Below are 72,089 nucleotides of genomic sequence, written 5' to 3'. Positions count from 1 at the left end.
ACTCCCCCATAAAGAGGTGGAGTCTCGGTTCTCTTCTCTTGAAACTGGGTGGCATTTGGTGACTGTCTGGATCAGTACAATATGGTGGAAGTGACACTATGTGACTTCTGAGGCTAGATCATAAAAATGCCTTGCACTTCTATCTTGTTCTCTTGGGATACTCATTCTTGAAACCCAGCCACCACTCTTTGAGAAAGTCCGAGCCACCCAAGGAGAGGCACACAGCTTTTGCTGAGCTTCCAGCCAACACCCAGCACCAACTCATCAGCCATGTATAAGAATCATCTTGAAATTCTCCAGCCCCCAGTCCAGCTGCTCCAGCTGCTGCAACATAGAGCAGCAATGAACCATCCTTGCTGGGCTCTGCCCAACCTGCAGATTTGCAAGCAATTAAATGTTGTTTTAAGTAACAAAGTCTGGGGTGGTTTGTTACACAGCAATAGATAACTAGAACAGCCCATAACATCGTATATGAACTGGCCTCCAATTAACTCTGAGATCTCCTCTCCAGCCACCCTGTCTCCTTGTACACTCTGTACTCTGCACTTCAACAAACAAGGAAAGCACGTGACCACATTCTTTAGTATCTTTCAACGATGTTTTATAGTTTTCTGAGTTGAAGTCTTGCACATTTTTTGTTAGATTTTTTCCTAAATATTTTAATGTGTGTTATGCTATTGCTAATGCATCCTAGTTATCCTAATTTCATTTTCTAATTATTTGTTACTGGTATTGTAGAAACATAACTGATTTTTGCATATTGACTTTATATTTAGCAACCTTGCTAAATTCACTTATTAGTTCCTATAGTTTATTTATAGACTCTTTTAGAGTTCTACTTTCTAATAATGTTGTCTGCTAATGATAGTTGTATTTCTTCCCTTCTTATCCTTACATTTAAAAGTTTCTTTTCCTTCCCTTATTGAACTGGCTGGGACACGCAATGTGACATTAAAAAGAAGTGATGATAGTGGGCATTCTTGTTTGGTTCCCTGTCTCAAGGGAATGCTTTAAATATTTCACCACTAATTAGGATACTCAGTATAGATTTTTTTTGTAGATATTCTTTATCAGAATAAGGAAGACTCTTCCTCAGGTCAACTCAACTCAGCAAGCATTTGCTGATTACCCATTATGTCCTAGTCACCATCCTAGGCAAGAGGAGAATTTAAAAATGAAGGAGACACTATCCCTGTTCTGAGGAGTTCACCATGTAAGTGTAAAATAGATAAATACAATACATAATCACAGGAGGGAATCGGTCCAGGGGAGCCAGTGAGGGCTCTCAGAACACAAAGCATTAGAGGAGGGCTCAAGGGATGAGATAAATGATGTTCTGGTTAATAAGAATGATATACAACTGCTACCCCCTTAAAAACTTTCTTCTGGGTATTTATCTATACATGTCAACTTCATTTTATAGATCCAAAGATTACCCTAGATTTCTGTGCACATCACATTTGGATAAATCTAATATTCTCAAGTATTCTTAAAGGAAGTTATAATTGAAAGAATAAAGAATTCCAGGGTAAATATTTTTCGTGACAATTCCTAAGTTCTATGCACTCAGGTTTTCTAAGAATGTTACATGAGCCAGAATGCTGAGAAGGAAATTATGCTTTCTCTCCCATTGTTAGCTCTCTTTCCATTTATTTACTGGATGTATTTGCAAATAATACCACAGGCAAAGAAGAAAAGTTGACTTAGAGCGAGCAACCCAGTATGTGGTTTTGAAGTATTTACCTTATGTAATCATGATACATATTAAGTGTTACATAAATACTTGTTGATTTGGCTTGGCCTGGCTACATTTGTAGGCTACCAAAGAAAATAGTCTGGTCAGAATTGTGTTACTTGGGCCACAGGCTGTCAAAAGGCATACAACTCAAAGACCAGGTTCAGTGGGGTCCTTCAGTTTTTAAGTTGAAAGTTTTTTCTGTTTAAAAGAAAAATGGGTATCTGAGAGTAAAAATAGGCAACATTTCAGAGTTCATTTCATAAGAGTAGTCATCAAACTAATATATGGTATCGTGGGGCTATTTTACCTGGAGTGTCTCAAATAACTTGAGATTTGCAAACAGACTGAAAAGTGGTGTACACGTTTGCCAGTGACTTACTTCTCCAGGAGAATAACAAGGTGAACACTTGTCAAGTTCACATCCAAACATCTAGATTTGTTCTAGAAGCAGAAAATAAAAGGAAGCTGTATCCAGATCTGGAACGACAAAAATTGAGGTCTTTTGGCTTGAAGAAGTCTGGAAGTATAGTAGGTGTCCCTTCCGTATCCCTTTGGGATTTATTTTTGCTGCGCCTGCCAGCCAGACTTCCCAGGCCAGCATTTACCCCTCTTGGATTAAAGAGATTTTCCTGCAAGTGGAGGCCATTCTGTCCCAAGTCCTACAGAGTTCACGTCCCCAGTTAAGGCCCTGAACAATGACTGTTGGGGGTTCGTGTATCTCCCTCAAGTGGGAACTCCAAGGAGAGTTCTTCATTGGTTCTCAGATTTCCCCTGTAGGAATATACTCGTTACCCACAGAGGTCATTTGCTGCCTTACTTTCCCATTCCTCTACCTGGATAAACCATTCATTTGGATTCCTGTCTCAGGGTCAGCTTCCGGGGGAACCCGAAATGAGACAGGCTGTATTTGACTTAAACGAAGGACATCAGTATCCATCCCCCACTTTTTTGTAATAAGATGGTGGCATTGTCTCCCCCCCACCCCCCCGCCAAAATCACACTCTCTAAAGGAGCTCACACATGCTGTAGGAGGGTCATGGAGGACTTGAAGCAATTATCCGGACAAGTCAAGTCAAAGCCACTGTCAACTAAAATCGTGGCTCAGTGGAGCACAAGCATCGTTTTTTGCTTGACTTAATTGCATAATTGCCTCAGTTCTCAGCTTAGTCTGTGTAGACTTGGAGAAGAACAATTAATGATCTAACAAGAGGGGGCCCCATCTCTGTGGCTTCTGGCCAAGAGGGAGATGTCTCGATGTCAAAGACAGCTATCTGGGGAGACTCTCTCAGGTGGAGAATTTTCCCTTTCAATTATGACCACCTAAAAACTATAATGAAAATTGCTTTTTATGAAATCAAGCCATGGAAATTAAACTTTGGGGAAAATAGTTAAATTTTAGCCTTGGAGCCCTCTGTCTGCTACATTGGAGAATTTTCCAGAACATATCAGACATAGCTACAAGATTCCATAAGAGCCTTGCTTTTGACATTTCAGAAAATTCAGTGAGCATCTCTGTGTGTGAGCAAGTAACGTGGCTTTTAGAAGAAATTTGTATTTAAATTCCATGTTCATTCCTGTTATAATCATTGTAATAAATGAGACTCTAGTCTTTAGCTTTTGTTCAAATGAGAATATTATGCAGAAAGTTCTCAAATAATTAGTGAGTATAAGTTTCCGAATAGTTCCTTAATCCAGGAGCAGAGTGGCTTTTTCCTAACAAAGAGATTCAATGATACTACATGAAGAATAAAAGATCAGCAAACAGTACCAAATAGGAAGCTACCACTCAGTTTGTTTCTTGTTTAAATTAATTGCTAGATCTCTCTGACAAGTTAAAGAGTGAATTTCACTCCTTTATTTTCTCTACTTTTAAGCTTATCTAAATGGACTTTACGGAAAAAAAAAATAACACCTTCCCCCATTAGTCACCATTATTCTATATGAATATGACTAAGATCAATCAATATGACATTGATGAATGTGGTTTAACTATAATGACTCCAATATCACTTCTAGTATATTCTCTTAATTGAAAAACATGGGCAAAAATAAGCTCTCTCATAAGCAGCACCTGATGGTATCAGATGGTTAGCACCAGGAATTTCTATTTTGTTGTTCTGTTTTGTTTTAAGCATGACCCAGAAGAATGAACTAGCACCTTCTTCCCATATGTGGAAGGCTTTTGCCCAAACAAATCCATGTGGCTCGCGAGCTCCAGCTAACAATTCAGCTTGAGGATGACCAGGAGGTGGTCTTATCCCAGAGAGAGGTCAGGTTCAGAAAATTTCAGACTGGATGATCCACATTGAGTTTCCTACAGTTTCTTAATCCCTTCCTGCCCTTTCTTGCCTTGGGGCTTTGTATCTGCTCTTCTCCTTGTCTGTAACACTCCCTAGCCCACAATCCCCCCACCTCCATACCCCACTCACACTCACTCTCATTCTACTAGGGCTCCTATTTCAGGTCTTTGCTCAGATTTCTGGAGGGAGCTACTGTTTGCGTGCTTCTGGCACTGTTGCTCTATAAATCTTCACCCCACTTCTACTCCTTGGTTGCTTGTCTGCGTCTCTCAGCTCACAGCTTAGCCCCTCCCTGCAGCCCAGGTGCCCTTTGACCACCTCTCCAACTGGTAGTCTCACTTCTCCAATTGGGCTTTGGAATATTCTCTCCTAATCTACCCCAAGGCCAACTTCTAAGTCCGCACCCTGCTGTTTGGAGATCGCTCTCCCACCCCTGCTCCTTGGCTTGACTTATAACTTCACTGAAGCATGTCCAAGGTATTCCTAAGGCCCCTTCAAACTCTGAGGTTCAGGAAATCTGGATTCCTGTGCTTGCTCTGCATTTATTTGCCATGTGATCATGGTTAAATAACTTTCCCTGGCTGGATCTTGTTTCACTCATTCACAAAAAAAGGATCCTAAACTGGTCTACCATAGGGGTCAGCAAATTTTTTCTTAAAGGGCCAGATAGTAAATATCTTAGGCTTTGCGGGGCCACAGGGTGTCTGTCACAAGGACTCAACTTTGCTGTTGTAGTATGAAACCTGCCCTAAATATACAAATGAATGTCTGTGGCCATGTTCCAATAAAACTTTATTTAAATAAACAAGTGGCAAGCTGGAATTGGGCCACAGGCTCTAGTTCACAAGTCCCTGATCTAGAGGATTTTATGATTCCTCCTCTAAAATGCCCTGAAATCACCCTGCTCCTACCAATGTAATTAAGTAGTCCCTTCTCAGCCTCTGGTTCTTTTCCTCCTTATCACAATTGCAAGCAAATACAAAAGTAAATATTTGTCTCTCCCAGCAGACTCTAAATTCCATGTGGACAGCAAAGATGTCTGCTTTTTAACCAGAGTATACCAAAACTTGTTGCAAAGTGGGTGGCCCAGAGTAGCTCTCAAAACAAACAAAAAGCGAATGAATGAATGTGAGAGGTTGCTCAATCCTTACCAACAAGAGTCAACCAACTTTCCCCGAGAGAGGAGGACCAGAGATACCCACATCTAAATACATGCTCCCCCAATCCTCTCCCCTGATAAATAGTATATTTTCCATCATTTCCCTGGAGGTTGGAATGGATGTGTACTGCAGTATTCACAGCTGGAGTCCCCGTTCCCCTGGGTGGGAAGGACTTCATGGCAGTGCTTCTCAAACAGATCACCTGGGACACTGTTCAAATGCAGGTCCTGATTCAGGGTAAGTCAGGCTAAGGCCTGAGACTCTGCATTTCTAACAGGCTCCCTGGTGATGCTGCTGCTGCTGGTCCAGGGCCCCCAGTTTGAGTTGTAAGGCTTTAGGGAACTTCTACCCTGAGCACTTTTCCTTCACATTAGTACCTAATGAGGAGAATTTGGGACTTATTGCAGATATCCTGCCCAGACTAGTTTATTTTGCTTTTCTTTATAAAACCTGAAAATGGCTATTTAAATATTTTCTGCCTATGGCACAGAGATTAGAGACACCCTAAGCTTAGGAACGGGACTTAACTTTCCATGCAGGAAGGATAGCGGTTGCTCTCCAGGTATATCTTATCAACTACAGACAGCAAAGAAGTAAAAGGGAGGGAATGGGGTCAGAGCACACTCGGGTTTCACCTCAATTCCGAACGGATCCCTGGACACTCCTGCGGACCAAGGAGGGATGGATGGGCAGACGGTGCATCACAGCACAAAGGGACGGTGCCCTTCTCATGAGCCAGGAAAAGGTGCAACTCTGTGCAAGAATTATATTTAGGAGGCAATGCTTCTTAACTCATAACGTTTTCTTCCATTTGGAATGAATTTGGTTAGTGTATTGCTTCCTCCTCTTTCTGCCCCTTTAGTCATGGCGCCCCCAGAGAGAAGGAAGTTACTTACTGGACGGATCAAGTTGGGAAGAATAAATTGGACAGCTTGGCTCAGCTCCTCTCTTTTTCCTCTTGGAGTAAGACTCCTGCTGGAAGTGGGGGCTCTGCTCTGCATCCTCGTCTGGTAAGTCTTCCCTGGTGGGTCCCGTGTGTGGGAAAGCCCGTCTCACTCAGCACTGCCTGTAATCCAGTGAACGTCTGTGTAATGCTCGGTGCAGCTTCACACCCACTTGGCTTTCAAACCAGACACTAATAACACAGATGAATTTTTGATGTTCATCTGCTACTCTTTTGTCTTCTCTTTCAACTTTTTCAGAACTCAGGCTCAGGAAAAAAAAATCAACCTTTTATTAGACTTCTTCAAAATACTCAACCATTATAAGGAGGCAAGGGTAAAACTTTGGCTTGGTCAAGTTTTTCGCTGGATAATGCTCTTAGCCTGGCTCTGTAGCATTAACAGTCCTATGACGGGCAGCCACAGAGTAGGTGCTTCTGAGCCAATGCAACCAGCACATCTGACACATACCCAAATGTGAGCATGTGGAACAGAGAAGTCCAGCACATGCAGAAGAATCCCACTCACTCAACAATTTGGACAATGTCTGGGAGTGCAGCAGAAAGGGCGGTGCCGTGAGCTGGGCTTTCTGAGTTTTCATCTTGGCTCTGCTGCTTACCAGTTCTGTGACCTTGGGAAAGTCACTTCACCTCTCTGAACCTCGCTTACTTCTTCCATGAAAAGTGGGTAACAATGCTCACGGGGTAATTAGAGAAAGCAAAGAGTCTCATCCCCATGACAGATCTTCAGGCACCGTGAAACTCGGAATGATGATTATTAGTAATCAATGTAAAAAATGATTCCAAATCTCCATTTGATGTTCACATACAGAGTTGGGCATCAATTAGAGAATCTGATGGTAGGTGCGCATCCAGGGAATCAGGCATATCACATGATGTTAGCTGGTCTTCAAGGATGCTGCCACTTCTAACCCAAACCCTAACTTTATAAATAAAAGAGAAGCAATTTGCCCAAGGTCACACGTGAGTTAGCGACAGACTCATGAGTATAGCCTGACTGGCAGATGAGGGGTCTTTGTATCCATTCCAAGTATCTGGTATGGTTTTGGGGATTCATCCTATTATATAAAATCTGCCCAACCTCAGAGAATGGTATAAGGCTCACAACTCCTCTGCTTTAACATGAGTACTAGCTGGAGTTATTTTCGGTTGCATGTTACAGAAACTCGATTTAAAGTAACTGAAGCAAAATAAAAGATAGCAGGTTCATATAACTGAAAATTTCAGTGTACTACTGGCTTCAGGTACGGCTAGATCAGGGCTCTGTTTCTCTCTCCATCTGTCAATTCTGTTTTCCACTGTGTGTGCTTCATTCCAAGGCAGACTTTCTCCAACTATCAGGAAACAGGCTCATATAGTCTTCATGACTCAGAGCTCAAAGAGACTGTCCTTCTAATACTTCACGTTTGCTCTACTTGTGTTGTAGACTTATCCCTGATCATATCAGTGTGGCCAGCAGGATGGATTCCTGTCTTTAGCAAGACCTGAGTCTGGTGCCAACTCCTGGGGTAGAGTGTGGGCCTGAACTAAATTTCAAAGGAAACATAGACTGACCAGGATTATTGTGGAAGGGGGAAGTATCCCCATTTCCTTGCTGGTCATCAGTGGGGGTTGCTATCAGCTTCTAGTGGTTGTTCTGTTCTTGCGTGTGGCTCCTTCCTTCTTCAAAGCCAGAAACAGTGCATCAAATCCTTCTTGTGCCTTGAAACTTTCTGACTTCCCCTCCTGTCACTAACCAGAGAAAACTGCTAATCTTCTTATCTTAAGGTCAACTGATTAGTAAACTTAATTACACCTGCAAAATCCCTTCTGCCTTGTAATATAACATAATCACAGGAATAACATCCATCATGCTCATATTCCTGGGGGTTAGGAAATCTCGGTGACTAGGAGAAAACATGCTTTTACAATTCTGCCTGCCGTACTTCTAATGGGCTTTGTGCATCAACCCTTGACTTCAGTTGAATTCCTTAGACCTGTGGTTATTTATCTGGCTCTGACAATGTCCTCCTCTAATTTTGGGGGCTGGAATCTACCTATTGACTACACGCCCTCCAACCTGGTGAAGAGGTATCTGCCCCACTACCTGTGGTACCTGACATTCCGTTCTCTTCTTCAGCCCTTCTTCATGAGAAGGGAACAACTGGCAGAACTGCAAAAAAGACACAGGAGCCCATTTCTACTCTCATGGCACTCTCCAAGTGCCAAGGTGTAATCTGAGTCTTGTCTTCGGAAAACCACCTTGCTGTCTTCCAGGATAATGGAGGATGTCTCCCCTGCCATAGCTTTCCCAGGTTCTCTCTGGACCTTAGGGGAAATTTGTACCTGTTGGGACTTCTCAACACCACCATGACCCTTCCTTCAGGTCTGGCTGATCTTCAAGACATCCCAGTTTAACCTCAGCTTCAACAATGCCTCAGAAAGATGAACCACAAATCAAATGAATGTTCTTTGAGTCTGAAGAGGCAAGAGTGGAAACCCCAAGGATAGGAAACCAGTCTAACTCATTTTGCCCTTACTGGGGACTTGGTCTTTACACGTCATTGCTCTTGGAAAAAGAACCAGCATCTCACTGGATCAGAGGAGAATCCCTGCCTTCGTGCCTGAGTGAAGGACATTTTCACAGAGGCTGGGAGAGGAGCTGGGTTTGGACAGTCTAGCTGGAAGACAGAAGGCCAGGGTGTTGACCAAATTGAAATCAGGCAGAGAAAGACAACCTTCAGGACTGGGCATTTCATCCAGGGGAAATGTCTAAAAATTAGTTCGTAAAAAGATGGATTGGAATTGGGTTCTATGATCAAATACAGTTGGGAAAAAATGAGTTGAAGAAAATTAATAAGTTTCTGGACTGCAGAATTTTTCAGACTTTTAGATATATAATGGACATTCAGAAAGGGTCAGCAAACTTTTTCTGTAGAGGACCAAATAGTAAATATTTTAGGCTTTTGGGCCAAATGGTCTCTGTTGCAACAACTCAACTCTGATGTGGTAGCAACAAAGCAGCCATGTACAATACGTGAGTGAGTGCATGTGGCTGTGTGCCAATAAAACTTTATTTACAAAAACAAGCAGGGGGCCTTCAGGCCATAGTTTGCCAACCCCTGGGATAGGATTAACAAAATTTATTGGACCACAGAACACGTTATTCATTCATTCATTCACGTGTTAGTTATTTTTATGGGACAAAACTAAGAGTTTTACTGGCAGGACACTGTCTGGTTCACTATTGTTTCCCTGATGTCTATAAGGGAACTTGAAACACAGAAAACTCTCGACCAAAACTTGTTGAATAGGAAATATTGAATTAAATTGTAAAATAAAACAGTCTTTCCAGGAGAAAGAGGACCTCTAAAGGAACACACTGATGACAGTTGAACTACTTAAAACAATGTTTCAGAGCAACAAGGAGCAACTGTGTTTTGGAATAAAGAAGAAGGATAGGAGTAGAGGGCTCAGGAGGAAGAGGAAGAAGACACAGAACAGAGAAAAATGGGTGAGAATAAGAAGGCAAAGGAGAGGGAGAGGAAGAGGTGGAGGATCAAAAGATGTGTTTCCACCCACAAGACAATGGCTTTCTCTGCCCCTGGCTGTGCACAAGATCCTGGGTGTCCTGAAAGGGAAAACCTTTAATGAGGTGCTGAAAAACCCTCCTTGGCATTAATTAACAAGATCACTAGGCTGTCGTAATTGCAGAGAGAAAGATAAATCATCAAGAGATATTTCCTAACAGAAATGCAGGTCATTACAAAATATTAAAGTCACATTTACATATAAAAAGGATCAAATGGATACTGTCCCACTTGGCATCCACCTTCCCTCCCCTCTCCCTTGTGCTTGATGCGATGCACGGGAATCAGTACACAGCTCCAGGTAAGCCAGGGGCTTGGGAATGTTAGCAGAGCATCCTCCCAGAGGGGTTTGACGGATGCAGAGATGTGAGAACTGAAGAAAACCTTTGCAGGAGGAATCTCAGGGGTGCAACACCACGTCCCCATCTGATTAACTGCCACTTATGCTACTAAATGCCTGAATCCCTCACTCAGCTGGGGTCTCCATGAGACCACCGACCTTATCTGGGTTTTTTTCCCCCTCCATTATGTTCTCAACAGCCAGCCTATACCAGGACGCTCAATAAATGCATATTAAAAGCATTAATCAGTTCTTTAGGACTCAGCTAAAGAGTTGCCTCCTTTGAGAAGCTTCCCCTCATGAGACTAGAGGAAGGCTGTCTTCTCTGAGACGTTGTGGCATCCCATGCTCCCTTGTGTGGTGGCAGGTAGAGAAGTTATCTGACATCAAGAAAATGGCAACAGGGCCAATCCTTTCCCCGCCCCAACTGGACACAGAGCCACTGGAGACAAGACCCTGTTACATTGATTTCCACATCCCCAACTTCAGCACAGACCTGGGACTGTAGCACATGCTCTCAGCAAGTGCTTCTGGAATGGCTATTGATAACTCCACTATGGCCCAGAAAGGCAGTGGCAGCTGTTATTGATCTTGGGGAAACTCTGGGGTGGCTGCCAGCGGAAGCTGAGCCATGATCTGGAAAGACAGACCAAGAAAAGGAGAGGTGGCCCCGGCCTCTCATTGTGTCTCCAGGGTAGCAGCCTAAGAAAGGAGTTCCTCCAAACCAGAGTGTCCCAAAGTGTGTTGCAGGTCATAGACATTGCTTTGGTTGTAAATGGACATTCCATAAAAAGGGGCACCCAGGAAGTTACAGGTTAACTCTGAAACTGCTATACATGTATACTGAGGTTGAACAAATACATAAATGGGTGACAGATGGTAAGAACCAGGTTTCTCACCATTGGAGAGGGAGTGAGGTTACATATAGCAAGGGGGGAAGTCTAGAATGATCCATGTGGAAATTAGAGTTAGAGACATCAGCGTGCACTCATGTGTAGCTTAATATGGATATAGATAGGTGTTAGATAGAGATAGATGCCAGATAGAGATAGAGGTAGAGATAGATGCAGATACATGTGTGGTGTATACACAGATACGTTAATACACACACATGTATTTCCTAGTTCTGGGAGGGCCTAGAAGCAATGACACCCCACTAGTAAGGAGCACATGCAACATCCATATCTTGGTTTCTAAATACCATTCTCTGATAAAAGGCTCCTTGGAGAATTGGCTGATTCTTGGATTAGGACAGGGAGTATATAAGACGATCTGGAGCGTCTTCTAGTGCCAGGAAGTAAAGAAGTGCTCAACCGATGTGGGTATGTTGGAGGAACACAGGAGCCAACTGAAAGAGCTCTCAATGACTGTACTTGGACCAGTCTGAGCAAGAAAAATAAATAACACAGTATTGGGTTAAAACCCAAAGTATTACATACATATCCATAAGTTCATACTGACATAATAAATGATTAAACAAATAAAATAAATGAAGAAGAATACACAAATCTGCCATGAAGAAGAATTTCAAATAATTTATGTAGATACTCTACGCTCAAGGAGGTGGAGCCTATTCCATGCGCTTTAAGTTTGCGTTGCACATAGTGACTTCCTTCTAAAGAGTACAGGATGGGAAGAGAGGGGAGGAGCAGCTTTACAGCGGGGAAGCCTGACGAACAGGCTCAGCCAGGAGGCCAAGGTCAACGTCCACGGGGATAAGTCCTGTTGACAGCACGTGCCTTTGATGTGATGGGATGAAAACGGCATTTTACCTCTGGGTTCTTCCTCCCCCAAACCCATAACTGCAGTCTAATCATGAGATAAAACACCGGGAAAATCCCACCTGAGGGACATGCTACAAAATACCTGGACGGTGCGCCTCAGAACTGTCAAGGTCATCAAAAACAAGGCGAGTCTGAGAAACTGTCACAGTCAGGAGGAGCCTAAGGAGACACGAGGACTAAATGGAATGTGGGATCATGGATGGGAAAAGGATATTAAGCTTAAAACTACGGAAATTAGTTTAAAGGATGGAGATTGGTGAATGATAATGTACCAATATGGATTCGTGAACTGTGACAAATATACCGTTCTCATGTAAGATGTTAATAATAGAGGAAATTGGGTGTGAGATGTGTGGAGACCCTCTACTATCCTTGCAACTTTTCCGTAAGTTCAAACTATTCTAAAATGAAAAGTTAGACAAAGCTACGAAGAAAATAAAAACAAAACAAAAGGTCCCCATGAACACCATGAGTATTGTTTACAATAACAAAAGTGCCCCTTGGAGTCGTGCAAACAGGCCTCCTCCTGCCGCACCTTACCCGCCTCTAGAGTTCTGTGCCGGCTCTGTTGTGGACCCTGGGTGTGGCCCTCACCCATATTTTCTGGGTTGCTTGTCTGTACCACGGATGCTGGCATTCCTTCTATGCTCATCTATTGGTGCCTGATGCTCTTGGGTGTATGTCTTGCATCTGGCAAGCTTGAAGCCAATGCTTTCAAACTTCAAAGTGCTGAAGCATCGCCTGGAGAAGCGGGATAGAATGTAGATTCCTGGGCTCCATCTCAGATTCTGAGGTACTCTGTCCGGTGAGTCCAGTCCACCCCCATTTTTAATAAACCTCTGAGGCTCTTCTGGTTCACACGTCTGATCAACCCTGAACTAAAGGGCAGGGACCAGGCATCATTTTTGACTCATTCTTTTCCTTCTCATTCCACATCTAGCACTACGATGCTTCCTAGGAGCTTGGCAGATAGTTGACACTCAATAAATATTTGATAAAAGAACAAATGAATGCTGCATGAACTGTCAAGATCAACATGTTAAATTTTTTTTTCTGTTTCAGAGCTTTGACATTGGGTGACATGCCCAGATATCCATCACTGTTGGGGGACCACAAGCTTTGGGAAATTAGGTTAAAAAAATCCACCAACACCCAAGGTGATTCAGTGTGCAGATCCAACATGGTGGCAAAGATTTTCCTTCTCCAATGTGACAGAGTGTCTTGCTATTTGTTGTTCTGAAGTTAATATCATTTTTAGAGGGCTTTTTTTTTTCTTTCTGTTTTGCAGGCTCAATTACACAGGCCTGCCTTCTGAATCAGCAGCTCGATAATTAGTTTGGTTGCATTTGCAGGTAAAAAACTAGAGGCACTTTTTTCCCCCCACAGGCAGAAAGATACATGTGCAATTAGCTAATTGCAGGTTGATGCTCATCTGGCATAAATGCTAGAAACACACATAGACGCACATACCTTGATATTCAAAACACACTCTCAGACGTGGGGGGTGGGAGAGAGACACACAGAAAACGAGACGCTCTGAAGAGGTGAGGTGTTGGGGTAGAGAAATCTCCCCTTTCCACAGGGGATCCTGCAGAGGTCACGCCTCCCTCTGCCCCCAGGAGCAGAAGGACACGTGGGAAGGTGGAATGTTCCCTGTTCCCAGCATTCTTTTAGAATAGCTGTCAGTGTTTAAGTTAGAATATTGCCGGTTAATTGTTGGCTCTGAAAGAAAAATTATGAGCAGGGGACCGGTTCTGCATGGATTTAGTGTATTTGAATAATTTAGACCCCCGCCGTTAACGTGACAGGATTGTTTTTCTCTCGCAGTAGCCTGCTGCTACAAGAATTAAAACTGTCGCGAGTAGCTGGGGCTGTGCACGAGCTTAGTAATGAGGTTTATCAGTCAATAAATGATTTTATACAGCAAATTAAACTGTAAATTTCGTTTGGGTGGTAAATATTTAGAGAATAAAGATATCTGGTTAATGAGGAGGGCTGGATGTTTTTTAAAAAAAGGAGAGAGAAGGAAAAAAAAGGAAATGTCAACGTTTTAAATCTTGAATGTGGCTGGGATTGGATGACAGTTTGCTCGCTTACAGGTCCCTCTTTCTCCCTCTTTTTCTGTAAATAACAGAGATGGCCTCATTGTGTATTTAAGGATGCAATGGAAAATCCTCCCACCTTTGACTTGTGCCTACCTCCGGAATGAAGTAACACTTCACTTGCAGAGTCTTTAGGAATACATAGGGAAAAAAATTATGTAAATTGCTCATCCAGTATCTGGCACAATCATCCCTTCTGCTACGATTTCTTTTTATATGCAGATACCCCAGAGCTGTGTTGTCCAATACGGGAGCCACTCACCACATGTGGCTACTATTCAGATTGAAACTTACATTAATTAAAATGAAATGAACTAAAAATTCACTTTCACAGTTGCATTTGCCACATTTCAGGTGCTCAATAGCTACATGTGGCTAGTGGCTGCTGTACGGGGTAGCACAGACATAGACAATCCCATCATCACATGCAGTTCTGCTGGACAGCACTGTTCCAGAATCCACCTGACAGTTCCATGTTTCCTGAGCTGAGGCACCCATAGATCAGGTGGTACCTGGGATGGTTTAATTGGCACATGATTTTTTTTTTGTGATCATTATATATGTGTATATGTAAAAAAATATTGTGACTCAGTTATCAAATCTATGGATCCAAGCATGTCAATGCTTAGGACAAGGCAGTTAAAGTAATATAATATAAAGTTAAAAAAACCAAGTGAATCAGTTTAAGAAAATATTTAAAAATCAATATTATAATCATATAATTATTATAATTATTTGGCAAAAATCTTGAAGTAGTGTACAAACGAATGACTGATGTTTGGAAAATACTGAGCCAGTAGACTCCAAGGTTTGGGAAACTCAAGAAGAGATGAAAGAAAAAAGAAAAATAGCAGAGTTGGGAGGGAGAGAGGTAAGAATGTCCAAATCAAACTTCTCGAACTTTCCAGTTTTGCTCTGGGCTGAACCAGACGGTGTCACTTGGCTACCTACCTGAGTCGTAAATAGTCAACATGTGCCCCATAACTGCATAATCTCAGTCTTCGTGCCATTTCCAGGAAGTTCATTCAATATGAACTCCCTATATATGTGGGATCTTTGGAACAGGGTTCTAGAAACTCTATGCAGGACCCTAAAGATCCCAAATATAAGCATGATTTCCAGACAGACTTTATAGGTCACAAGTCAAGAGTGAAGATCAGGACATTCTGATCTGTACTCCCCAGCTTTCCACGTTGACAGTCCAAAATCAAGTCACCACCAGCTGGGAGGGTCCATCTCCCCCACCCCACGTGGCTTGTTCCTTGAGCCAGCTCCCGTCATTCTCCTGTCCTAGTCTACCAGTCCCATCCCCATCCTCTGATCATCCATATTGGAATCTGGCCATCTGTGACCTTGGTAACCTTGTACCATAACCCGGTCAAAGAGAAATCGCAGGAGAGCTGGAAGCACCCTCGTATCAGAGTCGCTAAAGAAAAAGATATCACAGTCAATTTGGATCATTGGACGAGAGTTTCATAAAAAGACTATTGATAAAGGTATGGGCAGGGTATGGGTAAACCACAAGGTTTAGAATCTTGGGGCTAGTAGCAAGCAGGCACCATGACTATTGCTAGACCTGAAGGGGCAAGGGACACAGGGAGGGATACGGCACCTGGAAGGAGAGGAACACCTGACAGGAGCTGTGATCTTAGGTTGAGGGCTGCAGCCAGCTTGTGAGGACCTGTGGGGAGGGAGCCAGAAGAATAAATACCCCAACCACACACTCCTCCCTCTTTCTCATCTCTTGCTGGTGCTCCGCATTGGCTGAACCCAACTGAGAGCCAGACAGCAAGGATTTTGTTGATAAATCCTGCATTCCAGGGCAGGCAGCAGGGTGTAGAAAGGTGGAGAGTGCCTTGGAGTGGCAAAGGGAAGTGACCAGCACCGTCATTCTGCCTGTTCAGGTCGACTAAGCCTCATCTTCTCCTACCCATGTTGTTGGAGGGGTGCAGAAGGCCAGGAGGCCCATGCCCTGTATTTGTTCCACAGTCTCCTTGCAGGAGCTTATCCTCACAGGTGGGCTCCCAGCTCCAAGCCAGCACTGATGGTTCAACCTTCTGGAAACACTTTCACATCCCATTTCTAAGAAGCTGAATCCATGCGATCTGCCCAGCTCCATTAGAGCTCGGTCACAAGAATTGGGAGATCCCAGGCTTTCTCTTCCTCCTTCTGGTCTGAACACTCACACCTCAGTGCACCCACTTCCCACAGCTCTCAGGAAACAAGGCTTCAGGGCCATGTACAAGTTATATTCTTTCAACAGCAAATAAGAGAGACCTCATGTCTGACTTGCTTGAACAATAAGGACACCCACTGGGCCACATAACTGGAAGTGCAGAGGTTCTTTGAACATCATGTTCTGGCTCTGTCTCCTCACTCTGTCCCCCTCCCTGTGTTGGCTTCACCCGCAGGTGGATCGCAAGATGGTTGCAGCAGTTCTCGGCCTCTACCTGCGCACAACAATGTCCAGAAGATGAGAAGGGGTCACTTTAAAATAGCATTGTCCATTGATCAAAAAATGGGCAGAGGATATGAAGAGACATTTTTCCAAAAAAAGATATACAGATGGCCAACAGGCACACGAAAAGATGTTCAACATAACTAATTATTAGAGAAAGGCAAATTAAAACTACAGTAAGATATCACCTCACGCCTGTCAGAATGGCTATAACTAACAAGACAAGAAATAACAAGTGTTGGAGAGGATGTGGAGAAAAGGGAACCCTCACACACTGCTGGTGGGAGTGCAAACTGGTGCAGCCAATATGGAAAACAGTATGGAGATTTCTCAAAAAATTAAAAATACAAATACCATGTGATCCAGCTATCCCACTACAGAAATCAATAATTTAAAAAGAACATGAAATCAATTATTTAAAAAGATATATGCACCCCTATATTCATCACAGCATTTTCACAATAGCCAAGATATGGGAGCAACCCAAGTACCCACCAACAGATGAACAGATAAAGAAGATGTGATATATATACAATAGAATACTACTCAGCCATAAGAAAAGACAAAATCGTACCATTTGCAACAACATGGATGAACTTTGAGGGTATTATGCTAAGCAAAATAAGTCAGACAGAGAAAGCCAAATATTGTATGATTTCACTCATATGTGGAAGATAAACACATAGATAAGGACAACAGAATAGCGGTTACCAGAGCAGGAGGGGCTGGGGGGACAGCAAAAGGGGTAAAGAGGCACCTGTGTGTGGTGACTGATAAAAACTAGACTATTGGCAGTGAACACAGTGCAGTCTATACAGAAACTGAAATATAATAATGTACACCTAAAATTTAAACAATGTTATAAGCCAATATGACCTCAATAAAATAGTTTTTTTTTAAATAGCTTTGTCCAGTAGAACACAAGCCACATATCTAATTTTAAATTGTCTAACACATTTAAAAAAATAAAAAGAGACAAGTGAAATTAAATTTACTAAAATATATTTACTTTAACTCAATATACACAAAATACCAGTATCTCAACATGAAATCAACAGTAAAAAAATATTAGTAAGAGATTTTGCATTCTTTTTCACACTAAGTCTTTGAGATCTGACATCTGTTTGGACTCACGGCATGTCAAGTGCTCAGTAGCCACATGTGGCTAGTGGCTATCTTATTGTACAGCACAACTCTAGAAAATTTTCCCAGAAGAGTGAGGAAGTCCCCAGTAAACTACTTCTTATAACCCATTGGCCCAATGGGGTACCACGCCTTTCATGGAACCATCACCAGCAAGGGAGACAATCTCCTTAGGACTAACCCAACTCACCTTTGATACTGTGGGTGGAGTAATTTCCCCCTGAGGAACGTGAGCTACTTAACGAAGATGAGAAACATGAAACACAAATAAAAAATCTAACGAAATGAGTTTTCTTTTGGGAGGGGTGGACTGGGTACTGGGTAATCCACCATCAATATCCACGCCAGACTGGCTCCTCTATTGGGGAGCTTCGCTGACTCCTGGCTTGAGGGCACGTTCTCTCCTTGAGTTACACTCTTTTCCTCTGAAAGGAGAGATCGCAGAGGGCTGGGGGGCAGGTTTTCCTCTCTGTGGATCCAAGAAAGCTGACGGTGATGTAACAGACCCTGCCATCCAACTCCACAGAGATTGATCTAGAGGCATCTGCCTCATGGGGTTGATTGGGCCTTTTTGGGTAGAAAACTGCTTTGTCAAATAAACCTTATCCGCTGTTTAAGCAACTTCTGTGCCTTTAGTATCCAAAGGAAGAAGAAGGGAAACTCAAGCGCTTTCTTTTGGGGATGAGAGAGGCTAAAAAGAGTCAAGAATCTGAGTGTGCAGTCATAATAATGACGGTCACCAGTAATTAAACTCACACGAAGTACTTTGCCTGGATCACCTCATTTAATTTTCTAAAGAAAGTAATGAGTAAAAGAATGCAAATTGGTTTGTGCCCTTTATTAGATAAACATAAGTGACTAAATTCCATTTTCTCACTTTCCTCTCTGTGAGATAGATCAATATTTGGGTTCTTGAGCAGCAGGTCATGGAATATGGGATGGTTCTCCAAGCATTGCCATGGGGAGGGCCTGTTGCTCATGAAATAGGAACTAGGCACAGCAATGCTGAGTTTAAGTTAAGTCATGAACCCCAGAGCCTATGATTCTTAAGGTGGTAGTTGTTCCTCTGTGTTCCCTCTGTCCAGCCAGGTCAGGGAGAGAGCAGGCACAGAGAAGATATGTATTGAGTGGAACTGAAGGTCTCACCCTGACCATTTGGAGAGCAAGAACTCTGCTTTCAGCAAATCCGGTTCCCGTTTAGCCATCCATTACTTTCTGATTATGTGACCTTGGACAAATGGCCTCAGTGTTCTCACCTGTAAAATGGGGATAATGGATACATCATGGCGTCAGGGTTTGGAGCGAATGAGATGATGCAGCTCAAGCAGTTAGCACTGAGTTTGCCAGATCTAGCAAGAGCTCAATAAACACAAGCTATTACTAATAGTAACCTTCACCATCATTGCCACAAGAACAACGGTAATGAAGCTAAGTCCATTGAATGCGTACAAAATACTTTACTCATTGTGCTTGAAGCATTTTGATGACAGACCAAGTTTTATTCATCTTTGTGAGCACCGAAAAAAAAGAGAATCTTCATAAACCTTTGTGGAAGGATGAGTAAGTGAATGAATTGATGGATGCAATAATACGGAAGCTGGCATCTTTTGGACGGAGAAAGGTCTTCCTGACAGAGGTCCTAAACCAGAGGTCAGCAAGCATTTTCTGTAAAGGGCTGGACAGCAAATATTTCAGGCTTTGTGGGTCATATGGTCTCTGCCACAACTAGCCATCTCTGCTATTGTAACGCAACAGCAGTCAGAGACATTACGTAAACAAACGGGCATGGCTGTTTCCGTCAAACTTTTTTTTTTCAGTAGGTCTGATGTGCAGACTAGGAGTACTTGGGGTTTTTTTCTCCAGCTTTATTGAGGTATAATTGACAAATAAAAAATGTATATATTTAACGTGTACAACATGATGGTTTTATGTATGTATACATTGTGAAATGATTACCACAATCAAGCTAATTAACACATCCATCACGTCACCTCACATAGCTACCACTGTTTTTGCTTGATGAGAACACTTAAGATCTATTCTGTTAGCAAATCTCAAGTACACAATATAGTATTATTAACTACGGTCACCATGTGGTACATTGCCCAGAACTCATTCCTCTTATGACTGGAAGTTTGTACCTTTGACCAACACTCCCCATTTCCCCCAGCCCCTACCCCCTGGCAACCACCATTCCACTCTCTGATTCTACGAGTTCAACTTTTTTAAATTCTGCATACAAATGAGATCATACAGTATTTGTCTTTCTGTGTCTGGCTTATATCACTTAGCATAACATCCTCCAGGTTCATCCATGTTGCTGCAAATGGCAGGATGTCCTTTTTAAGGCTGAATAATATTCCATTATATATAAATTTATTTACAAAACAGGTAGCAGGTCAGATTTGGCCCATGGGGTTACTTTGCCGACCTCTATCCTAAGAAAATCCCATCGGCTCAGGCCTCCTCTCTATGCAGCTTTCCTGATGGCTATGCAATCCTTCACTCCCTTCTCGCTAATTCCGCAACCTTTGCTCATGCATCTACTGGAGAGACTACTTACTAAATTGTTCTCTGGTGCTGCTTGACATGTTTCTCAGCTGCTGCATTTATCTTTGATTTTAGATCAGAAATCAGTGAACGGAGGCACTTCAGTATGGTGAAAGATCTGGCCCTTTGGGTGCTCAGTCTCCTCTGAGGTGACTTAACGACTAAAGCAAAAAGGAGACCACCACTCAGGCTGAACAAATGCTCATAGATGGTTCAGGAAGAAAGGCATGTTTCCTCTGGAAGAAACCGTACTGTCCACACACAAACTTAAGCCAGGGCTGGAGCAAATTACTCAGGGTCGTGAGGGCCCCTGCTCCCAGCCCAGTCCAGCCCAGCCCAGACATTTCTCCAAAACCAGCACGTGCACCATGAACCATTCCTTTGTTGAACATGGCATCTGTTAAACAGCTTTGAATAATTTTTTTAAAAATCTTATTTTGTCTGAGAACATCTGTGTCCATCTGGACACTCTCCTCACCAACACTTCACTTTTAAGTTTGATGTAACTATCAGATGTTCTTGCACACATTCTGTGTATTATTGCACAGACATCAATGACACTGATGTCATGATGCATGTCAGTCTCAGCAGGGGAAGTGACAGCTTCCTTATCATCAAACCAGCAAGCTTTCTGATTAATTTGCTGGTGTTGTCAATAGCAGTTCATGGCAGAGTTGGATAGGAGCATGTTGTTCCCCACCTCGTTCTTCCCTGTTGATTCTCTTCCCCCAAAAAAAAGACTGAATCTGCTCTTTCTATGGTAATTCCCCACATTGTAGGCATTATTTGTCCTATTAGTAAGTGTCTCTATAGCAAGATAAATTCCTCCTTTAAGCATGACTTTAGTGCTAGACACAGTGCTGTTTCTTTCCTTGATCTTGTGCCATTTTAATTTTTTTATTCAGGAAGCATCTAACTCAGAATGTCTCCCCTTTTCCCCAGATCCTGGGAAACTGACTTAAGGATGACATGCAATTAGACAAATATTCAGACCAGGCCTCCTATAGGTAGTTGACCAGAGATGACCTATGTTAACTTGCTTCCTAGGATCTGTCACATCTGTTTTTCTGATCCTTTTTAACACTTTGGTTGCTGCTTTTGAAATAGTCCTATCTTCTCTGTGCTGTGGTGAGTCCCCTTATATCTTTTCTTGGAAAATGGGTTAGATCCACATGATAAATTCCTACTCAATGATTTCACACAATTAGAATCTTGGTTTTGTTTTGGTTTGGTTTTTTCTTTTCTTTTTGTTTTTCTCAACAGAAACTAAGTTTCCTAATGAAGGCTTGAAAGTCACTTGATAGATTGAGGTAAACGATAATGGGCTCTTGCAGACTCTTCTAGATGGAGTAAAACTTTGAATACTGTCCTGTGACACATTATTGCTTAAGCTTAGAATGACTCTTTTGGCTCTTGATAACTAAACCCTCCTTTGCCAGTAATTTCAGGTCTATTAATCACCTATTCAAAAACTATTAATCACCTATTCTAGGTGACTCCTACCCTTATGAATTTCTGGTTATGAAACGAGAGGTTAGCGATGTCCCCCCCAGGAGGTTTAGGGAGTGCCTTTTCTTTTATGTATATACTAGGCAAGCCAGTGATCTGTCAACCCTAACATAAATGGGCTGTGTCATAATGATCATCCCCTCTGTGATTAAAAAAAGAAACTTAAGGCTGGTATTTAGAAATAATAACTAGATCATGCAGAAGTTGTGCTGAAGTAGATACTGGGTTGTGGCCTATTAAGACAGCCTCTGGTTAAATGTAAGGTGTGACAAAGAGTCTGTTTCTCCAAAAATAAAGCCTCTGAAATTCCCTTTTCTTCTCTATAAAATAAGAATTACAAGGCTTTGTAAGCATTTTCAAATCTCTTCCCATCCATCCCACAATGCTTTATCTGCGCAAGTATCCCCCACAACATACATGAAGGAGCCTCTAAAAACCACATGGTGGCAAGTCCCCATTCCCACCACAGTGGGCATGTCCTTTGGGCCAAAGTAGCCACTTGTCCCAGAAAGAAATATTTGGTGGCTGGCTGGACCAATCAGACTCTCTCCCTTGGGAATATGGAATCAGGACATAGAAATACTGAGTCTCAAGATGTGGCCACGGAGAATGTAAAGTTTTCCAAGGTACGGCCATGTTTGGACCACACGCAACGAGGTGAAGAAATCCAGTTTGCAACAAATGAGAGAGAGGGAGAGGGAAAGAGGAGAGACGCCTGAATAGAACCAGACACAAAAGCTGATACGACCCCAGGAAGGGGACGTCCTTGCTTCCAGTGACAATATTCTGGTCCTGGTTCCCTTCCCTAGAGAGGTTTGCTTACCCTTCCTTTGCTTGGTTTCCATAAGACCGCTCGGTATCTTTCTTCTTAACTCTTTGCTTTTGCTTAAGTTGTTCTTACACCGAATACCACGAGACATAAAGATAAAAGGAGACAGGCATCTAACCTGCCTAGTACAGTGAATGACTCAGACTTATCCAACGCTTTGTTTCCCTTTCCTTGTACAGGTTGACATGTGACATGCATGTGACAGACAGGATTCTTATTCTGGAAAATGCTATAGCGATATAAGTTTAAATGGGGTGACACTATCAATAGGTTTCCAGGTAGTCAGTGTAGTTTAGACACAGGAAAAAAGGTCTCCTTCAAGAATAAGGTCTGATTCAGCTTCTGTCGTTTTAACTTTAGTGTGCATGTGTGCTTGTGTGTGTGTGTGTGCATGTATGTACACAGTGAAAAAAGCATTTTCAGGATCTTCAAGTCTATGCTCACCTGATCATTGATTCAAACTATCAGGCCTTCTCTCTTGTCCACGACTCATGCAAGTACCTCTTTGTCTCTTCTTTCTCCTTCTCCTCCTCCATCCCCCCCTCCCTTCCATGGTCCTCTAAGAGCCCCAAGGGGGAAATAACTCATTCTGGCTCTGCTAGAGGCAGACAGTGAGGGTTACTGGAACTGGCTTTTCCAGGATGACTAGCTGAGCAAATGGGGTGGGTGAAGATGAGACAAAAGAAGAAAACAAGTGCTTCACAGACATAATTTCATATTTCGGAAGAGTGTGGCAGCTTGACACCGAGCAGATTGAGGCTAGATTGTGAGAGGCCTCGACGGTTATGCTGAAGAGTGTGGGTTTGAACTCAAAAGCCAAGAGGTCACTTTTGAAGCGATAGAATAGAAAATCCTTCTACGTGAGTCAAGTGTTATAATCCAGATTGGTGAGCAGTCTTGTAATAGCCAGACACCAAAGACAGCCTCCAATGAACCTTGCCTCCCATTATTCGTGCCCTGGTGTTGTCGCCCTCCACGCAGAATCTGGGCTGCTCCTATATCTCCCTTTCACCAATAGCATGGGGCCGAAGCGACTCTATGCTTGGCAGCTTTCACTTTTGGGCTTTTGAGAGTGCTAAGCTGCCATGTAGGATCAGGATATGAAAGGACTTTGTGACTTGAAGTATGGTTAAAATGTGATTTATGTGGGGCTGTGAACTGCAACACTGAAATGACAGTATTGCTTGAAGCATGAAATGGCTGGGGACAAACATGCCTGGACTGGTGCCCCTGTGCCCTGTGGAGGGAGCTGGTGAGGCAAGGATGGGCTGTCACCTGATTGATTGGTTGTGGCTGCCTGGGGAACTATGCTGCAAGGCATTCTGAGGATGCAGCTGGTTGAATGCTACAGTGCTGAGATTGATTAGTGATGTCTGCCATGGGCAGGGAGTGAGAAATTGCTGCTCATATGTGATTTGTCATCTCAGAGATGCCGGTACTTCCCTTGGGCCTAGTTAACTTGAAAAGGTCCAACTCAATAGACTCAGGGATTGGGAGAAGAGTTCTTATCAACCAATTGAGTCTGCCTCTGCAGAGCAAAGTGGGAAGAATCTACAGCCATTCTGAAAGAGAAAGCCGCCATCAGAAGGCAAGGATTCTCCCTTCCTTTTAACATGAGCAAGCCCACAGCCCCCAGCCGCCGTCAGGCTCGGTCCAACAGGTATGAGAGATAGTCACTCTGTACGTTTCCCCCAAACAGCTCCGTTAAGTGCGGTGTTGAAGGGTTGACGCTGATCCAGCCCGGAAACTCAGAAACTCATTGCTCCCGTGGCTCAGAAACCTCCCCTGGCTGCCTGGTCCCCTTTGGAGACACTCCACAGCAGCAGCTAACAAGCTCTGACACAAAGCAGCCCGCACAGCCATTCACACAAACGCTCGTTCCCGGGGCTCACTGGCCTTGCCCGTTCCTCGTTTGTTTTCCAACACCGAGATGACAAAGCACCCTCGTGACTCCATGTGAAGCGCTCAACGCTTCCTCCAACACACACACTAAACGCACTCCTCTGAGCCTGTTTGTTGCTTGGTTTGCTTTTGTTGTTTTGCATTTCCTTCACCAAACCTTCAACAAGGTGTAAAACCCGATGTGTGTAAAACAACCAAACCTTAGTGGCGTGCTGTCTGCTTTCCTTATTTCAACCCTGAGATTGACAGGAAAAGACAAAATATTTCAATAAAATCAAAGTATTTTCAGCAAAAAATAAAAAAAGGTATGATGACATATTGAGAACACAGTGCTGTGATAAACTAGTAAAAAAAATTGACGAAAAGCAGAAACACGGAAGACTGCAATTTAATCTTTTTATTTGAAATATAAATATTGTTACTATCAAGCTTGACAGTATAGAAAACGTGTGCCCTGCAGCCTTCTGACAAAAGAAAATTTATATTTAAAACTTCCTGAAATAATACCTTTCATCCATAGGGTTTTGTCACTTTGTAACGGCTCTGCGTCTACTGTATGGCCCTGCACCTTTAATTATTTTATGCCTAGAAGACACATTTTAAATAGAAGAGGCGGCTTACAAGAGTTTTGACAGCTGAAGCTGATTAAAATACTGACAACATGCGCTCTATAGAATTCCCCGAGGTATTTGTCAAAAACCCATAGGAAAGTTAAAGATGAGAATCCCAAAACACAAATATTTTTACCCACCAGTGTGAAACCCTCAGGCCGGGTTAATGTCATTTGCTGCCTGGCCCTTGCCAGAGAAACTTTTAACAGAAATTCCCTTTTTCAAATGTTGCAAGGCCACAGACTGAAAGAGCGGTCAGCTGATTGAGTTTGCTAATCTGTTTCCAGTTAACAAAGCCCAGGGCCTCTTTCCAAGGCCAGCTGTTTCATCTCATTTGCTGAGGAGAAGGAAAGCTGGATGGCTTGCTTATTTATTTATCAGTCTCTTTTACAAGGGTGTTACCAACTGGGCTGGTTTCCTGGATCTAGTCCCCACGTTGTTTCTCATTAGGGGCTGTGACTTTTACAACCCCCAGTGAAAATCTGGTCTCTACCCATCCAGTGACTCCTGTTGCACACTGCCCGGGGTAGGGAGGCAGAAGCCACTGCAGTAAAGGAGCTGTCAATCTGGAGATGATCTCTCAAAACAGAAGGTTTTTGATGTCTGAGGCCTGAATTTTAGGGCTGTAGCTCCCTGAGTTAGTTGAGTTCCATGTGCATTCATTCATTTATTGCACTAATGTAGATGGAGGACCTATTCTGGGCAAGGCTCCTGGGGTCATCACCCTTGAGGAGGGCACCCATCTAAAAACCATGGCCAAGTAATACTACACCTGGCAAAACTGTCCTTCAGAAATGATGGAGAAATAAAAGACATTCCCAGACAAGCAGAAGCTAAGGGAGTTCATCACCACTAGAGCTGCCTTATAAGAAATGCTAAAGGGAGTTCTTCAAGTTGAAATGAAAGACACTAAGTAACAACATGAAAACACATAAAAGTATAAAACTCACTGGTAAAGGTAAATATATACAGTCATGTGCCACATAACAATTGAAGTTTTGGTCAATTGAATATACAATGGTGGTTCCTTAATATTAGTACCATATAGCCTAGGTGTGTAGTAGGCTATACCATCTAGGTTTGTGTAAGTACACTCCATGATGTTCTCACAATGATGAAATCGCCCAATGACACATTTCTCAGAATGTATCCCCGTCATTAAGTGACACATGACTGTAATTAAATTCAGAATACCCAAATATTGTAATACTGGTGTGTAAATCACTTGTATCTCTAGTATAAAAGTTAAAAAAAAATGATATTAAAAATAACTATAGCTACAATAATTTGTTAATGAATGTACAATATAAAAAGATGTAAAGTGTGACATCGATAGCATAAAATGTGGGGGAAGGAGAAGTAAAAGTGTAGTTTTTGTATGCAATTGAAGGTAGGTTATCAGCTTAAAATAGACTGTTATATCAATAAGATGTTTTATGTAAGTCTCATGGTAACCACAAAGCAAAAACCTATAGTAGACAAACAAAAGATAAAGAAAAAGGAATTAAAATACACCACTACAAAAAATAAATGATAAAGGAAGAAAGGAACAAAGAAGCTAAAAAAAAGTAAACAACAAAATGGCAATAGTAAGGCCTTACCTATCAATAGTTACTTTAACATAAATGGACTCAATTCTCCAAACAAAAGACACAGAGTAGCTGAATGCATAAAAAAATAAGAACCGACAAAATGTGCTTACAAGAGACTCACTTTAGCTTTAAAGACACACATAGGGAATGATTAGGAAAAAAAGAATATTCCACACAAACGGTAACCAAAAGAGAGCAGCAGTGGCAATAGCTATATTTGATAAAGTAGACTTTCAGTTAAAATTGGTCACAAGAGACAAAATGTCACTATATAGTGATAAAGAGGTCAATTCATCAAGAGGATATAAGAATTGTAGATATGTATCCACGTAGCATTGGAGCACCTAAATATTTAAAGCAAATATCAATAGAAGTGAAAGGAGGAGTAGACAGCTGTACAATAATAATAGGGGACTTCAATACCACACTTTCAACACTGGATGGATAATCCAGACATAAATTAATAAGGATACAGCAGACATGAATAACAGTATAGACCAAATGGACCTACAGACATACAGAACATTCCATTCAACAGGAGCAGAATACATATTCTTCTCAATCATGCGTGGAACATTCCCTGGGATAGATCATAGGTTAGGCCACAAAGCAAGCCTTAACAAATTTAAATTTAAATCATATCAAGTATCGTTTCTGACTACAATGTATGAAACTAGAAATCAATAACAAGAGGAAAATGAAAAAATTCGCAAATATGTGGAAATTAAACAACACACTCCTGAACAACCAATGGGTCAAAGAAGAAATCAAAGGGCAATCAGAAAGTATCTTGAGACAAATGAAAATGAAAACACAACGTACCAAAACATACAGAATGCAGCAAGAGCAGTTCTAAGAGAAAAGTTTATAGCAAGAAATGCCCACAGTAAGAGAAAAGAAAGATCTCAAATAAACAACCTAACTTTACACCTCAAGGAATTAGAAAAAGGACAAACTAAGCCCAAACTTAGCAGAAGGATGGAAATAATAAAGATTAGAGCAGAAATAAATGAACTAGAGACTAGAAAGATAATAGAAAAAAATCAATGAGACAGGGTTGGTTTTTTGAAAAGATAAATAAAATCGACAAATCTCTAGCTAAACTAACCAAGAAAAAAAGAGAGGACTCAAATAAAATTGTAAATGTAAAAGGAGATATTACAACTGACACCACAGAAAGACAAAGGATTGTAACAGACTACTATAAATAATTATACACCAACAAATGGTATAATCTAGAAGAAATGGATAAATTCCTAGAAACATACAACCTACCAAGACTGAATCATGAAGAAATAGAAAATATGAACAGACCAATAATGACTAAGGAGATTGAAGCAGTAATCAAAAACCTCCCAACAAGAAAAGCCAGGACCAGAGGGTTTCTCTGGTGAATTTTTACAAACATTTAAAGAAGAATTAATGCCCATCCTTCTCAAATTCTTCCAGAGGGAACACTTCCAAACTCATTTTATGAGGCCAGCATTACCCTGATACCAAAGCCATAGATTCAAGGCAATCTCTATTAAAATTCCAAAGTCATTTTTCACAGAATCAGAAAAAACAATCCTAAAATTTTTATGGAACCACAAAGATCCAAAATAGTCAAAGCAATCCTGAGAAAGAAGAACAAAGCTGGAGGCAGCATACTTACTGATTTCAAACTATATTACAAAGCTATAGTAACCAAAACAGTATGGTACTGGCATAAAAACAGACACATAGACCAAAGGAACAGAATCGAGAGCCTAGAAATAAATCCATGTATGTCAACTAATATTTGACAAGGAACCAAGAATACACAATGGGGAAAGGATAGTCTTCTCAATAAAGATGGTGGGAAAACTGGACATTCACATGCAAAAGAATGATATTGAACCCCTATCTTACACCACTCACAAAAATTGATTTGAAGTGGATTAAAGACTTAAATGTAAGACCTGAAACTGTAAAACTCCTAGAAGAAAACATAGGGCAAACGCTCCTTGACATTGGTCTTGACGATGATTTTTTGGATATGACACTAAAAGCACAAGCAATAAAAGCAAAAATAAACAAGTGGGACTACAACAAACTTTAAAGTTTCTGCACAGCAAAAGAAATGACCAAGAAAATGAAGAGGCAACTTATAGAATGGGAGAAAATATTTGCAAGCCGTATATCAGATAAGGAATTAATATCCAAAATATATAAGGAATTCATAAAACTCGAGAGCAATGAAACAAATAATACGATTAAAAAAATGATCAGAAGATCTGAATAGACATTTTTCCAAAGAAGACATAAAAATGGCCAACAGGTACCTGAAAAGATGCTCAATATCACTAATCATTATGGAAATTCAAATCAAAACCACAATGAGATATCACCTCACACCTGTTAGAATGGCTACTGTCGAAGAAAAGACAAGAGATAACAAGTGTTGATGAGGATGTGGAGAAAAGGGAACACTTATGCACTGTTGGTGGGAACAAATTGGTGCAGCCACTAAGGAAAACAGTACAGAGGTTCCTCAAAAAATTAAAAATAGAACTACCATATAATCTAGCAATCCCACTTCTGGGTATTGCTAGGGTATTCATTTGAAGGAAATGAAATCAATATCTTGATATCTGCACCCATTCATTGCACCGTTATTCACAATAGCCAAGATATATATGGAAAAAAACTGTGTCCATTGACAGATGAATGGATAAAGAAAATGTTATGTGCATATATATACATATATGTATATATGGAAATCCTGCCATTTGCGACAACATGAATGGACCTTGAGGGCATTATGCTGAGTGAAATAAATCATACAGAGAAAGACAAATACTGTATGATCTCACTTATATGTGGAATTTTAAAAAGTTGAACTCACAGAAACAGAAAGTATAAGGGTGGTTGCCAGGGGCTGGAGAGGTGGGGAAAATGGGGAGATGTTGGTAAAAGGGTATTAATTTCCAGTTATAAGATGAATAAGTTCTGGGGATCTAATGTACAGTATGTGACTATAGTTAACAACACTGCATTATATACTTGAAAGTTGCTATGAAAGTGGATCTTAAATGTTGTCACCGTACACACACACACAAATCATAGTTATGTGAAGTGATGGATGTGTTAACTAACCTTAGTATGGTCATCATTTTGGAATATATACGGGTATCAAATCATCATGTAGTACGCCTTTAACTTACACAACGTTATATGTCAATTATATCTCAATAAAACTGGGGGAAAAAAAGAATAAATAAGTTCTTGAAAGAAAGGCACAGTGGAAAGGGGACTCTGGCTGGAAGGAACCGTGTGAGGGAGGAGCTGGAGGCAGGAAAGAAATCACTGATCCAGGGGGGCTGGCGCAAACCCTCTTTGAGGTACGACCTGGAGGGAAGATGAGGCTGGAAAGGGGTCAGCAAACATTTTCTGTAAAGGACCAGAGGGTAAATACTTTACAGTTTGGTGCCATACTGTCTCTATCACAACTACTCCATTACTATTCAAGTGCAAAAGCAGCCATAGACAATATGTAAACATATGGACACTGCTGAGTTCCAATAAAACTTTATCTACAAAAACAGGTGGTGGGCCAGATTTGGCCCCCAGACCGTAGTTTGACAATGTCTGATCTAGGAGGAAAAAAAAAAAGGCAACAAATCACGTGGGTTTGAAATGGCTTACTAGGGAATGTATTCTATAAGCATTAGGGAGCCCCTGACGATGTGAAGGGAATGGATTTTCATTGGAACTTTTGAGGAAATACGGAGAAGTGGGATGTTTTCCTTATATGCTGTTCCTCTCTTTTAAAAGCTAGTAAAAGCAATCACCAATATTTATCAAGTGGTTACTTTGATAACCACTGTTATTGTGGGCTCCTAGGGGCTCCTGTGCACCATCTCATTGAATACAGCAGCCCCAGAGCAAGATATAACGTTTCCCCGTCATTTTATTCCCCAAGGGCTTGGGCTGGAGAAATCAGTCTCTGCTACGTCGTCTATAACCAGAGCTGGCTTCTACAGCTCACCCAATTGACCAAGGGCTCAGAAGTCAGCATGCTTCTTGATGTTCACAAGCTGTTTGGGTACCTGCGAGGAGCACCCATGAGCACCCAAGGAACGAGGCAACTGAGAGAGGACTTGGCCATCAGCTTGGAATCAGCTAAAATTAGCAAATATTGAACAGAACAGGCAAGGAAGGCAAAACCAACCACGTGCCTGAGCCCTCCAGAGGCACTTTCTACTGTGGATGGCATTGTGTAGTTTTCAGATCTGGGCTATTATGAAAATTGCCCCTATGAACACCGTACTGCATGTCTCTCAGTGAACAGATATATGCATTTCTGTTGGGTATATGTTTTTCAGATTTGTTTTATACCAGAAAGTTTTTACGTCTATGCCATTGGCCCATTTATTAATAAAATAGATGTATTGTGTCTCATCTGGCTATATGCCCCCTTAAACAGGACTCTTGAAGGCTCAAGTAGTGAATCATGGACCCAAATCTCAATGAGGCAGAAGATGGGGGATGTTCAGAAGAGCACAGCATTACAAATTAATAAGGAGGTGGGCAAGATTTAAGGAAAATTTACCTCCAACTTGGGTCAAAAAGGCCACTCGTCATTACTTTACTGTACTTCGATTAACACTTAATATCATTCTGAATCACTCCCATTAAGCTATTCTTCTATGTTTCCCCTGTAAAATGTCTTAAATAGAAATAAATTGCAACATTAGTTAACAGCATTACATCATGTGAATTTTAAACACCGCAACTTGGGGGAAATAAAGCTTTATTAGGAGTCGAGTTATAAGTCTGCATTAGACAAAGCTATAGATATTTTTGGAAAGCGTTGGCTATTTGAGCTACTAAAAGAAAATCAGCTTCTCTGAATTTTCCTAAAGCTGTTGTGGCTTTCACTGATGCCACTGCGAGTACTTCAGGGCCCTGTCTGTGACATACAGCAAGGGGATTGTTGAACTTGGCTCCTAAAGCAGGGAGGTGGGGAGGTGGTGGGAGGGATGGTTTGGAGCTTGATTAAGTTGAATTTAAAGTCGACCACAACAGGCAGAAATAAAGAGGTTCTCAATCAGAGGCAATCTGAGCTGAATTTGGAGAAACCAGCTATATGCATTTTGATACATCCAATCTTTGAAAGTTTTAGGTTTAGAGTTTGGATCACTGAATATTCTCAGTGTAAGGACAGCATAAACTTTATTCACTTACCAGTAAGTAGTATATTAAAACAGCAAGAACATGAACTTCAGAGTCAATTAAACCTTGATGTCTAATTTGTGACCTTGGGCTAGTTTCTTCCTTTTCTGAGCAGGGCCACTGTGTACAGTTGTATGGGTTGCTAACTGCAAAAAGTTTCCCAGCTGAGGGGGCAAATGAAGACTGAAATCCTACCTGTGCCCTGCTAGCCAAGTCATGGAGCTGTGTCTTTCAGGGGTCTCATTTGCACAGTCACCATATAAGCCTGTGGTGGCCCTGACTCTGAGCCTCAGTTTCTCCACCTCTAAAACAGAGAGAATCATGAACTTCACAGCACTGCTGTGGGAATTTTTAAAAGATCGCACAAGTAAAGTGTGCAGCACTTTACTGCCTGACAGCCTACACTTGTTTTTTTGGCCACAATTTTTGCCTTCCCCCGTGTGAGTGCTTGCTGCCTGCAGTTCTCGTCCTGGGTGCTGGGAAATGAGCAGGAGACAAGATAAGGAAGGTTTCTCCTTTTGTGGGGTTAAATATGGAGGAAGCTTCTCTCTTCACAGATCCATTCATAAAGGCGGCCTCTCTTTGGGTTGTTATAAAATCAATATAGTGAATATTACAGAAATTCGAGGAAGTAGAAAGATATCACTTACAATTGCATAGCTCATGATCGTTGTATCTGTGGATGTGATGATGGCTGTCATGTGACAGTGTTTATCAAAGAAAATTTGTGTAATCAGGACACGAATCATAACACATGATCATGGAAAGTGGCCTTGCGGTCCTATTGGGAAAGATAACGCTTAAGAATAAGAACAACATTGGGCTCGAACCGAAAGACCAAATTGACTGTTTTAGGTCAATTTCTATTCAATGGATTGGAACCTAAATATTCAATCTGATCCCGTTACAATCGCTGAACCATTACAACCACTGATGATGAAATAACCATATCAGCTCAACTATTCAGGGTACTAATCTATTTTTTGCCACTTGACAATTGAACTAACTAATGTGATTAAAATACGGTTGAGTTAGTGGCAGCATGGAGATACCATACCATCTATGATTGAGCAAAGAGGAAAAACAATCCAGAATGCGGATATGCAAGAAAGGAAGAAAGAGGGACTATGCTTGAGGCTTGAGTCTGGGCCCAAGCTTTACTTTATGTTAGCAGATGATCTGTCCATGGGGGCAATTTCCTGACCAACAGAGGAGTCCCTGAAAGTGTGCCAAACAGGTGCCATCACCAGCTCAGCCTGGAATAACCCCACACTAAAACAAGAGAGACCGTCAGAACCTGGAAGATGGAGCTCAAATTGAAAACCAGAAATGTGGGAACTCAGTGCATTTAGTCCGAGACACTAGGTGAGAGATGGCGTGAAGAATAGCCAAGACACGAAGGTGAAGAGAAAGCACGGCAGATCAAAAAGGAGCGATTTGTTTCTGCTGTACTTTTGTGTTTGGTTCGTAACATCTGCCCTAAGATTGATTTTGTGATAGTCCACGACTGACGGGGGAGGGGTTGGATGGGAAGGTTTAAAAGGAATGAAAGAAGTCATACAAAATGAAGAGCATAACCAATACTGACAGAGTTGAGGTGTGAGTGAGTGTGTGGATGGTAGTAGAAAATAATTTTTAAAATGAGCTCGGTGAACCTAGACACGTTTGTGTGTCACACAAGGTCATAATCACGGCATTATCACCTACTTTGTGCCAATTTTGTCCACGTACTGCAATGCTTGCGATGTCTTTCCTTGTTTAATCAATTAAAAAGTTGAACTTTTGAGACAAAATTCCAAACATTAGGAATAATCGCTCCTTTAGAAGAACATATATGAACGGATAAGCGAGGCTACCCCCCGGGAGGAGGGTGAGATTGGCAGTTTTAGTCAAAGTGGCAGAGGAACTTTATCTGCATCTTTATTATTATTGTTTTTGCAATGAGAATTTATTTAGGAAATACATTTGTAATTTTAAAAAATTAATTCCTGAGTTTAATTTTAATTTTTATTTTTTAGCTTAACCTGTAGTAAAATTGGCTTTTTTTTTTTTGGCCCGTAGTTCTATAGATTTTAGCACATGCATAGATTCATGTAACTACTACCACAATCAAGATAAAGAACAGGTCCATCACCCCCAAAAAACCCCTCCTACTATCCCTCTGTAGCCACCCCTCCGCCATCCCTAACACCTGGCAACTGCTGATCTGTTCTCTGTCACTATAGTTTTGTCTTTTAGAAAATGTCATATGAATGGAATGTAATATAACCTTTTGAGACTGGCTTCTTTTATTCAGTACAATGCCTTGGAGACTCGTCTAAGTCATTATGTGTGCCAATAGTTCATTCCTTTGCTGAGAGTATTCTATTAGAAGGATGCACCACATTTTGTTTATCCATTCATCCACTGAAAGACATTTGGGTTGTTTTTCATTTTTAACAGTTATGAGTAGAGCTCTTATAAATATTCACGTGCAGATTTTTGTGTGAACATAAGTTTTCATTTCTCCGGGGTAAACACCCAGAAGTGCGATTGCTATATCATGTGATAAGTGTGTATGTAACTTTATGAGAAACCACCAAATTGTTTTCCAGAGACGTTGTACCATTCTATACTCCCGCCAACAACATGTGAGAGTTCTAGTTGCTCCACATCCTCACCTTTGTTGGTTCGAGTCCCCTGGATGAAATCTGAATCCGACCCCTGTCTGTGGAGGGCAAAGACGGACTGAAGAAAGAGGCAGACCACTCCAGGTTGGTAGGTGGCAGGTTTAAAAAGCAAGAGAACTTACATACCAGGCTTGTCTTGGGCAAGAGGAGTAGATCTCTGCGCCCACCCACCAGAATCTTAAAAGTTTATATAAGGCATTAACTGGGTCAGTCACATGTACCGTCCGATGGTCTCAATAACGCCTGCTCTCTCAAGGCTGCATTCTTGAAAATGGCTTCCACTGTGGGAATGGTGGGCAGACGGTACATTTCAAGGACAGGGGAGGGGGTGAGGAGCTTCCCATTGCCTGGGTCCAGCCTGCTGGTCAACCGGCAGTCACACCCTTATCACTTCGTCCAACAGCCATCACTTGGTATTGCCAGCATTATTTTCCCACCATAATAAGTGTGTAGTGGCATCTCATCATGGTTTTAATTTGCATTTAATTAATTGTTAATGATTGAACATGTTTTCCTGTGCTAATTTGCCTTCTCTTTGGTGAGGTATCCATTCAAGTCTTTTGCCCTTTTTTAAAAATTAGGTTATTTGCTTTCTTACTTTTGAGTTTTGAGAGTCCTTTATGTATTTTAGATGTAGGCTCTTTGTTGGGTGTGTGATTTGCAAATATTTTTTCCTAGTCTGTAACTTATCTTTTTATTCTTTTAGCAGTTTCTCCCACAGAGCAAACGTTTTTAATTTTTATGGAGTCCAATTATAAATGTTTTTTTTTCTTTAATGAATTGTGCTTTTGGTATTATGTCTAAGAACTCTTTTCTTAACCCCAGCTGACAAATATTTTCTCCTATGTTTTCTTCTAAAATAATTATCATTTTACATTTTACTTTTAGATCTATTATACAGTTCAAGTTAATTTTTGTATCGAGTGTGAAGTTTAGGTTGAAGTTCTTTTTCTAATATATAAATGTCTAGTTTTCCAACACCACTTATTATAAAGACCATCTTTTCTCCATTGAATTGCCTTTTTTTTTTTTTTTTTTGTGAGGAGGACTAGCCCTGAGCTAACATCTGATGCCAATCCTCCCCTTTTTTCTTGAGGAAGATTGGCCCTGAGCTAACATCCGTGCCCATCTTCCTCCACTTTATATGGGACGCCGCCACAGCATGGCTTAACAAGCGGTGCGTCAGTGCATGCCCAGGATCCGAACCTGCGAACCCTGGGCTGCCGAAGTGGAGTGCACGCACCTAACCACTTGTGCCACTGGGCTGGCCCCTGAATTACCTTTTTGACTTTCTCAAAAATCAATTTGCCATATTTGCATGGGTTTATTTCTTAAGTCTCTATTTTGTCCCATTTGGTCTATATATCTCTCCCTTAACTAATACCATGTCTCTTGATTACTGTAGATTTATAGTACGTCTTAAACAATTGGTTAAAATAATTTCTCCAACTTCACTTTTCTTTTACAAAATTGTTTTGTTTATTCCAGTTCTGTTTCCTTTCCACATAGATTTTAGAATGTTTGTTTATATTTTTAAAAATTCCTGCTGGATGTTGATTGGAAGTGCGTTAAATCTATAGATCACTTTGGGGAGAACTAACATCTTTCTATGTTGGGTCTTCCAATCCACGATCACCGGATATCTCTCCATTGATTTAGTTCTTTTATTTCTTATATGAGCATTTTGCAGTTTTCAGCATGTAGATCCTGTACATGACTTTTAGATTTACATCTAAGTATTTCACCTTTGGAGTTATTGTAGATGCTCTTATTTTTGTGTTTGTTTTTCAAATTTTGGTTTCAAGTCCTCATTGCTAGCATGTAGAAATATAATTGACTTTTGTATGTTAACTTTGTATTCTGCAATTTTCCTTAACAGACTTATTAGTACTAAGAGTTTATACTGTTGTTGCTGTTTTTAGATTCATTGGGATTTTCTACAAATCCAACCATAACTTCTGTGAATGGGAGCAGTTTTATTTCTTCCTTTTCAATCTGTATGAATTTTCTTTCCTTTGCTTGCCGTACTATACTTGCTAGGACTTCCACAAAAATGTTGAATGGGAGTGTGAGGAGCAGATCTCCTTTCCTTATTCCAATCTTAGGGGGAAACACTCATTCCTTCATCATTAAGTATGATACTAGATAGCATGTACACACTGAAAACTTCATCAGACAAGGTTACATTTTTGCTTTCAGCCTTATGCGCATTTAAAACACTCAAAGGGAGAAGAATTCACTATTTTGTTTACCTAGATATTTACCATTTCCATTTCTCTTCCTTCATTTCTGATGTTCTAGGTTTACACCTGGTATCGCCTCCCTCTGTCTAAAGTACTTCCTCTAGCAATTCTTCCAGAGCAGGTCTAATGGCAACAAATTCTCTTAGTTTCCTTTCATCTGAGAATTTTATGGTGACCAGCTGTCCCAGTTTGCTTGGTTTGAGCACTGAGTCCTGCATCCTGAGAAGCCCCTCGTTCCTGGGCAAATCAGGATGTTTGGTTCTATTGGGTGTCTGTATTTTGCCTTTACTCCTGATGGGTATTTTCACTGGTTGTAGAATTCTGGGATGGCAATTATTTTCTTTCAACCCTGTAAAAGTATCCTTTCACAAGGATTCTTTTCCTCTGGTCCTATGATTTTCGAGAAGAAAAACCAGTCATTCAAATTGTTATTCCCCTATAAGTGACGTGCTGCTTTACTCTGGCTGTTTGTTTTCAAGATTTTTTTGATCTTTAGATTTAAATAGGTTGATTATAATGTATCTGGGGGTATTTAATTTGGTTCATTCTGTTTGGGACTCATTGAGATTCATGAATCTGTAGATTTCTGTCTTTTCCCAAGTTTGGGAAGTTTTCAGCTATTATATCTTCAAATATTTTTTTCTGTGCCATGCTATTTTTCCTCTCCCCGGGATTCCTATGACACAAATGTTGAAGCTTTGGTATTGTCCCAAGGTCCCCGAGGCTCTTTTCAATTTTTTTCCATTTTTTTCTATCCATTGTTCAGGTTGGATAATTCCTACTGATCTATTGGCAGGTTCACCTAGCAACTCTTTCCTCTTTTAATCTCCGTTCTCTATAGTAGAGTACATTCAGGGAGGTTTTTTGTTTTGTTTTGTTTTTTAATTTAGATTATTGTATTTATATTTCTAAAATTTCAGTTTTTTTAATATCTTCTATATTTGGTGAAATATTCTATCATTCCATTCTTTTCAAAATTGTAGGCTCTTACTTCTCGGATCAATTTAATAATAGCTGTTTTAAAGTGTTTATCAGATAATTCCAATATCTGTGTCACTTTGGCATTGGCAGTCTATTGATTATCTTTTCCTATGCAAGTTGATATCTTCCTGGTTCTTTGTATGCCAAGTAATGTTGGATTGTATCCTGGACATTTTGAATATTAGGTTAGGAGACATTGGATCTTGTTTAAATCCTATGGAGAATGTTGACACTTGTTTTACCAGGCAATCGATCCTGTTGGGTCAGGCTGCAAATTCTCCCCAGACTTTTGTAAGGTGTGGCTTTGATTTCAGTACTATTCTTAAAGCTTTTGCAGTGCTATTTGGATTTATCTTGCATGTGTCCCAGCCAGTGGGCTGTGTGGGGCCTGAGTGGTGTTCTCTCTCTTAGTTCAGTTCTCAACATCTTTGGTATGTTCTTTGGGATCAGAAGCACACATGCTCAGGGTGGAAGTGATGCCAGGAGTTCATACACAACGTAATGGGTTTACTTTGCCTAGCTCCTCTCTCTCCATAACCTCCCTGATACATTCTACTTTCCCAAGTCACCCTTTTTTGGTCCCCCCCACCAGAAATCTAGGGCTTTTGCTCCCCTGCTCTGCTGGAGCTTCCCCACAACAGCCCTTGCATCCACAGCCGAGTGGTGGGAAGACAGGAGAGGAAAAAAGCAATGAGGATGCTCCATACCATCTTGGGACCAATTAGAGAGGAAGGTTCATCTCCCTCAGAGTTTTAGTATCTTGAATAGCTCCAGTTCCTTCATTGAGACTGCACTGTCACCACTGTACAATGATTACCTGGCCATTGGGGCTCCAGAGAGTAAAGATATTTTTCAAAATAAAGGATTTCCCAACTTTCCCTGAGCTTTAGGAGTCCCCTTTCCTGCTCCTCAAGCCAGACTAGATGGCTTCTTTTGGAGCTCTCTCTGCATGCGTTGATGCCCACTCTGTGTTTTGGGCTGCCTTGAGTCCAGGCTTTGGGGTGGAGGACGATAAAGAGATAAACTCACCACAGGTCCAGTGGCACTTTGAATTGTGCTCTTCTCCCCCAGTCTGCCTGCTACTGCTGCTCTCAGAGTCTCCATGTGTTCTACTGAGCTTTTAGAGCTCCATTCAGTGGGAGAGACAGGATGGAGTGTGTACATCATTTTACCTGGAATTGAAACTTGCTGCACCCATGTTTTCTGGTTTATCCTTGGAGATGTATGTTACCATGGACAGAACTTGGATATTGAAGTCAGATTTGAGATATAATTTTTCTCTGACGCTTACTAGCTGTGTAAACCTAGACATGTTGTTTGGCTTCTATCAGCCTCACTTCTCCTCCTGAAGTGGGAGACTAACGCACGTCATTGAGGGTGGTTGTCTAGTTCAAACAGGTAATGTGCAAAGTGCCTGACACACAGCAGGTGCCTAATTACTATTCACTTATTACCTCCCCTTCCCTTTCTGCCTCCCTGATGCTGCTTTCCTGGAGCAATGATGGAGGTGATGTGTGGAGTGTGGGGAGCCATTTTCAATCTGATTTTGCAACATCTTGTGACTGGCAAGTCGTGGGAAGGGGAAGGAATAGGGTTAGTGGCTACATAAGCTTTAGGCAACTTTAAACACGAGAACCTACGATTATGTACAAATAGAGTACAAAGAGTTTTAAAAACAGCATAAAAACATCAAGGGAGCAAGGCTGGGATGCCTCTGTTCTGTTTAATGTATCATTAGGAAGATTCCTATTAATATACCACCACAGCTATTGACATTTCATTATAAATGCTCAAGATATGACAGCGAGAAATCACAATATACATATTTAAAAGCCCAGCCTTATATTTTCAGTACTGGAAATAAAGTGGTATATAGTCAGAACTGATCAATCATTCAGTTGGCTTAAAAAAAGGCAACCCTTACTTTTGCGAGGTGGCACAGGGAGTGGTGTATAATAATAAATGAAAATGCTGTGAAAATATTAAGGTGGAGTGTCCAAATCCTAAAAGTAGACACTGCAAGCTGAAGATGGACCATTACCCATTGGCAAGGCTTCCTTTGTTAAGGACCAGTCAGGAAGCAAGACTAAGGACTCTTTGCTGTTTTCACTGTTGAGAGCAACATTCAGCATTTTGCCTGGGGTCCTCACTTTGAGAACCAGAGGGTGGATTTGCCCTCCGGTTTCAGGTAACAGCAAGGACTAGACGTCTTCTGAGTGACCATTCTGTTTTCCTTTTATAACCTCCATGAATCATGCATCGTTTTTTGTGTTGGCTGCCAGAGCACTCAGATCCGAATGTGTGGCCCGCCTCCATCCAGGAGACTAGAATGCATGACGTGTGTTTATGCACTCTGTGTGCTGACCTCAGGGCTGGTTTTGTTTGTTTGTTTGTTTCTCGTAAGATGCATGTCACTCACCCTATTTGAGAAGAAAAGACTTTGGAAAGAACTGATCTCATGATCTCTAGTTTCGCCCCTCTGCAAACGTTCCTCCTCACAGCTGTCAAGACGATTGTTCTACAAAATCTGTCTAAGGCTATCATGCTTCTGCTCAGAAGGTCTTCATTATCCCCCTGCTGTTCAAGACACTGGGAGACAATAGGGTGTAGCAGCGTGCAGTGTGGGAGCTGCCTGAGCCAAGCTTCAAATTCTAGATTCAGCATCGTATGCCTTGGGAAAGTGACTCAGCCTCTTGTGCCTCAGTTTCCTCATCATTACGTAAATAGGAGCTGGTACTACTAAGACTCTAGCATCTTCTCCCACCTGTCCTTTTAGCTTAGGTCTCCCTGTGACATTTCCTCCATCCCAACCTGAGTATTCCTTTCTCCTTGTACATACTTATAATATCTTCTCCTCCCCAAATTTGCTCAAGCCATCTCTCCCACCAGAAACGCCCTCTTCCGCTCCACTCCGAAACATTCAAACCACTCAATGTCAATCCACCTGTTCTCCAACAGTCTGAAATCCTTTCCTTCCTCACTATTCCTGTAGTATTTTGTCTCTGCTGTTCCTCCACTAACACATTTATCTTATTTATTTGATAAATAGTTGTTTGGTACCTACTTTATATACAAGGCAATGGGTAAATCTTTGCAGAAATATAAAAAACTTAAAACAAAAAACATTATCTTGCTCCTGATAGAGCTTACAGTCAAGAAGGGGAAAGACAAAAATGTTTAAGGTTTGGAGACCATGAGAGAATCACAATGCCATAATGAAAGATTAAGTGTTACAGGAGTTCAGAGTGCCTCTTCCTACACGAGTTGACATTCTTAATTTTCTTTTTAATTGTGTATTTCTCATTTCCTTTGGGGAAGATGAAAGGATGATAGGGATGATGGTGGATTTATCGTACGTGACTTTGTGCCAGGCACTGTGCTCAGCGCTTTAGAGCAGGTGTTCTCAACCGTGGCTGCATATTAGAAACACTGGGGAGACTTTAAACATCCCAACCGGCACCCCAACCTATTAAAACAGAATCTTGAGTGGGACCCAGGCATCTATATTTTTAAAGCTCCCTAAGTAACTGCAATATGCAGCCAAGGTTGAGAACCATTGCATTCCATGCATTATATCAATGTTTCCCATATTATCCTGGTGAAACTATCACCTGGAATATTGTTTAAAAACAAAACAACAACAACAACAAAAACAAGGTCTTGGGCCCCAAAGCCACTGCCTCAGCATTTCCAAGGGAGGGGCCTTGGGAAGCTCTTTCACAAGCATCCCAGATGATGCTTATGATTAAGGAACTTGAAAAAAGGCTGCATCGTGTGATTTATTTACACAACAGTTCTTTTACTTATTTGCTATTATGCACTATTAATCTCATAGCTTTATAGCTGATGACACTGAGTGGCAGAAAAGTTAAGGCACCAGCCCAAGGTCACACAGAGACAGGATTTGAACCCAGCCTGGCTTATATCAGAGCCCGCATCCTTAACTACTGCTGGGTTGGGCTGGGACACATTGAGGTTGAAGGAGGGCAGATGTCCAAGTAGAAACAGCTGACAATTTCTCAAGGACACGGCCATATCTTATTCTTCCCTGCACTCGCCTTCTCTAACACAGTGCCTGAGACCTATTTAATGTTTGTTGAATAAACTAAAGAAATAATTGATGTACTGTGACCCAGCAAACCTTTCCTGGAAATATTGATTTCAGTTGTAGGGCAAATCACTTAACACTTACGTGGAAGGACGTGGGATATGGCTTCTCCATTTGAGACTCTGAAGCTTCCATGATCTTGCTGTGCGACTTGAGGCCAACATTTAGCTTGCCTCAGCCCCGAATCTATAAAATCAGAGAGATGCCATTCATCTCCCTCCTCAGATAACATTTTGGGAATCTCAAGTTGTATGCAGACACCAAACAATGACACAAATGTGTGCCAGAGGCAGGCTGTGCTGCACACTCCCCCACACATGTGCACCGCTCTTCGCTAAATTGCTCATTAGGAGCATTGTTGCGAAACCAGTGCAGCTCTCCCACCCTATGATTTCCGCAAGTTCTAGAGAACATCTTGTAACTGAGCATCGAGTTTCATTCTCCGTCTATCTGCACCGTCTGGGGAGGCTTCTCGGGAGGAGGTGCAGATGAGCAGAACTTTGAAATGTGCTGGAAAGAGAAGGTCCAGAGATTCGGACTCAAATACCCAGCAGGTTAACCTTGGGCAGGCACTTCGCCTCACAGATCTCAGTGTGTTCATCTGTAAAACTCAGATGCCAATGGCAGCGGTCTCTTGGGTTTCTGTGAGAATCAAACACAATGATGTTTGTAAAACACTTAACAGTGCCTGGCACATAGTGAAAGTGAAATAAACGGCTGCATTGTCATGCATCGTCATCACTTCATTCTTGGTACAAAAAGAATCCGGACCATCTGGATTTTTCTCAAGGAAGTCAATGTCTGCCCCATACGGATGGAAGAGGACCCTCTCTACCAACCTTAGACCACCACACACTCTCACACACATACCTCAAAAGAACAGGATTCCTCAACTTCTGTGTATGTAGGATGATGGCTGTGTTGGGTGGCTGTCAGTAATAAAATAACCCAAGAATGAAATACAAGGAGGGGAAGCTAGTTCCACCTTTCATATTTAATCCCCTCTGATGGTATTCCACTGCACTTAGAGTAAAATTGAATCAAAAGTGCTACATCATTTAGTCCCTGTCTACCTTTCTCCCCTTGGCTCATCAAGATCCAGGTATCTGGGGCTTCCTCATATTTTTTAAACTCCCACACTCATTTCCATCACAAGGCTTTGCTCTTGCTCCTCTCTTCCTGGAACACACCTCTAATGATGGACTTTTTCTTCTTGAGGTCTCTGCTGAAATTCCAAATTTTCAGAAAAGTCGGAGTTTCACCAACCCAGAGCTGTATCACCATCCCAAAGCTGCCTCTCATCCCATTCCTGATTTAACCAAACACTGTATCTTATAGCCATCTTCTTCAAAACACGTTACTATCTAGTATGATCTGCTGTGCTTGAGTTTATTTATTTTGTCCTCTTAATAGAATATAACTACCCCCAGGGCAGGAACTATGCACGGCTTATTCACCATGTCATCTCCAGAACCTGATGGACTTTCTAGCGCATAATAGGTGCCCACTAACATTTGCTGAATGAATGAATGAGTGAACAAGTGCTAATACCTCTGGTACACATGACATATGCTGCCCAATCTACATTTTTTGATAATAAATATTTCCTTCGGGTGGGCACAATTACAGAAAATGATAGCCCTGGTTCATTATTCATTTACCACATATTCACTGGACACCCACCAAGTTCTAATCTTTACAGGGGCCAGGAGCACAGAGATGAAGGCAGCACAGATCCTGCCCTCAGAAACTCATACGATAGAGGAGGAGGCAGGAGTGAGTCAATGAGATTGAGCCCCAACTATGTCTCAGGCACCACTGCCCTAAATGGTTTACACGGAGTAACTCTGTAAAAGACTTCAAATAGCCTTTGAGGAAAGCACTGCTATTATCTTCATTTTACTGACAGGAACGCTAAAGCCCAAAGACATGCAGTAATTTGACCAAGAATTGACAGTGAGCAAGTGGGAGAGCCAGGCATAGCATCCAGAAATCCAGCTTGAAATCCTTTCTCTGAGACTCTTCCCACTGTACTGCTGTTCGATCTGAGGGATGCACAGGATCCTGGAAGAGCGAGGATGAATCCTCGAGGGAATTGATAAAGTCTTCAGAGAGAGAGTGGACGCTGGGTATGTAGGTTGTCTGCAAAGATGGCCACCAAAGATTCCTCCCATACCCATGAGCACATGCCATTGTTTGCATCAAGAGCTGGAGTGTGTTTCCCCTTCCCTGGAATCTGGGCTGGCCTGTGTCTGCAACAAGGCAGAGTGATATTCAAATTCTGGAATCTAATCCTTAAGAGGCCTGGAAGTTTCCACGTTCATTTTCTTGGGATCCAATTGCCACAGAAAAAAGCTCAGACTATGGGGCCAGCCCCATGGCCCAGTGGTTAAGTTCAGCATGCTCTGCTTCAGCGGCTTGGGTTCATGGGTTCAGATCCTGGGCGTGGACCTATACCACCCGTCAGCCATGCTGTGGTGGCAACCAACATACAAAATAGAGGAAGATTGGCACAGATGTTAGCTCAGGGCGAATCTTCCTCAGGAAAAAAAAAAAAAAAAAGCTCTGAGGATTCCTGAGTGAGGACCAAGTGCAGACAGAGAGGACCAGCCACCTCCAGCCATCCCGTCCCCCCCGTGGTGCTCCCAGATGAATGATTCACATGACAGCAACATCACCTGGAACAGACAAGCTATACCCACCCAACCTTGCTGAAATTGCAGAACCATGAGCCAATGCATGGTTGTTGTTTTAAGTCACTAAATTTTAGGATGGTTTATTGCACAGTAATAGATAATCAAAACTTTGAGAAAGTTTCTACCTCAGCTAAACCCTGTTAAACAGAGACCTTGTGCTTTGGACTAAATATTAGTGATGTAAGTATGGGATGTAACACTTGGTTCCTGCATTTCCCTGAAGATTGTCTTAGAGGCGAGTGTTGCCTTAGAGGCAAGTGTAGCCTATAGAGTGTTTTATCTTTTTCAGCGCCTTTTTCTCCTTCTCACCCACATGCATGTTGCATGGAAGGATTTGTGCTGTGGAATATGACCACACTGAATCCCGGAAATTGAACGTCCACCACACCAAATTAGTTGTGCCCATAGTCAGGATGATGGTTGGCTGGACCAACCAAGACGATGCGAGAGGTTTTTAAAGGGAAAGCATATTCTTTCTTTCTCTCGGATTTTCTTTCCTTCTCTTGGAGTTTCTCTTGAAACTCTCAGGTCAAATTCTGATCATCCTTCAGGAGGGAAAATGTCTGATACCCTAGTTACACAACCACTATGATCCTGGTTAACGAATCTATAACGCACATTAGAGTGAAAACTATATCATGCTCATTTCAGTGAGGACTATCATGCGCATTAGAGTTTTCAACTGGAAGTAGCGCCCTTCGTGCTTATAAGGCTTTAAAAATCACCTCTAACTCATGCCTCACCTGGTCTTCCCTTAAAGCCACATGATTCAGAAATTACGCTAGATTATCCATATTAGTTAAACTAATTCAGAACCATAAACCAGAACTTGGAAATCTTCAGCATGTAGGTCTGTCCAATTCATATCAAGTTCAGTGTAATCTCCATTATACAGAAGGTGCCAACTGAGCAAACTCATGTTTACATTTAATTCATGTCATTAATATTACCTAACTTCTGAAACATCTTTGCTTTAACAAATGTTGTAATTGAGAGGTATAATTGTGAGCCAAAAGAAAGAGAAACATTGCTTTTATAACTCAGATAGCTAGGTGTAGTGAAAAGAACCACCAGCTTTGAAAGCTGAGTCCGTGTGTCCCTGTTCTTTCGTTGACCAGTAACAGATATGAATTTGTGCAAATCATTAAACATTTCTGAGTGTGTCTGGCGCTGCTGGTTGGCTAACCCGAACCCTTTTCACAGCCTCCTCTCTCTGGACACTTCCCACTTAGGGGTGGCAAGTAATAGTTCTGCTCAATGAAATGAAAGCAGAAAAGTCTGCGGAACGGGGCTTCTAGGGAAGCTTCGATTTGGGCAATACAAAAGGACACACTCTGGGGTTGTGGCTACTTACCCTTTGCCCTTCACCCTTTATCATTCTGGAAAGTCTGCAGAATGATGGTGAGGAGAGAGAGGAAGTGTCTAGGTACTTGTTGGCACATTGTACTCTGAAAGGCTTACCACCAGACTTCTTGTTACGTAGCACAGACCAACCTCTGTTTCATCATTTAAATTCAAGTGTCTATTCCTTGCACCTGAAAGAGTTTTTTTTATTAATACACTAGCTTCCTCGATTCCTCAACCTGTAAAATGGCAATGGAGAGTCCTGCTCTGCAGAGATTTTTGTGAGAAGTGAATGAGATGATAGCAAGGAAAAAATAAATAGCCATACAAACTCAGGCTACTGGCATTACGCTCCTAGAGAACATATTGAGGAGCATTTTTATTGTTGTTTTATTTCAGTACCCTGTTATTCTGATTACCTTTCCAAATAGTGGTCAATTCTTTCATCTTAGTTGGGGGAAGGAATGTGGAGAATGGGTTTTCATGAGGAGAGGGAAGGAAAGATTTGTAATCAGTTTTTTAGAATCTAATAGCTTTTTCCAATCTTTTTGTTAATACCTAGCTCTTCTTATTGACATATGTTTCTTGTTTATACACACACACACACACACACGTGTGCGTGTATATACACGTGTATATATTTATATTTATACATACACACTGTGAGGACACACTGAGTACGGTGTAGCTGAAGTCACCAGTAACAACTTCAAAATGTGTGCTTTATAAAGCTTCCCGGGGGGCTGGCCCAGTGGCCTAGTAGTTGAGTTCGGTGCATGCCACTTCGGTGGCCCAGGTTCGGTTCCCGAGAGCAGACCTATACCACTCATCAGCCATGACGTGGCTGTAACCCACATACACAATAGAGGAAGATTGGCACAGATGTTAGCTCAGGGCAAATTTTCCTCAGCAAAACATAAATAAATAATTAAATAAAAATAAAGCTTCTTGGGAGTATGTTGAAGCTTGCTATTAAATTCAAATAATCTTGTTATTTCATTGAAGGTTAGTAACAATCTGTACTTTTAAAACCTCCTAATCGACCCGTTTAAGAAGTACAATTTCGCCACCTGAAGCACAGTTTTAGTATATGGACTGAAGGACGAGCTGACCAAAGACAATATTTGTTTGTTTTATTTTAACAGCAAATGAGAAATCAGCTTATGCCATAAACTTGGCTTTGGGGAGGTTATTTCATTAGATTGCAAGGTAATGTTATTAGCAAGCAGAAAATTCTTTTTGGCTTCTGAACACTCTTAATCCAACTCTGGGACTATAATACATTCCTAAGGTATTTTTCATTGTTCTCAACACACTGAAAACATTGACTTCAACTTGTAAAACCATAAAATATTTGCAGTTATTTTCAAGTAACAATACCAGAAAGCCTGCATCATGCTGGGTTAATTCTTGTTTTATTTTTATTTGGTTTCACTTTATTTTTCCCAGAAAGTGGAGTCTGAGATACACCAAGCTCCAGCTCCAACAGATAATACCCAACGTGCCCTCGTATTCACTTAGCGGTGTGCGTGGAAAATTCTAGGGAGGTCTTCTGAGAAAATGAGCCACATGTCCCTCAAGGACCCAGTAAAACCTCCAACAGTGTGGTCTGAGAGCCAGCTGCCTCCCTGGGGATCAACAGCCTCAACTATTTCCAAGGGAAACCAAGAGCTCAGTGTCACTTGGACAAGTTTCCTGTCCCTGGACTCAGTTATTGCCCTGGCCAACCGGGAAGACAATTATTGGCCAAATTTTGTATTCCCAGAGCTCAAGGCATTTTGATAATTCTCAAAGGAAAAATCAAAACAGATTTTTTTTTTTTTTCAGAATGCAAATATCCCTGGTGGAATTGCTGAGACCAAGGGTATTTTGCGTCACAATGTCAAAATGCCCTTTGGACCCACTGCTATCATTTTCTTCTGGTTTCCTGTTCCTGGAAGCCTGCTCCCTAGATTGTTTTGATTAAGCCCAGTTTGGGGAGCCAGACTCTTAGCACACTCTCCGCCATATTTTATGATAAATCTCATTCAATTTCCCATGTAGGGTGGCAAGCTTTATTGCTTAACAAACATTGCATCTACTCGGCCATAATTTATATCTGAATGGGTTTATTATAGGCATTGCATTTCATTCATTGTGCAGCTAATTCCATAACATGCTGCCTGCTTTCTCTATGGCTGTTTGGCCATTATCAGCTTCCAAGACAATTGAATCTTTCCCTTGCAGTTTCGCAAAATGGTTTATGAATATGTAATACAAACTGTGTTAACAAGGCAAATATACTTCATTTCTTTTATGGCTATTTCCAGGCTGTGGCTGGGAAGAAGAGGCATAACAATGTGTCTCACTTAGAGGATGTTGTGCCCTTAATAGAGAAATGCACTCCCCTTAGCGGTTCTCTTTGAAGGCCTGTATTGTCTTTGAGCGAGCCCTGTGCTGTTGTGCGGCTCTGTGTGAAATGAGCCCCAGTCGACCTCCCATGGATTCAATTATCGTCTCTGCACGGATGGCACGCTCTTCTCCATGCCTCCCCTAAGCTCGCTCTCCTAGTGTGGTCCTACGTGGTATTCTGACTACAAAATAGCTCCATTTGGGCGCCCTGCCGTCATGGTGGGAGCAGAATTGCTCATTTTCTGCTTATGGCTCTTTCTCTCTGTACCTCTCCCCGTGACCTTCACGCCTAAGGGCTTGGCCAGCTGAGTGGGAGCTACTCTGATCAGGCTGCACTCAGGAGAGAGATAGCGCACCTGGTCAGCCGGTGTTTATAATTCCAAAGTGACTCCAGCTGGATCTTGAATGATATTCCCAAAGACCATTTTCAGTTGGAGATTGATAGAGGATGAGAGGTACTCCTTATTGAAGACCCATTATGCCAAGGATTTTACACGATGATACCCCTTTTGAAGTGGGTATTGTTCCCACTCACAGGTGAGGAAACTGAGGCTCCAAAACCTAAGCAAGTCATTTAGATAATGCTTCTAATGAAGGGTCAAAGTGAGGCGGAAACTTCCCAATATCTGTATACTAAAATCCATGGTTACCTCCTACACAGATTTCGAATCTACCCACTCATGTCCATGTCCACTGCCACCATCTTGGGTTGAACCACCACCAAATCCTGCCCAGAATATTGGGAAGTGTCTTCCTACCTGCTCTCCCCCATCCATTCTTATCTCCCTGCCCAGTTCCTGCTCCTCTCTGCAGCTGGCGTGTTTCTTTTAAAGCAGCACTGTCCAGTAGAACTTTCTGTGCTGGAAATGTTCTATATCTATGCTAACCTACATGGTAGCCACATGTAGCTACTGACCACTTGAAATATGGCTAGTACACTAAGAAGCTGAATTTTAAAAATTATTTAACTTTATTAACTGAAATTTACATAGCTACACATAGCTAGTGGCTGCTGAACTGGACAGCGCAGTTTTAAGGTATAAATCTGACCAGATCTCAGTGCACTTTAACACCATTCAAAATATTCCCATTTCTCTTAGGTCAAGAATCCAAATCCCTAACCCAGGTTACAAAGGCCCTGCATGATCCAGCTCCTGGAGACATTTTCCAGGCTGAGTTTGCATCATTTCCTCCCTCACAGTCTGTGCACCAGGCCCTCTGGCCTTCCTTCACTTCCTATCTGTATCACAATGCTTCCCTGTTCGGGGCCCTCGCACACAGAACATATGTGGAGTTTCTCCCTACCCGCACCTTCCCCCAGGCGCCAATGTCCTTCTCCTTCAGGAAAGCCCAGGGGAGCCTTCCAACCAGTAGCCTCAGGAGCTCAATTGGACCTTCCCCGATCACCCCGTTTTTCTCCTGCCTATCATTCTCCATATTGTACATTTATATATTTAGTCCTCTGGTTTTCTGGTTCAAGTGTTAGTTTCCCCTTGCTGCTTAACAAGTTACCACAAACTTAGAGATTTAAACCACACACGTTTATTCTCTTACACTTCTGGAGGTTGGAAGTCCGAAATCAGTCTCACCGGGCTAAAGTCAAGGTGTCAGCAGAGCTGTATTCTGTTCTAGGGGCTCTGAGGGAGAATCCATTTCTTTGCCTTCTCCAGCTTCTAGAGGCCACCTACAGTATTTGGTTTATGGCCCCTTCCTCCATCTTCAAAGCCTCCTGCCTCCTCTTCCTTCCTCCTCTGTATTAAGGACCCGTGTGGTTACACTGGGCCCACCTGGATAATCCACGATAATCTCTTCATCTCAAGAGCCTTCACATTTGCTGAGTCCCTTTTCCATGTAAGGTAGCATATGTACAGGTTCTGAGGATTAGGATGTGGACATCTGGGGTGGGGACATTATTCTGCCTACCACACTTCTCAACTAGATTGTATGCTATGTGATAGCAAGGACTGCTCATCATTGCCAAGTATGGTATCTGGTGTATTGTGGGAGAGTGTGTGTGTGTGTGTACGTATGTGAGTGTGTGTGTATGTATATGCGTTGAATGAATGAACAAATGATGTAATTCCTCTATCAGAAAGAAATCACCTTGCAAAACAACCATGAACAGCTTACTAAACATCTCTTTTCGCCTATATCTTTTTGGAAAACTACAACTGCCACTCGTGTTACACCAAGTACAAACAGAGGTGGGACTACCGATGCTGACAGCCCTCCTTCTTTGTTAGGTATTGTCAACATGTCTGTCCTGATTCTGACTGGCCCTCTTTTCCCATTCCTCCAGGCTAGTTCAGCATCACCTCCTGCGCCTCATGACCAAGAGATATTCCTGTTGTATCCTTGAATTAGAGAGGAGATGCCACTTGAGCTGAAATCCAGGTAAACCAAGACAAACACGTTGACAGTACCCATAGTATTTGCTCTGTGGCCAGAGCATCACCATCAACAAGTTGTTTACTTTTTCCCTGAGGATTTTGAGTGGGGACAGCACTCTTTAAAAGGTGGCCATGAGCCACAGTTGTCATTGTTCATCTCGGGGGCTCGTATGCATGTGAACACACACGCACGTTTCTGTATAATCTATTTTTAATTCATAGAACAAAATTCTCGTGCTGATAGCTGTTGCTTCAATTACTGAATTTCAAAAGATATGTTTTTTCATAAATTGTGGCATAATTCCCCAACATTTTGGAGCTGGACAGGCATTGAAATCACATAATCCAATGCCCAAATGTCTCCAGCCCTTCACTTCAGATGAGGAAACTGAGGCCCAGAGCAGGGGACTGATTTGTCCCCGGCCTGCCAAGGTGCTGGTGGCAGAACAGATGCTTAGACCCCTAATTCAGGGCTTCCTCAACAATCACACTCTCTAGAAATATTCCTCAGAATATTGTTCCCTAGGATCTCACATCCTGACCTCGCTGTGAATTTGGGTTTAGAGTTGAACAAATCTAGATTAAAATCCTGGCCCTGCCCGCTTACTATGTTTGTTCATTCATTCAACACATATACACACACACTCACATACTGCCCATTACTGGCCAAGTTAAGGTCTCTGACCACTTTTTCTTCATGTATGAAAGAGAAGAAAGGAGGAAGAGAATATTTTAGCTTTCTCACGTGGTTGGTGTAGGGATTGAATGACACAATACTTGCAACACCACTTTTCATGGTACTCGCTATCACATTGACTAAGCAGTCTGTTTCCCTCCTCTCTTCTTCTCTCCCTTTTGTGTCTACTTGGACGAAGATGTGTTCTCTCAGCAATCTGTCGATACTTGTCAATACTTATCAAGCATGACCACGAGCCAGACATTCTGCCAGGCCCTCCCTGGGAGAGAAGGACGAAGAAGACATTGTCCAGGACGTCATGGTGCTTAGAGTCTAGAGACATGTCCAGGGAGCTGAGCCGGGGATGGGATGCTGGCTGGCCAGGGTGATTCAGGAGGCACAAGTGACCAGAGGAGGGAGAGCCATGCCAGGCTTTGGCACAAGAAAGACATTTAGGGGAAAAAGTGATGTCCAAGCCGACACCTAGGGAATATGTAGGAGTTCGTGAAAAAGAACAGACAAGAGTTCCCAGCAGAGGGACCAGCATGGGTGAAAGCCAGGAGGTGAACAGCATGGCACATGGGGGAGCCAGCAGGTTAACTGTGGCTGGATCTCAGGTCGTGGGGTGTGGCTGACAGCTGAGGCTTGAGAGGGAGGCTGGGGCGAGTGCAGCAGGACTGTGAGAGGGCCAGGCACAGAGAAGGGGAGGGTGTCCTCTGAGGCCGGTTCTTTCCTGCACTTTGAACCAGGCTGGGCCTTGAGGATCCAGCAGGGAGCAGAACAGACCAGTTCCCTGCTTCCGCGGGCCTTCGTTCTAGGGGGAGCAAAGCAGGAGGCATGGGCTGGTACAGTGGGGTTGAGGAGCCCCGGCAGATAGGAGCTATAGATGACACAGTGTGGGGCTCTGCACCTCAGAACACTCCAAGACGGGGGTTTTCAGTTGAGTCCAGCCCCCGGGGCCGCCTTGGGACTTTTCAAAGGTCCTGGGGACACAGCCTCCCTGCCCCCTTACATAGTGCTCACAGAGTCAGGAATGTGGGGTTTTCAATAAAAGTGCAGGCAATGGGCCCAGAGGGAGCCCCGGCTCAAATGAGCTTTTATATTTTTATGTGGAACGTAATCACGTTTGGTCATGATCGAGGCTGCCCTGTTACTGCTATTAGAGCGTTTATGGTTCTAAGGGGGATACGCGTCTTTGGTGATACGTGCTTGCAACTTAAAGCAACAGGGTGTGCTGAGTCTAGAAGCCACTGTAAAACCCTAAGATCACGGAACTGGGGCTGATGGGCATTACCTTTGGGAGCTGGGCTGAGAGGGCTGGTGTTGTCCACAGGCCCAGGGAGGGTCTTCTCAGGAGGGACAATTTGGCTTGTAGTTTTCACAACCGGCTGCCCTGGCGTCGTAGCATCAGAAAAGTAATCAGCACCCAGTATGTGTAGGCTCTTTACGTGATTTATCTACAGTCTCCAGGATTCCACAAGATGGTTCCCATGCATGAGACCCATTTTCCACGTGGGTAACCTGAGGCTCAGAAAAGTTAGTGGTTTCCCTGGAAAGACACCATCAGTAAGTATTTCCTAGGGCTCCATAAAAAATTACTCCAAACTGTGTGGCTTAACACAATAGAATGTATTCTGTCACAGTTCAGGAAGCCAGAAGTCCCAAATCAAGGTGTTGGCAGGGTTGGTTCCTTCTGGAGGCTCTGAAGGGGAAACTGCCTCGTGCCTTTCTCGTCGCTTCCAGCAGTGGCTGGCAACCCTTGGTGCTCCGTGGCCCGTAGCTGCATCGCTCCAATCTCTGCCTCCCTCTTCACGTGGCCTCCTCTCTCTGTGTGTCTGTGTCCTCTCCTCTACTCGTAAGGACACTTGTCATTGGATTTAGAGCCCACCCTAAATTCAGGGTGACTTCGTCTCAAGATCCCTAACTATTTACATTTGCAAAGACTCTCCAAAAAAGGTCACATTCTGAGTTTTTGTGTGGATGTAAATTCTGGAGGGACTATTCAAGCCAGCACTGCAAGGAGCTGGGACAGGAGCTGAACCGGGGCTCTCTGAGCGCAAAGCCACCCCCACCGAGGGCACGTGGCTGTGTGATGCTGCAGCTGCTCACAGCACCTCTGGCCTCCCAGCTTTGCACTGAGCTCCCTTCAGCTTTCCTTACTCCTGGCTCTAAGCCACTTCTCACAAGCGCAGACCAGGGCTCTGCAAAACTCTCCTTAGCTATGAACATAAAGAACTCTAGAAGAATCACAGAGGCCCCAAGACTAGGCAAGGAAACACTATGAAGCAGGAAATAAGAGAAAGGTCCTGCTCTGAGAATGAGACCCAACGCCGAGTCTTGTCTCTGCTGCTCGTAAACTGGTGACTTGAGTAAGTTACTTTACCTCTCTGAGCCTCACTTTCCCTAGCTGTACATTGGGCACAAAATCCCTCAGCTTTACTTAATGAAAATAATGGAGTTAATGGGTACAAAAGTTCTGAGGGTTCACGGCAGAGGGCAGTTGATCAACAATATTTGTTTAATCCAAATCTGTTTGCATCTCTTCAATGATGGAGAAGGACAGCCAAACTCCTGAAAAGAGAGAGGTTAATAGAGGCCTTTCAAGTGGAAGGTGATAAATGGGGGTAGATGTAGATATAACTGCATGTGTATGAGGCACATACATATATATATATACACGTACATATGGAACCAAAGTCGTGATTAATCGTTGTCTGTGCCCCTCTCTGTTTATCCATCCTTCTGTCCATCTGTCCGTCTCTTTTGCTGAGTGCCTATACTATGTGCCAGATCCTGGTTAAGCACTGCACTCACATCGTGTCAGTGAATCTTCACGCCACACCTGTGAGGTCTCCATTATTATTACCCTCGTTGTACCAGTGAATAAACACAACTTGCCCCAAGTCCATGTCAACTGAGGGGCAGAGCTGACACTCAAACCAGGTCTGTCTGACCACAGAGCCAGCCCATTCACCACCTGTAATGCTATCCATGACGGTGGCCACAGGGATACCCAGAAGGTGCCGGGGGAGCAAAGAGCAACACAATTAACTCCTCCTGGCTGGGTCAGGAAAGAGTTGATGGAGAGGCAGCCTTTGAATCAGGCCACAGAGCTAATGAATCATCCAGAGAGCACATGGGCAGTGGAGCCAGACAAATCCAAGTTCATGCCCTGGCTCTGCCGCTCACTGGCTCTGTGACCTTGAGGAACTGACAGCGCCTTTCTGAGCCCTTGTTTTCTCATCTGTTAAAAGAGGATGAAATATCTACAACAGAAGACTGGTGTGAGAACTCAAAGGATAATCATATGTAAAAGAGTAGAGATAGAAAACTGTTCGGCAGGACCTACTGAAGCAGAATGTGACTCGTAGGTGTAACAGAAATGCATGCACACCTGTGTGGAGAGACACGTGCGAGAACGCCCACTGCAGCAGCATTCATAATCACTCCTGACTGGAAATGACGCAAACGTCCATCTACAGTGAAAACAATACAGTGTGCTATATTCGCATAAGGAACAATTTAGAGACATGGAAATGAACAGGTACCACTGTAAGCAACAACATGGATGGATCTCACAAAATATAATGTTGAGCAAAAGAAGCCAGTACATACCACATAATTCTATTTATATAAAGCTCAAAAACAGGCAAAAACTGGCCTATGGGGTTAGAATCTTGGTTAGTGGTTACCCTTGGCAGCGGTAGGGGATGGTCATTGGAAGGGGGTCCAGGGATGTATCTGGAGTGTTGGCCACATTCTCTTGATTGGTGCTGTTGATCAAGCTATGATCTGGGTGCTTTTCACAATGAGTTCAGTCTGTAAAATCCATCAACCTGTACACTTATGATCTGTGAATTTATATCTAGTATACTTCAATACAAAGGTGTTTTTTTTTTAATTATGTGGAATAGCCTCTGGCATATAGAACATTTCAGTAAGCACTAGTTTTCCCTCCTCAAATGATTCAATCACAACCTCTGTAAGAAAAGAAACCTCCATCTATGAATGATGTCTTTAATGACATCAACCCACTGGGCACGAATAATATGGGGGAAGGGCACAGAGGAAAAGTCAGAAAGTTGGATGAGGGATGAGGAGGACATATTTGTTTAAGTCTCTGTGGGTTCCCTGGGCAGAGACTCCTGATCCATGTCAAAGCGGGCATCTATTAATGCCTCCATCTATGTTTTCTGAAAGCTTTGAAAAATCAGGCTGTGCTCTCAGTCAGGTCCTCCAACCCTGTTGATCTAGCCACTGCCCGCCTCACCAGCCCCCTCTCCACACCCCTTTCTCTCACACTCGGATAATCCAGCCACGCTGACCTTTGCCTGGCTCCTTCTACTTCTCTGATTCTCCGCTTAAATGGCAACTCCTCAACCTAAAGTAACTTCCGCCTAAATCATTCTTTTTTATAAAATTCTGTTCTTCTGTGACATTGGAATTTTCTCAGATGTTAATTTCATTAACATTAATTTGGCTGTTTGCTTGTTTATTTTCTGTCTTCTCTTCTACCAATTCATGTTCATCCTTGTATCTCCAGTATATGCCAGCAGACACTTTTCACATAAGCTTTCAAAATAGAGTTTTGAATAAATTGAATTAAAAGCATTTTAGATTTCTTAAAGAAGAATAATGGATTTTTCTTGCAAAAATATTTACCTAGCAAGAGTATTTTCACTCAGATAATTCCAGATCACACTGATCCTCAAAGTCCTAAATCATTCAACTAGAAGAGTCTTTGCAATGCAGGGATTTCAAACTATAGCACAGGAACCAGAAAATATATGAATGAATAACAAAGGCCAGATGTCATAACAGGGAGTGGTGGGGACAGTGGCAGACAAAAAAGCCAGCATATGATCAAGCAAACTGTGGCAACTACTGATCAGCGCTATCCAGCTGCTGCCATTTTGGAACACAGGCCTTGCTGCTCAATCCCCTGATTTTCTAAGAAACGCCAAAAATCCACATTTTTGATACATAAATTCTGCCAATTTTTTAGTTTTGTTAATAAATTTAATGTTTCTTAAGAGTGTGTAGCCAGTGTGCAGAAAACTATTTCTGAGGGCTGCCTGCAGTTGGCACCTCCCTTTTGACCCTAGTCAGCCATTTTATACAAGGAGAACAGGGATGCGGAGAGAAGAGATGGCCCATTACCCATCTCATAGCTAGTATGTGTCAAGATGTGGTCTGGGGCTCGGGCACAGAGCTCCATGCCATTTCCATTCCACCAAAAATGAGAAAGAATTCTATGCACGCATCTGGCTTAATTGAGATAAACCCGCCATCACAAAATTAAATTTTGTTTGGGTTAAGCACACTATATTGAGAAGATCCTCTGTGCCTCTCTTTATTAGCAGTAAATGAAAGCCCATAGCCCACTTGTGAGGGCCCATCCCAACAATCTCAGGAAAGAGGTGTTAGGCTGTTTTAACATTTGATATTAATTTACAACCAACTTGGAGTCCGAGTCCCCACACGAGGCGCCCTGTTTGAAACGCTTCTCTCTGAAGCCCTGAGCCCTCTCTGCTTGCAGCAGCCCCTTTCTAATTCTGTCTCAGCAGCTTGGGCCCTATTAGAGAAAGAGTCATCGTAAATCTGCATGAAGTTTCTGATGATTAGTTTTGCTTGGTATCGGGCCAAAGAGCCAGACTTTTGCCAATTCCATATGTACATGTAAGGTCTTTCAAGAAAGAATGCATTAATCCTTCCCGCTGGGCTGGGGATGAGGAGTTTAGGGGCCTCATGGAGGAGAGCACCTCCCCGACTTCAGTTATAAGTTTAAAAGGTGTGCCAGGGCCACTTAACAGGCCCTCTAATAAGTGGTCTCACTTCCTCCTCACTGCAGCACTGAGGGGCACAGATTAGGAATTTTGTAGACAGATGAAAAACTGAGACTCAGATTTTAAGTAACTTGCCCAAGTGCATGCGGCTAAGAAGATGTCAGCTGGAGTTTGACCTTGCCCTCTCTCGTTGCAAAGCCCCTGTTGCATGGAGACGCAGCCGACTTGGACAGTTCATTCTGTACCGAATGATACCGAGGACTGCATTTTGCCAATTAGCCAGTGGCGAATAATCCATGATGCTGATTATCCATCTACCTGGCTTACTTTCCACTTCTTCTTAAAACTCTGATGAGATGCAGGGCATGATAGCAGTTGACCCAGAGAGGAGAAGGGGAAAAATGAGATGGAACAGAAAAACCAGCCAATGGTAAAACGGCTTACCATACTATTTAAAAGAAAAAAATGGCAATGCGAGAGCTCAAAACTCTGGATTTAAATGCACTCTTCAAATGCATTTAATTTCTCAGTGCTCGGTCTTGGCAATGAAGAGTTGGGTTTTGACAGGTTGTGATGACTGAAGTGATCTGAAGGTAATAAGAAAGCAGGATGCCAAAAGGTCAGAGTCGAGAGATGGAGTTTCAGGCAACTGGGGCTTATTCCTCTCGTCTTCTCTCACCAGACGTGTGTCATTGAGCAAGTTAGCTTGTGTCTCTCTTGGTCTCACCTTCTGTACCTAAAACAAGGATAGCACCCCCTAGTTACAGACTACATGCCCAGTCCAGCCTTGAGCAGGAAATAGAAGCCGTCAGAAGAAAATTTCCACAAGCATTAAATCAACCTCCACACCCGCATCTGTTCCCGGGCTCCCCACCTCCCTCCTCTTAGCTTGACTCAGAACCACGTCTGCCTGATTCTGAAGACCCCCAGGGCATGGGAATGGCAATAGACATACGGGATTGTGTTGCCAGTATAGATCTTTTCATTGCTGCAAAAAGGAGAGAACTTGCCATCCCAAAGCTGAGACAGCCTGGATTTTAGGGCATTTGAGCTCCCTCCTGACAGCTGTGGGATTCCAGAGCAGGAATCTCTTAGAAGAGGTATACGTTTGTGAGAATGTGTGTGTGTGTTGGAATCTCAAGTAGGTAGGAGGCAACACCTCTGCCCTTGTTTGGAAGCATCTCCTGTAAAAGTCTGTTTGGGAGACAATAAAGAATTCACAATTAGGCCGGCCCCATGGCTTAGCGGTTAAGTGCGTGCTCCGCTATACTGGCGCCCGGGTTTGGATCCCGGGCGCACACCGACGCACTGCTTCTCCGGCCATGCTGAGGCCGTGTCCCACATGCAGCAACTAGAAGGATGTGCAACTATGACATACAACTATCTACTGGGGCTTTGGGGAAAAAAAAAAGGAGGAGGATTGGCAATAGATGTTAGCTCAGAGCTGGTCTTCCTCAGCAAAAAGAGGAGGATTAGCATGGATGTTAGCTCAGGGCTGATCTTCCTCACAAAAAAAAAAAAAAAAGAATTTACAATCAGGCAGATCTGATTCCGAGTTACACTGGCAGGAGGACGGCAGAGTGTGTGAGTGCAAATGCGGGTGGGAAGATGGATTTAGAGCCCATGGAAATTCTCTCCTGATGGCTTCTATTTTACCACTCAAGGCTGGAATAGGAAATTATTTTGTGACCAGGAGAAAGGATGGGGGCTAATGGAGGAGAGTGGTTTTAGAACATGCAGTGGTCCATCCTTCCAAGCTGTTGTGTCCTCACCAGATGAAGGACAGAGAGACAACAGTTGTCAAGCAGATAATATTCCACAATAACCAATATTTGGAGGTTTGTAAAAAATCCTTTAGAGGCCACTTTCTTTCATTTTACAGTAAGATAACCAAGTTCTAAGGAGGTCAAGTGACTCCTCACTTCCAGTGATAGATTAAGGCAGTGGCTCTCAACTAAGAGTTATTTTAACCTCTCACCCCTAGAAGACACTTGACAATATTTGGAAACATTTTTGGTTGTCACAGCTTTTGGGGAGGGAGCAGGTAAGGCTACTGGCCTCTAATGAGTAGGACCAGGGATGCTGCTAAACATCCTACAACACACAGGACAGCCCCCAACAAGGAATGATCCAGCCCAAAGGTCAAGAGTTTCCAGGTTGGAAAACCCTGGATCAAAGTAAGCTCTGACTTCTACAAAGCCATATTACATGCTACCCTCTCAAAACAGCCTGGGCTTGCGGTCAAGGAAAAATCCTTGAATGCCTCCTCTCCCCAGTTGTGTTCCGCACACTCCTTAGATAATCGACTTGTCTGGACCTCAAGGTGTGAACTTCTGTTTCCTCTGATTAAAGTTAGCCTCTTGGTTCCTATCTCTTAGGGTTAAATAACCAATATTGGGAAACATTTGGGTGTAATAATGGTGGATAGAGGTTTGTAGTTGAATCAGGAAAGAACAGAAGCCAATTTCCAACTGAGAGAACCCCTGAAAAAAGAACCTAATAGAAAAATTGGATATTCAAGGGTGTGTTATGAGTTTAAATGAACTGTGGGCTAAAATAAACTAGCTAGATACCCAACACAAATGGCAAGTGTGGGTTGAATTTGGTTTGGGTATACTGCAGTTGTAGGTAAATACACTGAACGTTAATGGTTTTATAATAGTCTTATTAATTCACCCTTCGTAGTTAATGTTTAAGATAAACTCTGTGTCTTTAGAGTAATTTATGCAATCCACTTTTAGAGAATTCCAATTGAATGAATATGAACGTAATCATTTTACACAAATGTTCTCCAAGGAAGGAGCAGGAAGTATGAACCGGGGCAGAGACTCCCCACTGCTTTATTCATAATGGATCAGCCGATTCATTCCTTATTAATTTAATGGAGTACAAGTATGCAGCATAACAGCTTGAGTTTAGGAGTGTTTCACAAATGGGCCTTTTTGTCTGTAATCGCTTAATCCTGCAGGCTAGGCCTCATAAATTGAATAAAAGAGGGAACTGCGTTTTAATTAAGTCCAAGGAATGAGGCTGTGGCAAAGACACAACCACCCCTGACAACACAGGAGTGAAGTGTGTTTGGTTAATATCCCATGCCAACAGCATCCTGGCCCAGGGAGCCCCTGACTGGAACCTTTTGATGTCAGGCTGGAGGGGACATCCTTTCCCCTTCATCGGCTTGCTTCTCGAAGGGCAGCAGGAAGAGAGCAGAAGACTCTGAGCTCTTGCCAGCTCAGACCTCCCCACTGAGCTGGTGTTCAAGCAAAAACAGGCATTACTGCCCCCTCGTTTTGCATCTGTCCACATCTGGCTGGGAAACAGAGACTGTTGACCTGTAGCCCAGTCCGTGGAAAAAGTGAGGAATTCTTTTCCAAGAGCTTATGTGTCCTACAGGAAAAAGTTCGGGCTTCCAAGCCAGACAGACTGGAGTTCAAATCTCAGCTGCACCATATAATAGCTACAAGTCCTCGAACAGGGTGGAGGTAATGCTGTGCTGGGTTATTATAAAGACTAAATAAGTTTCTGTGGTCAGGCACTTTGCAAAATGAGCGACTCTTTGAGGAAGTTCAATGAAGGGCAGTTAGCATCAGGATTATCACCTTCTACCTTAAATAGAGATGTCCTTTTATGAAAAGTGTGATGATAAACTCAAATGGAAAAATTTCCCCATCTTTCCCTATAAATATGCCCAGGAAGCCCCCACTTGTCAAAACCTTTGGTGGATCTCTCTGTGCTTCAGCGAAGCTCCGCTCAAGGCCCCTTGTGGGAGATCTCGTCTGTTCCACGGAGCCTGTGGTAGACAGAAGAATGGCCCCAAAGATGTCCAGGGGCTACTCCCTGGAACCTGAGACTGTGTTTCCTTACACAACAGAAACGGCTTTGTTGATGTGATCCTGCAAATGTGATTTGCAGGTGTGATCTGAAGGATACTGAGATGGGGCGATTATCTTGGATGATCCGAATCAGCCCAAAGTCATCACAGGGCTCCCCAGAAGTGAAAGAGGGAGAGAGGAGAGTCAGAGCCAGAGTGATGCAGCATGAGAAAGCTGCCATTGCTGGCCTTGAAGATGGACGAAGAGGCCATGAGCCAACAAATGTAGGTGGCCTCTAGAGCTGGAAAAAATAAGGAGATGGGTTCTCCTCTAGAGCCTCCAGCAGAAATGCAGCCCAGCTGACACCTTGATTTTAGTGCAGTGAGACCTGTGTCAGACTTCTGACCTCCAGAACTGTAAGATAATAAATATGTGCAGTTTTAAGCCACCAAGCGGGTGGTAATTCATTACAGCAGCAAGAAGAAACTAACAGAGAACCCAAGCCAGACAATGCCAGTTCCCCGGGAGCATCTGTCTTCTGTTTCTTTGGAACTAAGACTGATGAGTTCAGCCCAGTTCTTTGGCCAATATACTGGGTATGATTTCTAGTTCTGTAATTTGGGATTATGAACTCCTTTATGTAAATGCAGAAACTAGTATCAAGTTCTGTTCAAGGCAGGGTCCAGCACACATTTAAGAAATTTTGCTGATTGGAGAGATGAGCTCGATTGCAGATTTGCTGGGACTGTGTGTTCCTTGAAGAACAAAATCTGTTGAGACAGAAGGAGCTGTGCTCTGAATAAACACAACAGAAACAACAGCAGCAATGATGCCCACCGTGATGAGGATGGTGAGGTCATCCGTACAATTTATTGGACAACTTATACAGACCACACCATGCCCATAAGCTAATCCTCACAACAGCCTCACCAGGTAGGTAATTTGAATGCCCATTTACTAGTGAGTACACTGAGAGGTTAGTAATTTGCTGAACCAAGATTCAAACCGAGTGTCTTTTGGTTACAAAGCCCCTGATCCTTCCCTTGCTCAGAGAACTTGAGAATAAATCCCGGTTTTGCAAATAGTTATTGTTTAGTATTTTTTTACGTGATTATGAGATTCTCATTAAATTTTTAAGAAAGAAAAGCGACATGACTTTAAATGCCACCAACCAAAGAGAACGCACTTCCTTCGATTCTTCTTTCTTTGCTCCTTCCCTCCAACTAATATTTATCGCGTGCTCAGCAGTCAAGCCATGGAAGATTGAACGGCTAACAGGCTGGTCTCTGAAGTCAAGGGGCTTATAGAGCAGTGGGGGCCACAGTCACATAAAAAGTACACGACAGTGCTGTGTGGTGAGAGGCGTTGTAGGTGGATGCACTTAGCAAGGCCCCCTACTCCAGACTGGAAGGGGAGGTCAGCCGACTTCCAGAAGGAGTGACAAACTGAGGCTTAGAGGATGAATTAGATGATGGAGAGGAGATAGAGTACCCCAAGCACAGGAAAGTGCTTGAACACAGAACTGGAGCGAAATGGTAAGGCGAGAACTGGGGGGAGCAGAGGCGGCTCATTAAGAAGAGACTGTGGAGGGCTAACATGGCCTTATATTTGTTTTCCCCAAATCTGTCACTTTCTCAGTGTGTCCTTGGGGAAATACCTTGTCTCGTTTCTGAGCCTCAGTTTCCTTCTCTCTACAATAGAGATGCTTATTCTTGCCACCCACACTTAGTGGTCATAAGTATCGAATAACAGTACTTGTCGTCATTGTCATATTTGGGGCACTTTGTGTGAAGCTCTGTTCCAGCCCTTCACTTACATTAGCTCATTTCATCTTCGCCCTGACCCTCTGAGGAAGGTTCTGTTATTGCCCCTATTTTACAGATGAGGAAAATGAGGCACAAAGGGTACCAGACATGGAGGGGCCGGAGCTGAGATTTAATCTCAGGACGTCTGGCTCCCGAGTCCAAGCACTAACCGCTAGGCTATGTGCCTGTCAGAGAGACAGCAGTGTACCTTGTGTGTTCAGTACAAGAGATGTTGGGCTGTGATGATGAGACACTCTCTCCTGAGCCTCCCACACAAGTTGAAGTTTTGCCTCTTGCATATCCGCTGAATCAATCTTTAGCTATTAATAATTGCTAGCATTTATTAAAAATGTGTTAGTTGCCAGGCTCAATACTAGATCTTTTGCATGAATTGCCTAACTTAATTCTCAGACCATCGCCATGATGATTCTCATGTAATGCATAAGGAAATGAAGGTTCAGAGAGGCTAAGTTATTTTCCTGGGGCCACACAGCTAGAAAGCGGTCGATTTTTGATAGGAACCAGGTAGAAGACTCAGGTCTACATGCTGGCCCGCGTTAATACACGTGGCATCAGACGCAGATGGGCTGAGGAGGCAAGACTCTGGGTGGGCAGGTGTGAAGGCTGAGAGAGCTAAAGAGAATCACCGTCGCCCAGCACGGAACCAAGCTGTGCCATACCCAGATGGAGTGAAAAAGTCTTCCCTCTCAGTTGGTCATGCCAGCAGGACCATGAGGGTAAATGGTGCCTGGGGACAATGCGTCATGTGTCACCCTCTCTAGCCACTGCACCACTGCACCATGTGCAAAGACGGCTGTCTCTGTGGTGTTCCCGTAGACTGGTGCCTGGGAACTGCATGCCCCTCTAAGGCTTTCTCGTGCTGTGCCTGTTCTGGGAGCCAGGTGCCCAGGCGCCGACTCAACCCTAGGCACAGGACTGAACAACGTCTCCCACTTTTGTTGGTGTCAGACACCTATTGTGTGTTCCCCGCTGATCCAACTGGGCCCAACAATGGCCCCACCAGTCCTTTCAGGGCTGGGGGCTCCAAGGGGTTGTCCAGGACCGAGAGAGTGAGGAGTGACATATATAGGATCAGAATAAGCGTGCAACTTAATTCCAGGAGCTGTGCTCGGTGAGTAATCAAATGCGTTCTGTTTACTTTATACCCTTTGTTGTCTAATCGGAGCTCTTTTATTCAAGTTTCGGCAATGCTTCCTAGTCATTAAAGCAGCATTTGGTAAATGGGCTTCCTTTGGGAGGCTGAGATGCCCAGAGGTATCAAGGCACCTGTCTGGGGTGGAGACACTTGAGGGATTATTTACAGATTTATGTATTAAACAAACAAACCTGACACTCCTTTCCTATTCAACAGAGCAACACTTGTTATTCACCAGCCTGGGAGAGGCACCGCTTTTGTGCATAAGATTACCCTACAGCACTGTGATCACTCCCTGAAAGGAGGTAGGGATGATGGGAGGGAAGGAAGTTTTACTGAGCGCCTTCTATGTGCCCTTTGTGCTGCTGGGCTTCAAGTTCCTCAAATATAAACAGGGGAGAATAATGCTTGATAGAGTATTGTTCTTAATAACGAAGGTGAGGTGACAGTGCTAATACCCGTAACAACTAACAGTGAACAATTATTGAACATTCTGCATGCCAGACACTGTGCTAATTCCTTCCTGTGCATCCTCTCATCTAATCCTTAGAACATCCCTGAGGGGTGGGTACCATTGTACAGTGAAGGGGACTGGGGAACAGAGAGGTTATGGAATTGCCCGAGATTGCGGAGCTACCGAGGCTCACAGACTCTATTTTGTACTTGGGTGGTTTGACTTCCAGATCCTGTGTGCGTCACTGCATATCTGCTTCCCAACATTTGGGCAGGGTTACCTGGGATAGTGCAGTAAACTGCATAGTGTACTGTCTTCCCACTCCAAAGTGGCGCTATAAATGGAGACTAAAAATTCATCTAACCAGGGAGGGCAGGGAAGGCTTCCTGGAGGAGGTGATCCCTGTAGTATCTTTCTTTTCCTGCCAGCATCCCTGTAGGCCCAGCTCCAGGTGGGCACGTAGGTGCCAGGTAGAAAAGGTGTTTCTCTCTCCTCCAGTGATTAGCAGAAGGAGGCCGAGGGAGAAATAACCATCCAGCGGTTCCTCCACAGCTCGCGGGACCTGCCGTGCTGATTTCCAAGCACTGGGAGATCCGTGAATGTACCATCTGAGGCTGTGGCTGGAGGAGGAGGACAGTGGTCCTTGTACAGTCTCTTTCGGAGCCAGCTTGAGATGATAATGGTTTATCAAAAGAGTCTTCAGGCAGTGACATCCCTGCATCAGGCCCCCACACCTGTGAATGTCAAAGTGCTTGGTTCTCCTAGGATATCTCCTAGGCAGTGCGTCCTTAGACTGTGGGTAGATAGGTATATGTTGGAAAATACCAGCTCTGGGAACGCGTCTCTCTCTGATAACTGTTGAAAAGCCCCTTTCCTTAATAGCAAATCCTTTTGTCCCTGCCCTGAGCCCTACCAAAAAAAAATTGATTAAAGAGAGAACATGAAAACCTGTTGGCTTTTATGCAAAAGCAATTTTTTTAAAACTAGAGCCAACTTCCTTATCCAGCCACTGACTTTCAGACAGATTATTGGACCTTGTACTAAATTAAGCAAAAGATTAGGAGAATAAGGATGAGGATGCCCTCTGAAAACACGCACTGCCTCTTTAATATTGCGGGTTTTCCTTGAACATCGAATTACAGCACAGCGCACGAAAGGACGACGGCATTATCCTTTATCACAATACCCAGCCAACTTTAACTCGTCTCAAGTGTTATTATAAGAAATAGAATTTACTGCAATGGACTTCTCTTCAATAGTACTCCTTTCCTGTTTAATGAAATGTCATTATTCCAATATAGACCCTTTCTTTTTGCAGCCTGCCCCCTGCCCCCCTGCCCAGCCACTATATTTCATTTCCTGCAGTTACGTGATATTATTGCCTTTTCTCCACAGCTATTGATTTAGGTGTGTATGGTTATTACAATGCAAAATAAAACAGCTCCCCCATCCATTCTACCTTGTACCGTTGAACATTAACTTAATTTGTTTCAAATCTGCATTTGATTTGGCAAGGAAACCATTTATCTTTATGAAGAAAGCCCTCATAAAGTAGAGGGTTTAGGAGATCTCTGCTTTAAAAATTTAATAGCCTTGTGTCTTATACACTAGAAAAATGAATTAAACCTTCAAATAGTATATGTCTCAATGTAACCTTTTTGCATTTCATACTATGTTTAATTTATTATATTCTGGAGGAGGAAAAAAATTAGAGGACAGATCGCAGGATGTGGCTTGCTTTTGCGTCGCATGGATAAAGTCGGGGTCTACCAGGCGTGGACGTTGTGATTTGCTGCAGATCCTCCTCGTTGGGCTCAGGCTGAAGTTGACGTTGTAATTTTGGGTGTGCAAGTGTGAGTTCTGTCCAGGGTTCTTTGTGGGAGGGAAAGGGGCTCCATCCCTGGAGAACTTGAAGCACAGCCTGGGGAAGAGGGAAGGAGGGGGAAGAGGGAGCTACTGGAGGCCTACTGGCACTTTTAAAAGAGTCAAAAGTAAGCAAAGATTTTCACTTAGAAATACCAGGGCACCTCTAAGAGGGTAAGAGACAATGCTTGAGCTTCGGTCTCAGACAGGACCTGAACACACTGATATCAAGGCTAAAATTCCTATGTTATATAATGAAGGCTGAGGCACCAGCCTTTGCTCTCTCTCATATTGTGAATCTCCTTCTTTTCTTTCTTGCCACCTCAATCTGTGATATATGGGGCAACACAGAAGGCCAGGTCAATGGAAGATGAAGCTTGAAGAAAAGAACACTATAGACTTCTCAATCTTCAGTTAAATTAAATACGGTTCGATTTATATTTTGGAATTCAGGGTCAGTACACATATTGCTATATAAGCTTCTTGTTTCCTCCACCTCCGTCACCACCACCATCACCATTGTCATCACCATCGTCACTACTGCCATTGCCATTGTCACTGCCACCATCATCATCACCACAACCAACACCTCCATCACCACCACTACCCTCACCACCACCACCATCACCACCACCACCACCTCCATCACCACCATCACCACCACCACCATCACCACCACCACCACCACCACTACCACCGTCATCACCACCACCACCTTCACCACCACCACCATCATCACCACCACCACCATCGTCACCACCACCCTCCATCACCACCACTACCATCCCCACCACCACCATCACCACCACCATCACCACCACCACCACCATCACCACCACCACCATCATCACCACCACCACCATCACCTCCATCACCATCACCACCACCACCTCCATCACCACCACCACCACCACCTCCTTTACCACCACCACCACTACTTCTGTCACCACCACCACCACCACTACTACTTCTGTCGCCACCACCACCATCACAAGTCATATAAGCCCAATATGCTAAACACTTTACATCCATTCTCTCCTTCAACAATACAACAATGCCAAGTTATAGGTACTATATCCATCCTTTTCTGCCAGTGGACACAGGAAAGTACAGAACGTGAAGTGAATTGCTCAATGTCACAAAACCAGAGAGGCCAAGACTTGAATCCAGGTATTTCTCAATCCAAAATCAGGTTGCATTTTTGGTGTGCTTTCACTAAATAATTTCAGCTCACAATAACCTCTCATTTATTTAGGACTTTTTCTTTTCCAAAGACTCAGTTGCTTGACTAAAACATCTGACATTTGAAACATAGTCTATAGAATTAGCCATGCTCATAGAACGGGTGAAAGGGCCCAGGGACTTGGCTAGAGAATGGGTTCAGGGGAATGCCTCTCTGTCTCTATCGAGTATCGAGAACTTCTAATGCTGTTCTGGAAGCCTGCAGTCTCTCCCCACTTTATGTTGGGTTCCCCAGTCTTACCTTGCCTTCAGGGCTCTTTTTTACTTTTCAATTATGAACTACTTTATTGAGTTATAATTTCCATACAGTGAAATTCACAGATCTTAAACATACAGTTCAGTGAGTTTGTATAAATGTATATATCTGTGTAACCACTACTCCTAACAAGATATAGAACATTTCCATCACCAGGCTGGTCTTAAGCCCCCTTCCTCCAGCAGTCTACTCCTGATTATACCATCTCCAGCAAATCCCTTTTTTCTTTGAAAAAAATATTTGTAATAAATAGGCAACATTTATCATATGCTTACTAGGTGGTAGGTTTTGTTCTAGGTTCTCTGCATGGACTATTTCATTCAATTTACACATTTGTGTAGGAAGATATATCATTATGCTCATTTTGAAGATGCAAAAACAGGATTAAAGAGACAAAGCAGGGGGCTGGCCCCATGGTGTAGAGGTTAAGTGTGCGCTCCGATGCTGGCAGCCCAGGTTTCTGATCCAAGGCGCACACCGAGGCACCACTTGTCAGGCCATGTTGTGGCAGCGTCCCATATAAAGTGGAGGAAGACGGGTACAGATGTTAGCCCAGGGCCAGTCTTCTTCAGCAAAAAGAGGAGGATTGGCATGGATGTTAACTCAGGGCTGATCTTCCTCACACACACAAAAAAAGAGACTAAGCAGCTTGCCCAAGGTCACACGAGGGTCATGAACTGAACCCTAAACAGTGTGTCCCTCTCTATATACTGCTGTCCCTGAGAACTCTGAGTACCCCGTTCTTTGCAGTTTATTACAAAATTGTTTCATGTTTGTCTTTCATGATAGAAACCCACCAAACCTTTAACAGCCCTCAATAACCCAGAGCAGAATATTGGATACATAGGAGCTGCTATATGCAACTGTGTTTCTTGGTTGACAGTGTCTATCAGCCAAAGACATCAGGACTCACCTGGACAAAAAGTTGGGTTTATTGGCTTGTTGGAACAAGGGAGCACCCCTACCGTAGGAAGCCATGGATTGTCTCAGTAAGAGGCTAGAAAGGAGTAATAGGATTTGGGCTTGCGTTAGGTGATTTTGAAGTGGATTCAAGAAATTAGGAGTTTGCTCTGGATTGGGTACTGTGAAGAAGCTGGAGTAATTCTTTGATTGTGTATCTCAATAAATCTCATCTATAGGGAAGGCAGACAAGAGCGAGGCTATAGCTGTGATTGGTAAGGAAGTTGCAGTCACTCAGTTGGCTGGGAAAATGAGAAGGTTGGTGTTTTGTGGTTGGACAATGTTCATGTTTTGTCTGTATTCAGACATGATTAGGGTGTGGTCTTGTTTTCGCCCTCCTCCCTCATGGTCACAGAGTGGAATTATCTGATATTAACAATAAAATTGTTAATATGCAACAGAAGAAACCATGACCTGGCTGTGAGTACCAGGCCAGCTCTCAGAGCTACAAAGGGCCTGGCTCTCAATGTCAGGTCAGCTCCCAGCTGCTAGCAACTACTTTTCTCTTTCTCAACTGATTATTGTTTCTTGGGAAAATGTCACTGGAGCTCAAAACCAGTGAGGACAGCTTCAAAGCAAACTTAAGAACAGAAGTCAAGGCAGGAGCCAGGCTCTCCAACGGCTCATGGACCGCCCTCTCAATGTAGACTAAGATTTCCTTCCAAGCAATTGCCTTGTGGGTGTTGGGGGAAGAAAATCACCACGGTCAGGAACAGAGGCTCATACATAGAGGGCTCGGATTCATATTTTGCCTTCACCATATATTAGTTCTGTGATCTTAGATACATATCTTAACTGTGGAGCTACCATTTTCTCAACAGGTAGAAGGGAGAGGAAAATAGGACCTTTCTTATAGGGTTGTCATGAGAATCTATGAAATAACACATAGAAAGGAGATACATAGTAACTTCTCAGTAAATGGGAACAAGCATGACTTTTTTCTTCTGCCACTCTCCTCCTTGCTCACATGGCTACTAGCACATTGGTCTTCTTTCTTTCCTTTAAACATGTCAGGCTGTATCCCACCTTAGTGCCCTTGTTCTTCTGGGTGCTGCTGCCTGCTAAGCTCTGCCCCATATACTCTTAGAACTGTGTGCTGGACAGAATAATGGACACCAAATACGTCCATGTCCTAATCCCCAGAATCCATGAATATGTTACTTTACACGACAAAAGGGACTTTGCATTTTTGAACAAGTTAGATAAGAAGATCATCCTGGATTATTGGAGAGTGCTCAGTGCAATCACAAGGGTCGTTAAAAGTGGAAGAGGTTGGCAGAAGAGCCGGAGAGATATGATTGAGGTGGACTAGACCTGCTGTTGCAGGCTTTGAGGTTAGAGGAAGGCACCATAAGCCAAGGAATGCGGGCGGCCTCTAGAAACTCTAAAAGGCAAGGAAATGGATTCTCGCCTAGAGCTTCCAGAAAAGAATACAGCCCTGCTGACACCTTGATTTGGGCCCAGTGAAACCTGTGCAGACCTGTATCCTACAGAACTGTAAGATATACAGATTTGTGTTGTCTTAAGACACCAAGTTCGCAGTAATTTGTTTTAGCCGCAATCAAAAACTGGATCCTGCCCACTCAAATCTCAGCTCAAATGTCACCACCTGGGAAGTCCTTCCTGAACGTTAGGGCTAAATTACAGACCCCATCCCCTGACCCCCAGTGACTATCAAAATATCTAGTTTTGATTTCTGCTTAGTACTTGTCACTATTTGAAATCACCTTCAAATTAATTTCTTAAGCTGATTCTCTTGCCTCATGAGAATGCAAACACCATTAACAAGAAAGCTTGTTTAACTCTCTATAAACAATACCTCAAAGATTGCCTGGCACTTAGCAGGTACTTCTTACCTCTCACGTTTTTCAAACTGACCTTTGAGAAACGACTTGACAGATGCAATAAAATAAGGAATTTGCACTCAGTTTACCTGGGATTGTAAAGAGATGCAACATCAGCATATTTAGGGCATGAGTGTTACCATCTCTCCTTTGTTGGAAAATACCAGTAGTTTATTTCCACGTTCTTTCCTATTGAACCCACACAAAGCCTCAGAATCCTTCTTAACACAAGCTCAAGGCAGCCTTTACAAACCAACTACAGTAGGAAGATGGGATGGAACTTATTTGCCATTCTCAGAGAACAGAGACCGAAAAAAATGGTTCATGGTATTGTAGAAGAAACTAGGAACATTAAGGCTGGGGGAAAAATATTGATAATCATGCAATAATAATAATTGACTGATTGACTGCTATGTGCCAGGCACTGTCCTAAGCTTTGATACCCAATATCTTATCCAAGCCTCACATCAACCTTATGAAATGGGTCCTGTCTTTATCCCACTTTTACAGATGGGGAAATTGAGGCATAGAGAAATTAAGTACCTTTCCAAGGTCACACAGCTAATAAGTGGCAGAGCAGACACTTGAAACCCAGAACTTGAATTCTGGACATCTCATAGTCAGTTATTATACATATGGTCAGCACGAGAGGTGGAGTGCGAGATCTTTTCCTTTGAATATTTGAAGTGCTGCCAAAAAGAAGAGGATGAGATCTGTTCCATGTGGCTTCAAGGGCACTGAGACCACTCTTCACATTTGCATAATATACTCCCATAATTCACGCATTTTATCCTCAAAACAACCACAAGTGCTTCCCATAAAGACACAGGAGTCTGTGACTCGGAGAGGAGAATCGTCTTGCCCAGTCACACCATTCAAGAGGAACTTAGGCAAACCTCAAACCCAGTTCTCTTTACTGAATGTCCTTGGCTCCTTCCATTATGCTCAATTACCTGTAGCATTAATTCAACCAAACTTGACTCCATCTATGCTATAAATCTTGCACTCTGCTAAGTTCTGAGACGCAAAGATAAAACAAACGTGCTTTTAAGAAATTTGCAGTCTAGTAGAAAAGATGTCAAATAGCCCCTTGCAATCGGACATCACAGAAGCCATAGGAGTCACATAGAATGTACAGGAGGACAGAGAAAAGGGAGGCAGACACTGGTCTGGGGTGAGAAGTCTACGGGTGGCACCAAAGAGTAGTGACACATGACACAGAGAACACACAGATGGACAGACGCCATAGGGAGATAATCTGGGTTCAGCGTAAGTAAGGACTTCCCACCAAATTTGCCAAAGAGAGAAAATTCGTTTATTTGGACATCACCATAGAAGGATTTCAATGGCTTATTTTCAGGCCACATGGCCAGAAAAACTCTAAATATTGGATAAAAGTTTGAATTTGATGGCCCTTTAACCCTCTCCTAGACCAAAATGTGTGAGATCTTGGCTTCTCCATGAATTATTTGCTTATTCACACAATTCAGTCCCATTCCACAGTATTTGGTGGCCACCAACAAGCTTCAGGCCCCAAGGGCTCTATCCTCGTGTTTGAAAATTTGCTCAAGGGAAGAGAGGCATGTGAATCACCACAGCGTTTTCTTGATCAGTGAGTCTGGGAGATATATGCTCACTGCTATGTGTTGCTCCTCTACCGGTTACAAAA

The sequence above is a fragment of the Ceratotherium simum genome, chromosome 30 (genome assembly GCF_057802395.1).
Source record: "Ceratotherium simum simum isolate JZ-2026a chromosome 30, ASM5780239v1, whole genome shotgun sequence".
Classification (NCBI taxonomy): Eukaryota; Metazoa; Chordata; class Mammalia; order Perissodactyla; family Rhinocerotidae; genus Ceratotherium; species Ceratotherium simum.
Note: the sequence above shows the minus strand (reverse complement) of the source record.